This window comes from Squalius cephalus (genome assembly GCF_949319135.1).
Source record: "Squalius cephalus genome assembly, chromosome: 3".
Taxonomy (NCBI): domain Eukaryota; kingdom Metazoa; phylum Chordata; class Actinopteri; order Cypriniformes; family Leuciscidae; genus Squalius; species Squalius cephalus.
The window spans coordinates 28,098,201-28,159,148 of NC_137124.1; the positions used below are offsets into that span (position 1 = coordinate 28,098,201).

The following is a 60,948-nucleotide window of genomic DNA, read 5'->3' on the forward strand; positions in this document are numbered from 1 at the left end:
TAAAGCGTCGGTCAGAATAGCAGTCACATTCACAGTGTTGTCATGCTCTTTGATGATCTCAGCTATGACGTTACTCCCTAACAGGGGACAGTGACAAGTCTGACTGACCAGTAGGGGCACTCCAATTGTCACCGACCCATGGCGCTCACTACAAATTTGCAGGTCAACCTCTGCCCATCCATCAAGGGGAACTTGTGTACCATTTGCTGCTGATACTTCAAGAGGCTGATCGGCAAAGAGGGATTGAAGTGGTTGGATTTTGACATGGGGTGCTGCTCTGTCTATCCAGGTTTTGCTGACCATCGTCACCTGAGCCCCTGAGTCTAAAAGCATTTCAATTGGCACACCATTGATGTTGCAAGAAACGGTACAACGTTTTCCTATGAGCTGGGCGATGCGTTTTTTTGGACCTGCTTGGCATGGTATGGGTAGCGGTTTGATCTTAACAGTGGGCTGAATGCTGTTCACAGTCACTGGCTGCCCTACTCCAGCGACTTCCTCCCGTTTCCCGACGACTTCCTCTGTAAACAGCCAATAGCTCGGTGTCCTGCCTGGCCACAGACAAAACAATGGGGACAGCTCATGGTTCCGCTCACTGCGCAGTCGTGGCATCTACCCTTTTTGTCAGCTGACAGTGTGCTAGGGTGACCAGACTGTACACGTTCTGCAGACTTGTCAACAAGTGTCATGTGTCTTGTCAGTGAGGACACTTGGGCAGTCAGCTCTCTGATAGCGTCACGGTTAGCCTGTAACTCAGCGTCAACTGGACTCGGTTTGGTTGTATCAGTCTGTCCGTCATGGTCAAATCGGGCACTGCTTACAGTCACCGGTCTATACTTAGCTACAGCACCCAGGCGTTTTAACCTCCCTTCTTCCTCAGTCATGGACTTGGTCATCTGTTCTAACAGAAAGTCATCGCTAGCCTGCATGTCAGAAAGGAAAGGTTTCATGTCATGTCTAACATAAGTGTTTCTCTCATTTAGACCTTGGTAGAGTGTGTGTAGAAAAGTACCCTGTACAAGCCTTCTGTCATAACTGAACTCTACACCAGGTTGCTGTGACTCAAAAATGATTCTCTGCTTTAACCCCATAAGCCTGTAGAGAAACTGCTGTGGACTCTCTCTGTCATGTTGTCTAGCATTACTGAGCTCTTGAAAGAGCTCGGTTACACTTTTATCCCTGATGTGAGAGCGGAGAAACCTTTTTAACCCCTTCACTGTTAGATCATCATGGTTAGTGAGCATTTCCCTGAATGTACCTGGCTTAGTTATCTTAAGTACAGCTCTAATAGTTTCAGCCTCGCTAAACCCCTCTTGTAAAGCAGCATCAATCTGCTTACAAAGACCATTAAAGGATATGTCAGAACCCATGTCAGATACCTGATCACCGTGTATTTTACACTCTCTACGTGGAAGCAGAGCAGTAACATCAGACAGTCTTACTACCTGGTCTGTTACAGTTGAGGACAGGCTTGTCCTACCATGGTGGGCACCACGGGTGCCAGTGACGCTCGGCTGGGCTTGCCTCCCCGTAGTAACAGGTACATGAATGTCTCTGTCCATGAGTGACGTGTGTGTGTGCATGTCCATGGATGGTGTGTGGATATCTCTTGTGGAGGGAGGTAAGAGTTGATGTGTAGGCGTCAGTCTGCCGTCCATGTGAACAGTGGAAACACAGACCTCACCAGACCCGGAGTCTGTCGATGTCAGTTCCTGCAGCAGGTCCTGGAGGGAGAGGAGTTGAGCCATGCCTTCATCTTCCATCGCCTTCAACCTCTCACTCCTGATGTAGTCGATGATGAAGTCATAGAGCTCTGGTTCACTGAGGCCCTCAGTGCTTTCACTGCCATCTTCAATTGACCTGGCAACCAACTGCAATTGGCTTAAACTCAGCGCTGGAAGCTGTTTGATGATCTGGAAGATCAACATCCGCCGTGGGGCTACTGTAGTCATCGTGACGTCTCACCGGTGACTGTTGCTCTCTGGATGACGCTCAACCTAGCAGCCTTCCCTGAAGCTTGAACCCCTGGTCTCACCGTTGCAATGACTGCTCTCCTCGCTTTTTACTCAACGGATCCCGCGGACGAGCCCCCAATTGTTACCGGCCTCAGACCTAGGGGAATCTGGGCAGGTACAAAACCACAGGCTGGATAGCACTGTGGGTTGGAAAGAAGTGGAGATACAAAAATTATGTCTTTCTCAAGCGCTGGATGTTTATTTCTGAGCGCTTGAGCTACCGTCTCCACGGCAACCCAACTGAAACAGTGTAACGGCTTTTTTTTTTTTTTAAAGTAACAAAACAGAAGAAGGTTTTTTTCCAATTAAACTAATATATGTGGTCATTTTCTCTACCCATTACACTAACTCAACTGATTTTGTATCCTCAATATGTCCTGAGTAAGGGGAAAAAAGCCCCGAAGAATCCCATTAGGGGAAAGTTTCGAAAAAGACCCAAATATAGCCTATTCATACGCCTATTCATTCTCTTTCTCACGTGAATAGGGTAAAAATTTTAACCTTTAGATATCAACATGTAAATTACTGAGTTGATTACTTACATCAAGACAAACAAAAAATGTATTACACGTTTTTTTATATTGTTTGTTAACATGGACAAACGGTGCATTATCTAATTACATATGTGCTAATTATAAATACCACAACAGATCTAAACATTGGGTCTAGCCAGGTGAAAATGTCTTGTTGAATCTTGTTGACATATAACAGTAAAATACTTAATATTAAGGTCTGAATGGAACCCATTTAGGCTACCCATGAGCATTAATACAGAGGCAGGAAGAAGTACTTTAGAAACCAGCCTTTAGTAATTATTATTGCAGAGATGGGGTTTGGGGCTGGGTCCGTGGAACTGTTTCTGGGGATTCACTTTTTATTTTGCCTACCTTTTGTCTTCTGCATTCTCCTTACCATTGTCTCCTGTTCTTCCCTCAGACTCGTCCCCTAGAAACAGTCCCACGGACCCAGCCCCAAACCCAATCTCTGCAATAATAATAAATAAAGGCTGGTTTCTAAAGTACTTCTTCCTGCCTCTGTATTAATGCTCATGGGTAGCCTAAATGGGTTCCATTCAGACCTTAACACTAAGTATTTTACTGTTATGTGTGTCAACAAGATTCAACAAGACATTTTCTCCTGGCTAGACCCAATGTTTAGATCTGTTGTGGTATTTATGCAAATTAGCACATACGTAATTAGATTATGCACCGTTTGTCCATGTTAACAAACAATTAAAAAAAACTTGTAATAGGCTACATTTTTTTGTTTGTCTTGATGTAAGTAATCAACTCAGTAATTTTCATGGTGATATCTAAAGGTTAAAATTGTTACCCATATTCATGTGAGAAAAAGAATGAATAGGCGTATGAATAGGCTATATTTGGATCTTTTTCGGAACTTTCCCCTAGGCTAATGGGATTCTTCGGGGCTTTTTTTTTTCCTTACTCAGGACATATTGAGGATACAAAATCAGTTGAGTTTGCTTCTGTTGCAATTTGTTCACCCTTTTTTCCTAAAACGCCTGGACTAAATATGTGCAAGTGGAAGTGTTTTGTCAAACACCTTTATAATAATCGCATTAGTTGAGCTATGCGCCGCCATGTTAGTTTGTGCCACTGTTCAGAGAACCGGATCTGTTGGATTTACAACACGTGAATTCATCTACTTCTTCCATAGACATCAGTGTGTATTTTACATTTGGAAAACACTGAATAATTGTGATAATATGACAGCGCTGAGCGCGTCAGTCTCTGGCTCAGCCAACTGCAAAAGCACATTTGAATTTAGCAGTTGATCACGTGATGATGCACTGACCGTTCTACTCACAATCGAATCGTTGTAATCGTACGCTCCAGGGACCAGCCAAGACTGATCACACCGGTTTGATCGTTCGTGCGAAATTCAGTGATTCCTCTGCGTACCACTAGAGGGAGCCTGCCTACCACACTTTGAGAACCACAACAACAAATATTTACATAATCCACTCATAAAAATAAATCTAATTTTAAAACTAATATATATCTAAATGTCAAGCAGAGGACAGGGTTTAGTTATGATCCTGAGACAGAAGAATTGGAGTGGAAAGTGAAAGTGCAGCTTCCACATTCAAAGGGTGGAGCGAAGGGTGAGAAGTCATGATCTGTGACTGGCTGCGCCTATGCAATCACCAGTGTTTAATGATCTAGATTCTAGAACAAATCCAATTGAGCTAATAACCATGCAAATTAGTGACCACAAAGCATAACCCCTTCAGACACCATTTATGTTTATGGTTTTATGACTGACAAAAATAGGCACATATATGTTTTTGTTTTTTTTTCTTCAGCATTCAACCAAATGATTACATGTTAGTAGACCGGATGTGATGCATGCATTGGATTCAGATGTTGCCTTTCCCCCTCCTGCTGCCTGTGAAGGATTCTGGAATGGAGATTGATACCATGGAAATCATGTGGAAGGACTTTTTTGTTTTGTTTTCCACTCTGATAAGGATAGCTAGACCCTTAGTAAACAAAATGGATTGTAGAAGAATGTAGACAAAGAATGTGCCAAAAAGCTTGTGCTGGAATCTTCAGCTTGTTGATCCAAACTTGGCAGGGAGCACGTACGAGATGGAGAATGGCTCTTGTCTGTATCCCCTGTTAGACCCCATGTAGAGATTACACATGATTTAACTGGTTAAAGGGATAGTTAAAAAAAGTCTGTTCTGACTTTCTTTTTTCTGCAGAACAACAAAAGAAGATATTTAGGTAACAAAAGAGTTTCGGTTTCCATTGACTTCTATTTTATTTTTAGTCTATAGAATGACTAAAGAACATTCTTCAAAATGGTTCATGTTGAATAGAAGAAAGAAACAGGTTTGGGACAACATGAGGTTATAAAAGATGACAGTATTTTCTTTTGGTGTACTATCCCTTTAAGAGAGCATTATGCTGTTTCGTCAAAAGCAGTAAAAAGTCAGAAGAATGTGGAAAACTAAAACAAATTGTAAGGCTGCTCCTTTTTTCCCCTTTTGATTTGTTCTCTACTGGGAGATAACTAGGCCTCTATGTTTTATTTATTTAAAAAAAAGTTTGACTTATTAAACTGGTATGAGTAAAGTGTGTGGTGTGTTACAGACTGCAGGACAGTAAAAGCATTCATGATGGGGTTTAGTGGAACACTGAGAACTAGTGACAGTGTTATGTAAAACGTGTAAGTGTTTCTGCTGTAGAGTTTAAGCTCTATTGTAAGCGCTGTATGTCTCAGTATTGGCCAACAGAGGGTGAAAATTCCTTTCCTTTGATCAATCATTCCGTTCGCATTCAACCCCCATTACATAGTAGTGCACTATTAAACTTTACACAGTGAGATAATACCAATATGTGCCTTTTCCCAATGCCAATGATTCAATTAGACTTTTTATCTTGTAATAACAGAGGTCATCATGATTTATAAATGCTGCATGTGTCAAAACTGATACTACATAACTTATTTCTAGTTAGTTTCAAAAAACCTCCACAGGGAGGCACTCGTGGTCTTCTAATGATTATTCATCTTTATATGCGGTAGTTACTTATTTAGGATACATTAGAGCAGGGGTGGAGAACGTCGGTCCTGGAGAGCCACTGTCCTGCAGAGTTTAGTTCCAACCCTAATCAAACACACCTGAACCAGCTAATCAATGTCTTTAGGATCATTAAGGCTATAATCAGATGAGTTTTTATCAGGGTTGGAGCTAAACTCTGCAGGACAGTGGCTCTCCAGGACCGACGTTCGCCAGCCCTGCATTAGAGCAACAAAGCAATGGAAAAATCTAATATAAATAAATCAAAGTATTTGTTATTGTTATTATTAATAATGTAATATTAATAATGATGATAAGAAAAATATAGTATGGACAGAGCAGAGGGGACAAAATATTTCATGAAAAGCGATTACGAATTGACAGGCTATCATTTTGCAGTCAATTCTTTCCAATTTACTGTTGTTAGCAGTATTTTCATTTTTGAGCAAGCTGTAAAACGGAAACCACGGTAATATTTAATACATCCGGCTAGGCTATATAATTATGAATGTGTATTTACTTCAAATCTGTTCAGATTTGCGGCAAATCTTATATCTTTATAATTATTTTACACATTAAAAAACACGAGTTTTTTTACGACTTTAATCATCTTTAACACGATGGATGACAATGTACATTAGAATCTTTTCCTGGGGAAAAAAGCAACAAAAAAAAACACAAAAAAAAACCCAGACTAAACGTAAAGTTGTTTTTTTTAAACCCATTAATTGTTCTTAATGAATTCTCTGAAATTAAATCTTTAAGCTTTCACATTCTGGTGTGAAATGACTTGGCCCTAAGTGCAATAATAACATTTCTAAAAGCTGTATAAAATACCTTTGGTATATCTTAGCACGTGGGTGTGATTGATGGCCAGAGGCATTAAGTTTGCCAGCTATAATCCATTATAAGGTAATAGACCCAAATAAATCTCCACATAATTAAGGCCAATTCTTCATAGCTATAAGACAAGTTAGTTTTTTAAGACCCAATTACCCGCGTCTGAGATTGCTGCTAAAATGCTGGAAATTTGGTCAGAGAGGGAGGAGTCTAGAGACTTATTCCAGTGAGGAGGGTGAGACTGAGGCTAGGAGAATATATGGAGATGATCCAAGGTGGAATAAAAAAAAGTTCCCCCTGCTCTCCGGCCATCACTTGCTCTCATTGCAGGGCCCCATTAGATTTACGTCAAACGAACACACCCTTAATTTATGTTATACGGATAATGCATCCGTGGTCCCGACTAGCCTCCTTTCTTGTTCCATCACTGGATGTTTCTTTAATTATATGTCAAAGGCCATAAAACTCGAAATGAAATTCTACATCCCAGTTTTTCTTAAATATTATGTTTTAACAAAAGATGCTAATATCCCTGGTGCAAAAAAAAAAAAAAAAAAAAAAAAACATTTAATCATTACCACACATTCTATGATACATAGATTGAACACCTGTCTTTGTCATTCAAAAAATCATTCAGGGCACATACACTTAAATGTAGGTAAACACATCTTTACAAACAACTCTGCTTGTCCTTGCTCATCATGAACATCAAGACGAACTCTACACATCAGTGTTTGTAAACGATCAGATATTCAGCACCAGTATGCTGTCATATTACTCATTTACTTTAACAGATGTTGGGAAACAGGTTATTACTGACAAGGTGAAGAGAGAATTTAAAAGTCTTGTACAAATGCTGCGTGAACATTAAAAGATGTAGACAAATACATATTCGCATATCCATCATCAATTTTCACCAACCAACATGTCCATACAGCCATGCTGAACCCAGTAAGCAGCAGCAAAAAAGCACTCAGAGGATGCTGACAGCACATTCTTCAGTTTACCAAATTGTTCTTTGCTACAGCAGAACTTAGGCATGTCACACTTTTCCTTCATTCATCAATTTGTCTGACCTTAAAACCCCCCCAAGATCCACTAATCTAAAACTTGCATGTCCTCAAAGTTTCTGTTTTTAATTATTGCACAATATCAGCGTCACTCTTTCCATTGCTATAAAAACAAGGCCCAATATGTGGAATACATAATTACACAATCTGTTTTTTTGTAAAATGCAATAGAAACATACAGTAAACCTTGAGGCCTGAAATGCAGCTAGCCATTGTTGAAATCTAAAACAATTTTAAGCCATCATTACTACATGATTGAAACGAGATGACTCCACACCTGTGCTACTGTTCTACCACCCCTGTTAAGCTCACACATCCTGCCATGATTCTAATCTATTCAATTCTTCTGTTGGTGGCACATTAGCCAAACAATAGTATTTAGCCTGCAAAATGAATAGCTCAGAGTTTTCAGCGAAAGCTACAATATTAGCACGCCCTGTATCAAGGCATGTACATTTGTGAAGCTGAAGCAGTGTGACCTTAATCCAAGCACAACCTTTAGTATCCCTACTGTGCTGAAGAAATTTCAGGCATGCTGTTACATTGGAGAAGAGTATGTTTTAGCTTGTTCTTGAGTCAGCGAGGCTAAAGCATGCATCTTTATTGGTAGACACTCAATATGTGCTGCACTATTGTGACAAAGAGCAGTTAAAATCGTAAAATGGAATTGTCTTAAAACATCCACTTCAATGTAAGCAATGCAAAACCAAGGAAAATCTACAAGTAAATTTTGCGCTGCCATTCTATTCCCTCAGTATCTCAAACATCCCGACATTCCTGTTCAACGATAGTGCTTTTGATCAATGGACGCCTTTCCCTGATGCTGCTTTGAGATTATAAATGCATTATTTACAAGGTTACTCTTTTTGAAGTAAAAATAAAACTGAGCATATCTTTGTCCGTGCCACAACTTCAAACTGTCCTTCTGCATTTGTTTTGTTTTTTTTATGTCCCAACACCTGTAAATCACTGTACATCCACAGCAGACACACTGTCTGTTCATTCTGATCATTTAATATCTGGTTACTATGACAAAAGTCGCAGCTTCTTGTCTGCGTTTCAAGGCCATCAAGGGGTTGATGTATTCCTCAGCTGAGCTCAAAGCCAGCAGAGGATTCAATAGCATAGAGTAACTTGTTCCTCATTTGCTGAGAGTCACAAAACTCTGGTAGCTTGAGAAGGTTCATGCAAGTGCTAGCGGTAGGGAGACGATCCAGGTCAGCGCCTCCGTTATGGATGCAAAATGCTGGGTACAGCTCCTAGAGACAAAGAGAAAGCGGAAAATCTCATGAACATCTATGAAAAGCAATACTCAACAAACACTTTGAGGGGGAAAAAAGTATCTGGAAGAGACCAGACGAAAAGAGCTAAAAACATTTCGTTTTTCAGTGTAACAAAATCATATTTTAGTCAAGTTGTAGATGTGAGATTGCCTAAATAAATTTGAAGACATGAACATGTCTTTCTATCAAGTTTTGTGGGCTGCATGCAAAACAAAACATACAGAGTGACCAGTGTCATCCAACTCACAAATGACTCTTATGAGCCAGTTCTTTTTATGAATTATTCAGAAAGACATTACTGGGTTGAATCAGTCTGGCAAATCCATCACTGAATGAACTCCTTGAATCAGTCAGGGCGGTTACTGAATTAAAGGGAACATTCATCAATTTTCAACCAGCTTTGCATTGTTACAATGTCGGTAGTATAAGTGAATGAACAATCTGTGCTCTTTTTCCATTTTACCTGCACGGAGATATCCTCGTTTATTTTGTGAAAACTACAGATCGTACTTTGTCATTTTTGTATCCCGCTCAGACAGTCGGATCAAGTCCAGTGCATTATGAGTGTTGAATCTCATTTTTCTCAGTTATCTTTAGTCGTGTATCACTGATAAAAAAAAAAAAGTATATAAATAAATATTATATATATATATATATATATATAAACCCTCATCTTGCTCATCTGACTCGCTTACAGAACTGCAAGTTATCATCAGTTTCAGTGCTGATCGTTTTGAAATGAAGCAAATTTTGTATACTTAAGTTTTGCCAAAATCAGTGTAGGATTGTAAAAACAGTTTAACACTGTGTCTACACTAGGTGAGCTGTAGTCAACCACAGCTTGAGACCGTCTACGAGGAACGCGTCAAAATCAAAGTTCCAAAAGACAAACTATCCATTTTCATTAGGATTTGGAAACCAATAAGAAAATTCTTAAAGGCGGACTGAACAAGCTTTATGTGTATTATTATTATTATTTTGTTTTTATTATTTTTGTTTTACAATACTTCAATTTAAAAAGGCTGTCTGATTATACCTTATTTTAATTTCTGTTGTTGTCGCTCACTAAGATAAAAGATTGTATATGTTCACTCTTTGCTCATGTACAAAAGGTTTTTGTTTGTAGAGCATTTGAAGAAACCTTCTACAATCATTGCAATATGGGGAGGGGGGTGTTCTAATTCAAGTTCTTGCTCATTGTAGCATGTACAAGGTACTGCTTAGAAAGTATATTTAGATATCTACATGTATAGTTACTATTTTGGTATCATTGTACATGTCTGTTGTCTTTAAGAAAATGAAAATAAAGGGATAAAAAAAATAAAAAAATCAAAGTTCCAACTGTACTGTTGTCAGAAGTAGCGCAGGCACGTGGTGTTTGTCACAAATAAAACACAAGTTTATTGTCAGTATCTGGTCACACTGCGCTCCATTCAGTGTAGACTATCACTGATTATTAAAAAAAATGCTATAAAACTAAGGCAGCATCTACACAGATAAATGCAACAAACAACTGCCTAATATCACAGCAACAGCTAAACAGAGAACTTTTCAGATCTATAAAAGGTTGCTGAAAGAACAACAAGACGGGCCTACTGGAAAAATTCTCCACGTGGTTGTGAGGCTCAACCCCAAAATGAACCTGATTAAACCTGCTTTAAGGGGCCAATTTTTCTAACAATTAAGGTATTAAAGTATCGTTGCTTATCGAGAAAATGTCATGATGGGAGCCATCATTTTGAAAAAAGGGTATCCATCATGATTTTTAAATAGCTCACTGTGACAGGGCTATTTCTCCCCTAATGAATTCTGGGATGTTTAACGGCATCTAATTAAGGCTGAGCTGGCTGAAGAGCCAGACGAGGTGGGAGGCCATCTCCCCTTGATCCGTCTCTCTTCGTCTTTTTCCTCTTACTCCTCCTTTCCATCCGTTCCTCAGAGCGTCTGCACCAAAGTCAAATTCATTAAACAGCCCCACTTTAATTTTGGCAGTAGCACATATCTGTGGAATTGCTCAGAAGCCATCCCCCACCCAAATTCATTCAGGCTAAAGTAATCTGCTTGAAACTGATGACAGATATTAAAAGATGCAATAAAGTCAATGAAATGACAATTACTGTCCTTGGTTAATCTAAGGAAGGCATAAAAACACATTTAATGATTTTTCTGTTCCCCAGATACTGCTGAGTGTAATAAGCACAACTTCACACTCTGGTATACAAGAAACAGACTTAAGGTTGAATTCCTGGAGACTGAGAAAATACTAATCCTAAGAAAATAGTCAGTGGATGAAGTAGTCAGAAAATAAAATACAGAGCTTTCAAATTATTCTGTGTTTACTGTCAGATGCTATCATCCTCATTTCCTGGCCTTTGACTACACGCTAGATACAGTCAACATCAAGCAAGAGCCGTTTAAAGTTCAGCAAGGCATTTTATCAGTCAGATGGATTTCACACACCCAGTGGCACTTGGAAAAGCCTCAAATAACATTACAATGCTAGGGGTCACAACCTCTCTAGCACAAATAGAGGCCAAGATAAGGCCTATCCTGATAGCTGTTATAATGTGAAAATGATTTGTTACAATGAGCCTGTTTGCTCGTACACCCTTGTGTAAATTAATGACGAGATACTGCGACAAAACATTTTTTTCACTTCATTATTTCTCCGTTAAGGCAGCACACCTTGCAGGGAGTAGACGTCTTTGTGGTGGGGATCCTGATAACTTTATTGAATAAAAATATAGAAATTAGGACAAAATCATAAGCAGGTGTGAGTTGGCATGAACTTCATCTGAACTTCATATGTGCTAACAGAGGTACGAGTCATATCGATGCAGCTCAGACACGGGGTTGGGTTATGTCTGTACATTTCACTTTTCCAGTGAACCCACCTAAGGCCCCTTACAATCTCAGATTGATTACATTAACTCATCTTTAAAGAGTTCAGACACAACCCTAAGTTAATTAAAATCATATTTTCAGAGGGTTTAGGTCAATGTCACTGACCTTGAAGCCTAAGAGCGGAGGTCGTGAGCAGCTTGTAACAAACTTGAGAAGCTGCCGTTTCTCCTCATCACTGAAGCTCTCCACCACATCCCAGAAAATGTTGATCACTGGATGATTTGCTGAATAACCACCTGCGTAGTGCAGCAACAGTTAATAAAAACAAAATATAATGCATAATAAACAATAAATATAATGCATATATCTAAAGTCTTTCATAACTAAACCCTTCTAAATTATCAGATAATAGAGCTTTAGTGCAAAACATGGTTAAAACATTTTAAACCTTTTTTACTACATCCTGTTTAAGTAGAGGAAAAGTTGAAGCTTCCGAGTTAACACGTAAAGCTGGAATACACTACACGACTTAAAATCTGAATTTGTAGTTAATAAACTACAAATTCACACTTGACCTGTGCTTGTTTTGGCTCTCCATTACTAATAAATAATACAAGACAAAATGTAAGAGCAACATGACATCTCTGGAAGGAAAGTAAGAGAGGCTAGTAAATCAAGCTAAATCTATAGTGATAAAAAGTCTGATGGGTGTGCTTGTAGTACCTGAGTAGTTAGTAAATTTCTTCAGGTCATCCAGACAGATGGGCACGTGTGCACCAGAAATCAATACCTGAAAATATAGGTGGACTTAAGTTGTTTACATTTAATTAATGACAACAAAAAAAGAGAAGAGAAGAAAAGACAGACAGTTTTCAATATTATCTGGTGATAATATCTGTTGATCTTATTATTATTAATCCTGTCTGACACATAACTGATTGGTTTGTGTCTAGACAGATTGGTTTGTGTCTAGACACATGTGCCCTTTCCCACATTTTTAGCATGCGTGTGTGTGTGTGTGTGTGTGTGTGTGTGTGTGTGTGTGTGTGTGTGTGTGTGTGTGTGTGTGTGTGTGTGTGTGTGTGTGTGTGTGTGTGTGTGTGTGTGTGTGTGTGTGTGTGTGTGTGTGTGTGTGTGTGTGTGTGTGTGTGTGTGTGTGTGTGTGTGTGTGCGCGCGCGTGCGCATGGGTGTGTGTGTGTGTGTGCGCGTCCAGGTAAGCTGCTACCTGAATTTCCTGCTGATCAAACATTCGCAGCCACTCCAGGTTGACCACGTTAGCCAGACCCTGTCGAAAGGCCAGGCAGTGTGCTCGGATCTGTTTGTTCAGACGGTAATCGGCCACTAAATGGATGTAGGCTATCCTGTTGGCTGTGGTTACCGGGATGTCCTTTCCCCCTGGTTTGAGCTCAACCACCTGGAAAAAGAAACAAATAGATGGAAGTGTGACAGGCACTGTGTCCCTGGGTCCAGTGATGATTTAATTCCATGCTGAAAGTGAAACAGTACAGCTGCAGAGGAAAGTGTTTAAGGCAACTGAGGAACATAATGGAAATGAGTGCCCATGAACACCCTTTACCTAATGAAGGGGAAAGTAAATAAGAGTTTACTTGTACTTTGGTACCTTAGTAATAAGAAAGAATTATCAAACTATTTATTTTTCTCCATTCATGCAAAATAAAAGTTTTTTTTAATAAAAATCAGTATCAATTATCATTTGGTCCTAAACTAGCTAGTCACTACTGAATTACTATTTAGGCTAAATCTACCACTCTGTTACCCATCCTGTCTACATAACTATATATATAAACTATATATATAAACTATATATATAAACTATCTATCTATCTATCTATCTATCTATTTTGTTTTATATATATATATATATATATATATATATATATATATATATATTTTTTTTTTTTTTTTTTTTATACCATGGTCTGGGTGAATACACGATTCTGATTGGCTGCAGGGTGTCCATTAAAAAGTGATAATGTACACCTAGGTCGGTTCACGCCTCCGCGTCGTCCATTAATTTCTGTTAATGGACACCTCATTGGGCATTATCCCTTATATATATATATATATATATATATATATATATATATATATATATATATATATATATATATATATATATATATATATATATATATATATAGTTATATATATATAGTTATATAAGGATATAATTGTTTCTAATAGTTGACCTGAGTTGACAATTAATATTTTCTGAACATTCAATACCTCCTTTCATTACTACTTTTTTTTTTTTTTAAGATTTTTTATTTATTTATTTATTACTTAAACTTGAACCAAATGTGGAGAGCACACACAATTTCTCTCCATACACCACAGGTTGAGTTGGTTTCCATATGTTTGGAAGTGAGGAGTGGCACTACCAGATATCAAGCTGGATGATTAGACCTTATACTATGCTACACAGTTTTCTCCCAGTAGGTATGTTTGAGCTGGTCAACAGAGAAGTACTTTTAAAGATCTAGACAGAGACGTGCTTTATCTCCATCAGCCAAGACTAACAACAGTTAGATCAATCATTAACAATGCCAGAGAACAAGAGATGGAGAGAGGAGACACAAAAGACAAACAAAAGGGCACAAAGGGGGGGAGACGTGTTGTTCACCTGTGCTTCCCCAAGATCATTGTTGACCACAGTGAAGTTAAGGCCGAGGTCTTCCACGTCACCTTCATAGCTCTTGAGGAAAAGCAGGTTTCTGTACATCTCTGGGTCTAGAGAGGCCAGATGGTGGATGTCCACCTCTGAACTGGTGCCTAAAATCTTGGACAGGAAGAAACTGGCAAAAGGCAATTCCACTAGCATGTTTTCATACAGCGCCTGGGAGACAGAAGACAGAGAGAAATATATTTAACAATATGACCTCTAGGACTGTTAAACACTGTGTAATGTAAAGTAAGTGGCACAATTATGACAATATCTATATCCTGTGGGCTAATCTGTCCCAAATACTAATGACACTTTATACTGAAGAAGCTCAAACTTTAAAAACATCAACTGTATCCTTAACCTGTTGTTCCATTAAGAAGCACAAGGATGGTGAGTCTTAAAAGCTAAAGTACCACAACAGTCCTAAAAAGACCATATCTGAGGTCATTAAAACATACAGGCCTTGCATAAATGATTGCACTAAAATCTTTCAGCCACATAAGCTAAATGGATTATAAATTTCCCAAATCTCCATAATGCATGCATCTAAAACACACACGCAGGCTGTAAATCAGACCATTTCCTAAACACAGGTTAATCGTGCAACTTCAAACATGGGACATTTTTTATGCAAAATAATCCACTTAGCAACACTCTTCCCACGAGCCCTGTTGTGGGAACATATGTGCTGCGCCCTCCTGAAACCTATCAATAACGTTGCTCTCGAGAAGAAGCCGCAATAAGGATATGGAGGCACAACGCAGCCTATTTTTCAAACCTTCAGGTTATTTATGGGTGTTTATTGCCAGAAATTGTGCCAAAATGATTTGGGATAAAAAGGATTAATGAATGGCCAGGACTTTTAATATAAGTGAGTGCAGTGGCAACGCAATTAATGCAAATTGTGGCACCATCAGGAGAGTAAACGCCAACAACTTAGCAGCTGCCTTCTGTTTCTGCCAAATAAATTTGTAAATTTACAGCATTAAGAATCAATAAAAAATTTAACACACTTGCCATCAATCAGGAGTTCTGACCTTCTCTTTCCTCTCTGTTGCCCTTTGAAGAGGGACAGTTAAGCACTGCTTGTTGAACTGCAGAGCACGTTGCATTTGTGTGTGTGACTCAGTTCGTATTTGAGGGCATGTGTAGAGTAGAGTGTGAAAATAATTCAATTCTACACAAGGGTGGGTCTTTAATTAAATGGCTGTAGCATGCCTTGATATTTAAATAAAAAACATTTATTTTTCAAGTATCCACTACCTATATTGTGAAAACACCATTTTCTTCTACATCATGATCTATAATGCACCCAGCCCATGATGTCTTCCTGAGTAAGACATGTAATAGCAATTCTACAAATTAATATTGAAAATTTTATTTGTCACTTACACAGTCATATATAGAATACAACTTGCAGTGAAATGTAAACCTGGTCAGTGTCCAAGACTAAACCTAATAAAAACAATCATCACAAAAATCATGAAATGATGAAAGATAATAATAAAACAAAAACATTTGCCAAAAAGAATTATATGTTGAATGGATCTGGGAGTACTACACTTCTTAAATGGAAGCTGAAAGAAAAATCAAATTAATCAAAAGCTTAATCAAAACATTTAATGAATAAGTGAAGTGATGTGTCGACCATTGTAAATGACTAGGGCTCCAATTCTGTGTAAATCACCGGTTAACAGGACCACACAAAATCTGCAATGATGTCTAAACTCTCTTAATCCTGATGACACAAATATGGGCTGCAAAGCTAACAGTATAGGCCTCAACAGGATTTTATCCAGCTGGTCCAGTCAGGCAAGAAGTTTAGATTTCACATAATATATGACACCACCACCACAAAAAAAAAAAAAAAACCCTACTGTCAGGTTTGTACAAAACCTTTTACCAAAGGCAAAGCCAATTAGATAAATTTACCATGGTGACACATCGTCAGAATAAAAAATACAAAATTTGCAATGTATCACAAAAAGTAAAATTGACAGGTCTCTTCATTGGACCCTGCCACAGTTACAGTGACGCAATTGTAATCTATACAGATTGTCTTTATAACAGCACTAAACAAATATCAATATCCCACTCAGTCTGCCACTCCTTCACATATTTATGGAGAGAGAAGGAGGGTTAATTGAAAGTCAAATTGAAATTAATCTCGTCACCTTAATTGCTTCGCCCATTACTAAGGAGTGGGGGCAATTGAATGGAATAAGATCAAGAAAGTAGCAGGGAGGGGGCCAGCCATTCCTCAGGGTAGGAGCTCAGTTATGTCCCTTCCATCATACAAGGTGTGTGTGTATGTGTGTGTGTTCATTATAGCTCTCTAATAAGTGGCCTGAATTGCCTCTTCACAAGTGGTGTTGATGCCCGTGACTGTAAAACAGATCAAAACTCTATTACCAGCGGCACGGCTCCAGTTATTTATGGTGCTAGCTGATTTAGCGTCCATGGCCAAATGCGATGGCTACACAAACAGAGACGGGAAATCATGGGCTAATGGAGTAGCCTAATTGAGCAGCGAGCTTCTTGGCATGAGGTAATTCATCTACCCTTCCCCCAGTCAATGTGCTTTGTGATAAACAATCCTGGGCATACGCATTAATGAAACTTTAAAAACATTAGCGGCTAATAAATACCAGCTAGCGGCCATACAAAAGAGATGGCCAAAACAATAGCGTCAATAAATTGTGGCTCAAGGTGGAGCCATTATAGGAAAACACTAGGCAAAATTAGGATAATCAAAGAGTTATCAAGATGGTTTTATTGTAAAACATTTTCCACTTATTGTGAACCATTCTAACCATTAAGAAATTAGCATGCACTTATATCAAATTATTTCCATTCTCCAACAAAAACGATGTACTGCTACTGTATATACAGATTCCTGCAATGCCTGGAAACAGTTAACTGTAATTTCTGTCGCTAAATTAAAGCTCCTAAACTACTTTGAGGCCTCATACAATTAGACAAAGTAATGTGATTGTGAGCAAATTATTTAATTTACATTCAACCATAAATTTCTAGTATTTTGATGGAGGTTTATTAAAGGTAATTTACTAAATGATCTATCAAAAGGCCACAAATAAACTTGACTTTAAACTTCAGTGACCTCGTAAAGATAATGCATATGATCTATAATGTTAACTAAGCTACTCAGCCTGAGACCACTGATTGAACCTGACCTTTGACCTTCAGCATTGATCCAAATGACCCCATTTGACCCCAAAGACAAATGAGACACCTTGAAAAAAATGAAAAGACAAGCCACTGCAAGTGTTATTAAATTATTAACTTGCAGTGAAATGTGTTAACTAAATCGTGAACAGGTGTACCAGGTGATCAAACTGATTTCGTAATGCTCTTTGGTCTCTGCACCACTGAAGAGATAGAGAATGTTATAGTGTAATGCAATACATCACATGATCCCTGTGAAATCGGTCTTACCTTTCCCAGTATCCTGCCAAGAAAGTAGTAATGGCGGGTGAAGGATTCTCCCACAAGCATCTCTGCAGTGGGGCTCGGATAGAGAAGCCCTTCATTAGTTGTCTTGAAGAAGCCTTGGTTAGGATTAAAGCCTGACTTCAACAGTTCATTCAAGAACTCTCGAAATATTCCCCCTCCATCAATGCCAGCTTCATCTAGCCCATGAGCATTGAGCAGATGAACTCTGATCCTCTTCTTGAGATCAGGTTCTGAAATGGAGATAAACAAATGTATTTAGAATGCTCCACATGCACCGTAAGAAAAAATAAATGTAGAAAAACGTATTAGGTACTGATAAATCACTGCCAGGACATTATCCGTTAAAGGGATAGTTCACCCAAAAATTTAAATTCCGTCATTACATACTCACCCTCAGGTTGTTCCAAGCCAATTAGACTTTAGTTCATCTTCAGAACACAAATCAAGATCTTTTTGATCAAATCTGAGAGCTTTCTGTCCACAACTGACACTTTGATGCTTCAAAAAGTTCAGAAAGAGATCGTAAAACAAATCCATGTGAATTGAGCAGTTTAGTCTAATTTTTCGGAAGAGACTTGCTTTATATAATGAACAGATTTAATTGAGGCTTTTATTCACATATAAACATTGATCAGTGAACATAAACAGAAGCTCAACTGAACCTGCTTGATGCGTGAGAACAAACCTCATTGGTTCTTGCTGAAACTCAAACGAGCTGTGTAACACGAGAATGAACCTCATTGGTTCTCGCATGTCAAGCGAACATGCTTAAGCTTATGTTTACCACAACTGATGTGTGAGTAGATGAATGTTTATATGTGAATAAAAGCATAAATTCAAAATCTGTTGTTCATATAAAGCGATCGAGTCTCTTCAGAAAATTAAACAGCTCAATTCATATGGAATATGAACTTTTTGAAGCACCAAAGTGTCAGTTGCGTAGCTGTCTGTGGAGGGACAGAAAGCTCTCAGATCTTCATTTGTGTTCAGAAGATGTCTTACAGGTTTGGAACAACATGAGAGTGAGTAATTAATGACAGAATTGTCATTTCTGGGTGAACTAACCCTTTAAGTTGACATTTCCTTTAACCCTAAAACAAAACACAATGCAATGAATATTAACAATACATTGTGCCCTATTTTACAGACTTTTAGTAATTACATCTGTATGGGGTAAATTACCTCAGAAGTACAGGGAATAATAATTTATGTTCTTATGTGACAAAATTAGACAATCAAGTCCTCATTCAGATCAGCCATGAATCAACAAGCAATGAATAAAACATCAAATCCCTGCACTACATTCCTTCTTTTTCGATAATCTTTTTCACTTGGATGTACATCACAGTACAGAAGAAAAGATCTGTTGCTACTTCCGTTACATAAAAACTTCAAAGGCTTAACAACACCAGTCTTTGCTATAGTCAGAAAAACATTTACCAAAAAAAAGCAAACACTAAAATTTGACAAAATCTTCTGTCATCTATAAATGTCTGGTGCTACACAACTAAAAAGGTAAGTTCTTACACTCAAGAGGCCTTGCCCTAAATCATCAAAACAGCTTCTATAAATTATTGTATCTTATTCCTTTAATGTCTCATCCCAGTGTTTATGAACATCACATTCTGTGTGCTAATCGCTTTTTATTAAAAGAGCTTTCAGCATATTTGAAGGGGTAGGTTTGCCTTGTTTACCATTCTCGGGGGATAATTTGTCATATGCATCTTCATAGATGTAGTTCCGCCGAATAGTGACGTTAACGCCATCCAAAAAAGGGCCCTCTCCTTGCACCTCCCGCTTATCAGCATAGATCAACTTCTGGAAAATCTGAAAAACAGAATGAAAGAAGTTTAGCTGATTAAAATCAGTTAACGGATCCGAATTTGAGCATGTGTTAATTTAGATTCTCACTTTCTCAGTTTCTTATCTAAAGCACAAAAACACATGAAAGAGTTTGTAAAACCCAATGCTATCAACTAATTACAACTTTCAACCTTCTCTTTAATTCACAGATCATTGAATTTTTAGACCAGTGCTGAGCATGAAATGGAATCCATATCATATCAGTAATGGCTCTTACCTTCACTCGCTCCTCAAAGGGCACAACAAACGGTAGTTCAGTCAGGATAGCCAAATGTCTCTCCTCCGATACTGACAATGGTGGAGGCTCCAGTCCAACTGTGCGGGGGACAAAAATCTTTTATTAAACTTTTATTCTTCAAGTCATCTCTGAATATCTCCTTATTTTCCAATCCTGTTTCCCCTTGTATCCTTGTCACTGCTTGTCTTCTTTAAATATTATATATATATATATATATGCATTTATAATGAAATTATGAAACACCCAATGTGTATTTCGCCTTTAGGAATCATTCCCAATATTTTATTAATCTGATGTTCAATTTACAAGGACAACAAAAGATATAAAACTCTCCAATAGCAAGCAATTTACTCAACAAGCACAGAATTCATCCTCCATCTTCATCTATCCTGTTGATCGCTAATGCTTCTCTATTCACCATCCAAACACATATACTACTACCAGCCAATCAAAAATTCTTCCTCACCTTCTGCACCAAAGCAGCATTTAAGAAATACAATAAAATAGAAAAGTTGTTTTAAATTAGGGCTGCCTGATTATGGCAAAAATCATAATCACGATTATTTAACAAGATTATTGGTGGGTGATTTAATCAAAGTCTTATTTCAGATATCAGATATATACAAAGTTCGGTCATGAAACTCTAGATGACGTAGGCTGCTAGGTCCTTAACTCAATTTGTTAGCGATCACATCATTATCTATATAGCGCAGCTGATTGGTTGCTGTGGCATCAGAAGCCAATGAGCTTGCTGCTCAACATTCAAATACTTGGCATTGTTTGCTGTTAGCATTTAGAAAATACAGAAAATAGATATCAGTGAAATTATATACTTCAGCATAAACTAATACAAGGTTAACTAATGTAAAGGTCCTCAAAACAATTATAGAAAACAAGTAAACAACAGTCAGCAATATAATAAAAACAAAAAATAATTCTTATAAACAAAACTGACAAATAAACTCAACAGAACAATACAAATTAAATAAACAGTGCGTTAAGTTTTTCAGGAAGATGTACTAAATTGTATTCAGATAATAGCTAAAATTAATGGAATATAATCAAATGTAAAATAACACCGCATAATCTTCACTGTTTACATTAAATACAGATTAATACTTAATAGGGCTGTGACGAGACACTTATCTCACAAGACGAGATGAGGCACGAGATTGGGTTCATGAGAAGGAGACGAGATGCAATTTTTGCACAATTTTTCAGAAATCCTCAATGACAAAATTTGTGACAGGAAAAATATTCTGTAGGTGCATTTTTAACTAATAATATTCTAATGCATGTCTTTTCAGGTCTACTTTATGAGTATGAATGATCAAATGCATTGAAAGAAAACAGTTTTTACTGACTGGCTTTTCTCCTGTATGATTTCACATAAGTCTCTTCAGACCTTACTGTACATGCATTATGAGTTTCCAGAACTTCTGATTGAAGCTGTGTGTGACCTCCTAACTGAACTAACTAGAAATAAAAACAACATAAATAACAAAAATAAATAACAGTTTTCTCTTAGTCTTATTAAGTGCAAACAATAAGTGCACATGCAACCATAATCAAAGTACTGTAGCGCACAGACTCCAATTGTTGTGAAATTGCTGGGGTTTTTTCACCGGCAGTTATAGGGTTAATGCGGCGAGTTCGGAAAGGCCAGATAGAGAGAAACAAGGATGGTGCGTTTGTCTCTACAGTTGTTCTTGCGTTCCGATTATAAGTTCAGAAACGGAGGCTCCCTTGTCTGTTGTCCTTAAGACGTTATAGTACTCTCTCAATATTCTAAGTGAAAACAGAGACCATATTGTATGTATGCAGCCTAATTTGCACACATCAGGGAGCTTGTGTTTTACTTTCAGTTTCAAATTTGTGATCGCACACATACTCTGTGTATAGAGGAGCGGCGGTGCTGAGCGCAGATTAAGATAGGACATTTATCATACGTCTAGGCTCTGTTGCGTAACGAATCCTCCGCCATCATCACGCGATCAGTGAACTGCGATTCCTGCTGCACTGTGTGTGACGGCAACTCGTGCTGGATGAGCAGAGCAGACTTTTACATTAGCTTATAATGGTTTTTATTTTTTTATAAAAACAGCAAAACGACAGTTGAGGCGAATGTGAGTGTAGCGGTGGAATATTCTATGCTTATTTCATCCATCCTGGCGATATCGCAAGACACGTGGCACGAGATCTCGTCACACCCCTAATACTTAAAGCTGCAGTCTGTAGTTTTTCCTCTTTGTCGCCATCTCTGTTCAAAATCTGCAATTGCAGTTATTCGTGGAGTTATCAACTTTACATTTATCCTTGTTTTCGCATGGGTCCGGTTGCAGTCTCTTTTTGTATGTAGCCACTCCGAAGTCTTTTGCATTTTACAACGGGTGAATCTCCAGTTGTCACTGGTGATTGTCGTTTGAACCTTTCTGGATCCGTCATCAAATTGATAAGTTTAATTATATCAAGTGCTGTGAGAAAAGGCTATAAATCTCCACCTCCAACATCCTCGCATGCAATATAGCCTACTAGCCGAGACATCTTCTTTATGTGTACAGATGTGACGTAATGACGCAAAGACATGCTCGAATTTCCCATGGAAATCCACCAGTACCACTGGAATTAAAAACATTATTACAAGCTTACCGTTTTGAATCGAGCTAAGGCAAGCAGATAGTTTTGAACACTGGCTGGTTATGTGCTTGCTCAATTTATTTGGGATAATTTTTAACCCAAAAATGTTACAGACTGCAGCTTTAATAAAGCTACTTAAGTTACTCAGTCAAGAGCAGTGAGTGATTTTCTCTTAACGAGACAAAAGGCAGCAGGTTTATTAGGCTGCTGTCACTTTAAAAGCTACACAGATCCAATATATTGACACACCTCCTATTTACTCCCAACTGTCCCAACGACTGGTTACATGAATACTCGCTAAGACGCCATATTTGTGTGTATTTGACCATTTGGGCCCACACCTGAAGCTCAAAGTATACTTTGCTTACCCACGTTTGGCTACATCTCGCAGCGCTAACACAGAAAGCCGCCTGGGGAACAGTGTCTCTTTCGTGGCTTAATGCACTTTTAATAACACTGTTTAATATCAAGCACGTCCCGCAGTATAACAACAGTAGAATGCATTTTACAACACTCGCTTTGGCTAATTTTGAATGTTAAGTTGGGCTTTTAGGGAGGAACAAATGGGCACCGCTGTGAAGGAAAGGAAGGTGCGCTGGACAAAGTGCAGCAGCGGCACAATAATTGTTTTACCTCGATTATCTTTTTTCATAATCGTTGGAAGCAAAAATCGAAAATCAATAATTAATCACACAGCGCTATTTTAAATAGTAATAATATTCAATATTTATTTATTTTTTACTTTATTTATTTTATTAAATTGGTGGGACCTTAGGCTTCATTCAAGAACATAAAAAATATTATTGACCTCAAACTTTTAAACGGTAGTGTATATCCACATATTTTTCCCTTTCACAACAAGGCCAAACGATGTGGCAGTAAATTGTTAGAGATAATTAACCTGCACAAGACAATGATGTCTGTTGCAAAATACCTACTTCATTTACATCTGTACACTTGCACAACCTTGAGTGAGGTCTCCTTCCAGCCTTGCTGAATGCGATATTTACAGAGCATCCCATTAAAGATCACTCAATCCCCCTCTGTCTTTCCTGCCACACACTTTTAATTAACTCAGCAGCGATTTGCCCATCCACCTGTCCTCTCCCTCCATTACAGGGACGTTTGTTTTGTATTATACAAACGTTTCGACCACGGGAAAAAAACTGCCATAGCAGCAGATGAGAAGTGTCTTTCATCTAATACGTTGCTTGCATGGTGGAACGATTCTACTCAATTAGTCAGTCCTTTCTCTCCCTCTCTCCACAAACCAGCCATCAAGGGGCCATCTTGGTGGAGAAATATGGCGCAGCATGGTCAATACAGGAGCCATTCGTCACTACCTCGCAAGTCCATTTAGGGAAATGAAAAAGGTCCGGACAAACAGGCAGCCAGATGTGTCCAGCCTTAGGCTGATTGAATTTTTAAGCACATATGCTCCAGGGTGGCATGGGAAATATCAGACACACCGGTACTAGTTAGCATTAAGACCCTCTTGAGTGTTCTTGCTTTGGAATGAAATTGCTTGACAGAAGCCATGTTAATATTACAACATGTTTTTGTTTGTGTTCCACAACACTTCAGTTTAGATGTGGTTGTTCTCCATATGTATAAGTCTTACCATCTAACGTGGACTGAAGCGGTCCGATACGTCCCATTCTCCTGGTTCTCCACACATGTCTTGCAGAGGGAACATAGAGCTGAGTCACCTACACACAAACAATAATATACAAAGCAAGTCAGTTCACTACAAGCTATTAGTGAGTTCATGCATTTTCAAACTTATTTATTTCGAAACATGTATTTTTTTTTATATATTAGGGATGTGCCCGAAGCCATATGCTTTATTCAGAAAGGCATGAAAAATAACTTCAAAAGGAATTATACATAATAATAGAAAAAAACTCCTTGTGCTTGCTAGATAGAGAGAGGTGATAGCCTTATTTAATAGAAAAATATAAAAATTACAATGCAATATTGAGCGTGTAAAGTTAATGAGTGTAAACTCTATGAGCGCAGCGCCATCAGTCGTGTTGCAGTTTCTGTATATTGTGTCTCTCAGAAATTAGAGCTTGTTAAGAGATACATCAACTAAGATACAGCAGTATACACATTTTGTACTATTTCATATCTATTTAAACATAATACATTACAAAAGAGAAACATAATATTATGTTTTTCTGTCTTGCTGGAGGCGGCAAGCAGACGTGTGACAACTGGCGTGCGCAACAGCATGTGGCTTTCTGCCCTGTACGCATCAAAGAAATAGAACGTTTGCGTCTATGACTCGTCGTGCTGCACCGCATGCAGTGTAGACAGACAGTATAACTAATTATAATGGGTTCTGTTGGTTTTTGTAGTTTCTGACCAATAGGAGTGATTTCTTATTAAATCAATATGATTGATGATGGAGAGCAATCCACAGTTCCTCTGGTAAACAGACAAACAAACTGTCCTAAAGAACTTATTCCTTTTATTTAACATTTAGTACTATTGTTTTAATTAAAGGATATTTGAATTATTGTTGTATTAAATTATTAAAAGATTAAAACATTTTGTAAAAAATAAAAATAAATAAATAAATACATTAAATAATAAAAAACAAGAAAAAAAATATTTTATGAATTATACAAGGCATACTTGCTATATGCAAATGATGAAGGAAACAAAGTTATATTTAAAACAGGCTTTTCGTATAGTTTAGACAAACCCCCGGTTTATGTCCTACCCACATTTGGCTTTATCTAAATACAAATATTTTTGCCATTGCCACAGAAACAAATATTGGCTTTCCTGTACACCCCTAGATTAAATAATAAAACCATTACACTTTCATAATAAATTGTATTTATTCTTTAAAATGCAAATGCTTGCCATTCATTAGCAAAAAATCTAACTAGTCCAGCTTTCATTGGATCTTTAATGTTTATAAATCAAATACATTGCAGTCAATTAATCAGACAGCAAAACTAGTAATTCTGTTAATTAGGCTTTAATCATATGATTAAATTTCTTTAATTATTTTTACCTTGTCTGCCCTGATGTTGACCTCATCAGACAGCCAATGACCCGATGGACAGAATGGTCTTCGAATATCTCGGGCTTTGAGCATTTTCACAAGGTTGGTAATCACCTAACATATTTAGAAGAAGAAAAAAATGTTTAGCACAATGTGCATTCACAATCAGGAATAAAAAAATATTTTAAAAAATGGCTAATATATGAAAAACATGCATATTTTAAGCTTCTAAAAATATTATTAAAAACATTACGATTTAGTCATTAACAGTTCAGCAACCAGAAAAAAACTATCTGCCCCATGTGTTTGTCCTATTTCTTTAATAAGTATAAATAGTTTATGTTGACATAGCTTCTGTAACAGTGCAACCAAAAGTGGAGCAGCCAGCACAACTAACAAAGCATGTATTTTGTTGACATCAGGACACAAATATACACACACTCACTTGTGCAGGGAAAAGCAAAACAATAACAAAAAACACACACACTACTATTTAACAAATATGTCTTTTCTAAGTCTTCATTCTTTTTGAACACTGGGTAAGTCACATCTAAAGTCAATTGACTTCATCTGAATTCACTTATCTACACTTCTGTTTAATACTCATTTTCTCCGATTACAGTGTCAAACAAATGTCTGGAAGGCCTTTTCTAGAGAACGCCTATCAATCTCTGACCAAGGAATGTTAACGTCACTGTAATAACGGCAAGTGCAAAACTCTGTTGCTGGTGGGCTTGAGGGGCAGGGGGTCCGAAGGCTCTTCCTGTCTAAGTGGAATGAATAAGCATTGGTTAATTAGCCCATCGGGTTAAGTGCAGGCCTTAATGGGTCTCTCCAAAACTCCTGTGGTGACATCTCTCTCCAAACAGGGCCAAGAAGAAAGTTCCATTAGCAATATTAATACAAGCTTAGTTGATCATTTTCATTCAATTAACTTCTTTCAATTAAATAGATAGCTCGACAATAGGAGTGATAAAACATCCGGAGGGACGGCCCATGGCTGGAGGCAAACATTAGTGTGTGAGGGGTCAACTGCGTTAGAGCTGACTGTAAATTGCACATTCAATTTGGGAAATGCGTTTCTCCTGCTTGTACTTCTTTAATGGGTCGTTTTAGCTGACAGGAGGCGTTTTCCGCCATCTTTTGTGGAAATCTTTCAGAGCCTTTTGTGTGCTGTACTGACTCAACCAGTGGAACCCAAGCAATAAGATGTCTTTTAAAGTGCTTTTCTCAGAACAAGAGTCTTGCTGGAACAGTACAGAATAGTACAGTGTGTTTGAGTAGGGTTGGAGCTAAACTCTGCAGGACAGTTGCACTCAAGGACTGATGTTGCCTATTCCTGACTTAGGATCTGTTTCTATCAGTTTTAATGACAAAATAAAGGCATACAACCAGCTTATTTGTATTGCACTGACAACATAGTTTTATATAATTAGTTTAATAATAAGGTTAATTAAGGTTAATAAAAACTATAAAAAGAAACCTTAAGATAAATACTTATGAATGTACAAAATGTTTAACTGCAAATGATAACTTCACACTTATTTGAAAGTGACCTATAACATCTTAAGACATGATATTCATCTAAATTTAAAAGATCTCATGGATGTGGCTGTTGTGGTTCTTGGTCATAATGGCACCAGCTGCTGCAGTAAATGAGGCATATTTAAACGACTTTGACACAGTTTTTTTTACATTTATCTGCTTTAAATGCACATTGCCCACCGTGCACAGCTGTCCTAAAGGTGGCAAAGACGCTGGAGCTTGGGCCCATCATCACTGCAAGCAGCTATATTATTTACAATGTTGTTTTTTCCTTGGTTAGGTTCACTTTCACAAGGCAACATTTTTCATTTCAGTGCACCTGTTTGTGTTCTGGGATTCTGCTCATAGTGGTCATCCATCAAGATGGATTGACAATTTAGTTCCACAAACTAGCTGTTGTGGTTACACACGTGCATAAATGTATATTAGTCTGGATTAGCACTCTGAATGATAAATGACATTTAATTTAATTAAGTGACTACAGTGGCTAAACCTTAAGTTTATCAAGTGACGAGAATACTTTTTGTGTGCAAAAAACAACAAAAATAAAGACTTTATTCAACTATTCATTTTCTTCTGTGGGCCTCTGAGTGAGTTCACGTAGTGTAACAAGCGCAGTGCTTCTGGGTTGTACGTCAGAACGTAGGCTCACTTTGTCCAATAGGTCAGATTGCTTTCTCACCATACGCAAACTGCTCCAGAGTTTGTTTTCAATTAGGCCAAAACCCCCTCGTTCAGGCGTTCTCAGACTGATTATTTTACTCCGGATCTGAACGTGATTACTCTGTTCATTTATGTCTAAGCAGATCGAAATGAGGGAGAAAATACACCAAGTTCCGAAACAAATGCTCCAAATGAGGAAGGTGAGAAAATGCCTAAAAAAAACCTGAAAACTGAATTTCGCAAATAACAATGTGTTTTTTACTTCTTTTTTTTTAATCCAAGTTTATTTTAAACTTTATCCAAATTAATATTAATGATCTCCACAATTATCTGTTAACTGAATCTGAGCAAATTTTTGGAAACGTATTGTGTAATCTGTATACTTGTGAGAGTACATAAAGCTTAATATATGATATAATCAATAGTGGACAAATCTATTGTTCTTGATGTTGTTTTAAACTGATTTGCTAAATGAAGAGTCTATACTAACAGTTGTGTGAACTGGATTAGATAGCAGTAATCATAGTTTGGAGAAATGTGTAATATCAGTACAAGAAAAAGATTGATGTCATTCATTCAAGGGGAACATCTTTTTTAAATGTAGATGTTACCAACATGTTCCTGGAGACACACATGTACTGAGATTTACTGTATAATCATATAAATTCACATTATTTTATAATAAGAACAACACTAAGTAAGTTTAACTGTCAGTGTTGAAAAACTCTACAAATATATTGAAAATAAGTTTAGTTAAATGAAAAGAAAAGAAGGTAAATGAGCTGTCAAAAGCAAGCAAGAGATCTGGTTAAACCACAAACAAATAATGAGGAAAAAGCTGAAACTTGACATGGGGATGGAAGTAAGAACATGATGGAGAAAGACGAGGAAGAGGATGGAGATGGATGGAGTGAAGACAGCTGACTAATATCCTAATGCCGTTATTCAGCTCACTTAGTCTTGGCAAACAACCTATTAATTTCCCGAGTGAGTGGTCTTCCTGCCTGGCTGATCAGCACTGATGGCCATAACAGATGCTAAGACTATTCGCCTCATTAATTGTAAACCCATCTAATTAGGTCATCAAAGACGTTGTTAGGACTGCTAATACAGCGCCCGGTTAAAAGTAACGCACATCATCCACTGGAGGTATTATCACCGCTAATGAATGTAGAATAAGTGCTAGTGAGAATCTTCTCAGTACTGGTTAAGTTTAATTCCTTTCAACTACAACACCTAATGAAAGTGAATTCTGCATTAACTAGGTAATACGAGAGTGTGAGAAATAGAGGAAATCACCTTAAAGAGCTGGACCCATCGTTTCTGTTGAGCTTGGATGCGCTGCTGTACTTGGCTGTTGGTTTTCACCCCGACACTACGGAACGCAGCTACATACTCCTCTTTGTGCTCTGTCTTAGTCTCAGGATAGGCCAACTTAATGATTCCCAGACACGCGTCCCGCAAACACCGAGATAATGTCACCAACTCTGACAGAGAGAAGGGCATCATCGACGACTGGCTCTGACCTGCCCGAGCAATGAAAAAACATTTAGGAGTGTAACAGTATTAACAAGACCACAATAAAAGAAGGCAAAAAAGAACAAAATTACCTTATCTGTTAAATACTTCAATATATTTCAATACAGTTATTAGTACATTTCAGCAGAAATAGGTATTATTACCATCTGCTGAGTTGCCAAAAAACTCGCTGTCATGCACAGAGATGAGTGAATGACTGAAGAGTGAACTGAAGAGATAGAAGAGAGGTATGATCCTGTTGGAGTCCTCCGGAGACATTGGAGAACCTCGGGACATCACCTGCAGCAAGGGAACCATAGAGCTACACAAAAGAGACAGAGAATAAAGAGAAAAGAAAAATGGATTTGTTAATATTATGTTCAAGAAATATGCATTAGAAAAGAACAATGTGGAAAACTCACCCTGTGATCATTTTAGTCTTCATAGATGTGATTAAAAACCAGAGGTGTCTAAGAAAGCGAGCATTGAAGGCTAAACTGTACAAAAGCCTAAAAAAAAGGACAAAAACACAGAATAAAGATTTTTAGACAAAGTACACCAGCTAAGAAGCTACCACTAAACATTATGTAGTCAAGGCTATATACACACACACAATACCATTACTAAACAATTCACCAACACTTTAAGTCAAAGGTGCTACAGGAACTATGCTCATCTCTAAATGTTCAAATAACCACATCTCCTGCCCATAAAACCTGAACTTCTCAAATTTCCAGCAGGACTCATAAAGTAGAAAAAAATATAAACAACCCAGTGAGCTGGAATTTCTAGTCTTTGTATGTGACCACAGGAAAGATTAAATGAGCCATTAAGCTTTATTTAGGTGAGGCACCTTCCATTAGTAAACTAGCAGTCTGCTTCAGGGTCGTAAACACACCAGTGGTTCCTGTGGGGGCTCCATTTAAGTTAATGACGGCCAGAGAGACAATGTAGCACGGCTACAATTGCCTGACCGTAGAAACAGTGCTGCCATCACAAATTAGATACTGTGCTTAGGCCACCCAAATCATTAAACCTAACAGGCGTCACACCGGGGTGTGAGAAATCGCTCTGGTGGTTACTGCATGCTTGTTTTGTGTCAAGGGGTAAAAGAATAAATAAAGCATAATTGCAAGTAATTAAGGGAGAAAATAAGATTAAAGTTGGGGTAAGGTTGGGAAAGAATGTGTACGTGCACCTTACACACACACACACAGCACTAGTCTCCAATATGGTATATGTAATGGCACTTCTACAATAAAATATCAAAACAACTACAGAACTCTCACTGAGAAATGGATGTAACTCTAGGACAAGCTGGCAGCCCTAGAGTAACTGGTCCAAAAATGTAAATAAAATCCATCAATACTGGGAAATAAATAGACCAAATGTTAAAAAAGTGAAAATGACACACAAAGCAAAATGCCATCCAGTATTTTCTAAATAAAATAAATAAATATATCAGTTTATGATCAATTCAATCAAGGACCAAATATAGTTAAGTGAGTTTACAAATTAAGCAGTTATCTCAGCATCACAGGTTCAAGGGAAATTAGGCGAGAACAATAAATTAAACATTTTATTATTATTTATTGCTTACATGCTTCACAGGGCATGCACTGTAATTGACTGTAAAAAATGACTGTAATTTTAACAGTTAAAGACTGAAAAACCCTGTTAATACGTTAACAGCAAGTTCCCTTACTAAATGGAAGTAAAAATAACAAATTTATCTTATAATTTACAGTGAAAACAACTGTAAACTGACATTCCTAGAATTCTGTGTGTGACACTTCACATTTGATGGTTTTTTAAATGTAATAATTATGTTTCTTCTTAGTTTTTCTCTCATCAGTTACATTAGGGTTTTATGTTACATCTTATGTTGTTTAAAGAGTGTTTATTGCATTATTTTAGTGTTGTGTGTTACCATGATGGTGTTTTGTGTTTGTGTTCATGACACTGTATGCAGCTTCTATATATTAGTATTTAGCTCAGCTTGTGGAAAAGCCACTTGCAATGAACAATGATTCATCATGTGGTTTTCTCTTTACCACCAGTGTTATTATGGTGGATGTCAGTAAATGTAAAAAGTACAAGACAGATAGCATCGCATGACTGTTGGCTTTACCGGTTCATTTTATTTTGATTTTTTTTTCTAAATTACAGGTTTAAATTGTAAAATTTACTGGTTGTTCTGTAAATATGTTTGAAGTTTACTGTATGTTTACAGAATTATTCTGGAAAAACAGATTTGTAAAAACAGATTTTTGTATTTTTTTTTTTCAGTGTGTGTTTGCCTGAAAAGTGAACAAAGCTATATGGCCTTACTGGACATCACACAAAAACCCAATTTCACTGACTTCAGGGGGTTTAAAAAACAAACAAAAAATAGGTCTGCCAACTACATATTTAAGTAAGATATGCAAGGATAATGAAGTTGCACTTGGAAATCTTGTATCTATTATTAACACGAATAATGAGACTTTTTTTATTGATTTCATCTTTCTGTTCTTTGCATCTAATCATTATTTAAAAACGCTATGAAGATGATTTTAAATTGTCAAAACAAATACAGCAGGCTTAACATTAATGAGACCTTTCCATGAACAGGAACCAAGCACTCTATTTACATGAACAGGTTGTAAATCAGGGACAGCTGTTATACCTCTTGTAAAACTATCCCATCCACTCCTGCAAGAATTAATCTTCCTAGGCCAGCTAATTATTTTGTACAGATATCCGATAATGATAAAGTAGTGAAGGCAGGATTTATGATAAAAGCCTTCTCTTCTCGACAGAGCTGTAAAATATAAAAATACCACCAAAAAAATATTCAGGGAAAAAAGGATGAGTAAAGAATATGGAAGAAACCAATGGAAATAAGCGGCTTATGCCATGTATGAAAGTAATTGTAACAGGCAAAACATGTTAAAGACGTAGAGCAAGATTAAGAAGGAAGTCTAAAGGGTCATCCAGAAACTTGAGTGTTGAGTCAAATGAGGATGCATGTGAGATTTTTTTTCATATATTTTTGAGTACTCTATATTTCCATAGAGCAATTAATAATATTAAATAGTATTTAAAAGATAATTTTACTTTGTTTAAAATCCCATATGCAGTAATTTTAGCATATGAAAGCATCATTTTAATTAAACAATAATGTGCAAAATGATTAAATGTGTGTTAAACAGCCTAAACATGAAATCTATTTATCCAGAAGTTAAAGTCCCACTGTAGTCAGTAATTTTGTACCTTAAAACTCATCTTTGATCACCAAAATGTCGTATTTAAATGTTTTTTTCCTGTACATTTTTTTTATTCATGCCTTAAAATAGCTTGAATGTAACTCTACAACCTTGCTTTATTTAGTTTACACGGAACCATAAATATGCAAATGAGCCCCGCCTCCACTGGCTCATACAGGCTCGTCTACAAGACGATATGTCAGAATGGTAATGCGTTTTATGGATCGCTCTCTACAACATCGGACTCATAACTGTAATTAATATGATTAGCCTTTTGCTTGACTACGTTATCAAACAGCTAATAATGTGTTGCTAATGTTACACAAACCATGTTCCCTTTCTAAAAATCAGCATCCTTAGAAACACTTTGAACAACTTAGAACATCAGTGGAGAAAGCCGTATAGTTCATCATAACATCGTAATATACATCACATACATAATTCACCCGCTATACTGATAAATCCACCAGATTTTTCATATCAACAGAAAAATATACCGGGATAACCTGGCTTCTCTTGAGACTCCCCTGCTTCAGAGCATAGTTAATGATATGCTAAAGCCTGCCCACACATTGACGTGATTGGTTACAACAAGGTAGTTTGTGACATAAGAAACTGTCTTTTTTTCACTACAGTTTTAAGGAGAAAATACTCAGCAATGGTGTTAACTTATGAATTTGCACATGGTTTGTCTTAAAGCATATTAAAAAACAGCACATAGAAATATAAACAACATAAAAAAATATATTTTCACCACAGAGGGTCTTTAAACAATGTTAATTTAAACATTGCAAATATTAACAAAAGAAAATGTGAAAATGTAAAAATAAAAATAGAAAAAAAGAAGTGACTTTTACAGCATATGCAAGACGGATCATTAACATTTTTTCTAAGATATGAAAGGCTTGTGAATGCTGCCTCCTTAAAGGAGTAGTTCACTTTAAAATGAAAATTACCTCATGATTTACTCACCCTCAAGCCACCCTAGGTGTATATGACTTTCTTCTTTCAGACGAATACAATCGGAGTTGTATTAATAAACACCCTGACGCTTCCAAGCTTGATAATGGCAGTGGATTGCAACCATCAGTTTGAAGCTCGAAAAAGTGAATCCATCCAAGCAAAGCGATGAATTTGTGTATGAAAAATATTCATATTTAAAACTTTATAAAGTCAAATAAATAGCTTCCGGCCAAACGAACATACGGATTCCACTTAAGTGTAAAGCACAACTTATGCGAGTACTGCGACGTACTGCTGATATTTACACTACTTCTGACGTTGTGCTTTAGGCGCAAGTAGACTGCGAATGGCCGTTTGGCCGGAAGCTATTTATTTTACTTTATAAAGTTTTAAATATGAATATTTCTCAGACACAAACTCATCGCTTTGCTTCAGAAGACCTTTATTAACCCCCCGGAGCCATGTGGAGTTCTTTTATGATGGATGGATTCACTTTTTCGGGCTTCAAACCGATGATTGCAATCCACTGCAGGGTGTCAGGGTGTTTATTAATATAACTCCGATTATATTCGTCTGAAAGAAAAAAAGTCACATTATACACCTAGGATGGCTTGAGGGTGAGTAAATCATGGTGCAATTTTCATTTTCAGTGAACTACTCCTTTAATTGTGAAGATTTTAATACCAATACTTCTTATAGCTTAATACACTACGAGAAATGATTTAGCGAGATTAAACACATGGCATGTGTTGAGGTTCTGATTAGCTGATTGACACTGGCTTTACCAATCAAATATGTCCCTCTCCCTCATTAAACTAGACGTTCTTCTCTTCCCTGTCTTTCATACCACCTCTCTCCATCACTTTCTTTCTTTCTCAAGTTCTTTATGCTGAAATCCTGTTCTCATTTTGTCAATATAGCAGAACCAGAAGTAGAAAAAAGCAAAGGTAATTGAGAGGAGAGCTCATTAAACTAATTGATGAGTGACAGCAACTAAAACTGCCCTGGTAATAAAAAAAAACACAGCAAGATGAGACTTAACCGTCTGACTGCTTCATTAGAGATTTTACTGTTTTCTGTTTTTAAAAACCAGCAGAAAAACAGAGGCAAAGATTAAAAAAAAAGAAAAACAACACTCACAGACTTGAGGACAGTTTGATGTTTGGGAATCTTTTATATACTACTATAAAAGTGCATCCCAATCCAATCCGACTCCGATCTATAGCACTTTCTTGACTGCATCTCTTTTTATCAATTAGATAGGTACAGCATGATTAACTTATCTTGCAATGAGAGTGTGATAGAGCACAAGTGTGCACTGTGCAGTACATCGAGTTCTATTGGTTATCCTTAATGTTGTGTTGCACAATGTGCTAGGTGATTCATTTTGTTTGCATGCGTGTATGTGATCTGACCTGACTCTGGGCACCATCATACGGTGCTGCACCATCAACGTGTGACAGATGGAAGCCATCATGGTGAAGATGTCTTCACTTGCAGAGTCTCTCCACACTAATGTTAGCAGAGCATTAGTCTGCTGCTTGGTGTCCAACTTCTGTACACATTCCTCTGTTATGTAATACACAGAAATCCAACTCCCATCCTTTTGAAAAAGAAACAGGATTATATCCACCCGTTGTATGCTACTCTCTGAATATTTTCTTCTGTGCAAAGATTTGGATAAGAGATAATGTGTGTACCTGCGCAGCAAGAGGCTGTACAGTCATTTCTTCCTCATCTTCTGAATCACTGTTGATGTCAGCTCTCCTGTTGCACTCCGTCACTGGCAACAATGGCAACAGAGTCTGTAGAGCGTTTAAGTACAACAGCAACCCTTCCTCTGAGAGTGAACCTATACAAATAAAACAGACAGAATACTCAAACCTGATTCCCTAAATATACTCTCAAAAATATCTAAAAAAGAATTGCAAATGGATTTCTAGAGGAGTCACCTTTTAAGCACACGTTATACTAGTCATACAGTGCAGTTTTATCTTTCTTGCACACTCCACTTACCCAGTCCTGATTCTCCAACTGACAGCACAAAGTAAAAGAGCCAAGGAGCCTGAGCTCTGGCCTGGGCAGAGGAGGCTATGGTGGCCTGGAGTGACCAAAGGAAGTTCTGAAATGGGAAAGCTAGTTTTGGGTCTGCCAAAGCTGGCACGAAGAAATGATAGATTTGTTCAGTGAAAGGCGCAGAGATGAACTCCTCAGTGAAGGCTGTAAAAACAAACTGCCTGTGAATGAGAAGAGAGAAATATTGTGAATTTAATACTCTATTGACTCAAATGTACTGTAACTGTAGCTAATGTTTTAGCCTGCAGTAAGTACTTCAACTTTCATATTTTCTAAATAATCACAATATAGATCCACTTCAATACTAACATACATTTACACACACACTTTTGGCCATTTGTGTATCTATGAGACAAAAAACCCTCAATCTCCTGTCATGAGAACTTATATTAGCAGGACTTTGTTAGTTACCATATTTAGGGTGTACTCACACTAGGCAAAGTTGCCTTGTAAAGTGCCCTGGCGCGATTGTCAAACCAGGCCCGTTAGAAACCTAAATATACTCAATTTAATTACATTAATTGAAAAGTGTACTGTCCAAGTAACAATAGAAGATGTTTGCTGTCTGTAATGATGTAATGATGACAGTAGCGCACACAAAAGTAGAAGCTGTTCCGTGCTCCGACACGGTTAGCAATCACACTGCATGCGTACCGCACCCGAGGCCGACTGAACCGTGCTCTGGCCCACCTCTTCCAAGCGGGCCATAGATGGTTAAGCAAACAGTGCCTGGGCACGGTACGAAGCGATCACACTAGTCAAACGAACCAGACTTTGGGAGTCAAACATGCTCAGGTACAGTTCAAATCGCCTAGTGTGACTACACCCTTACATATACAGTACCAGTCAAAAGTTTGGAAACATTACTATTTCTAATCTTTTTGAAAGAAGTCTCTTATGCTCATCAAGTCTGCATTTATTTGATCAAAAATACAGCAAAAACAACTTAAAATAATGGTTTTCTATTTTAATATACTTTAAAATATAATTTATTTCTGTGATGGAAAAGCTGAATTTTTGGCATCATTATTCCAATCTTCAGTGTCACATGATCCTTCAGAAATCATTCTGCTGATTATTATCAATGCTGGAAAAGGTTGTGCTGCTTAATATATATTTTTTAACTTGTGATACTTTTTTCAGGATTCTTTGATGAATAAAAAGTTAAAGAACAGCAATTATTTAAAATAGAAATATGTTTGTTATATCTGTTAAAATAGAAATTATTTGATCAAATAAATGCAGGCTTGGTGAACATAAGAGACTTCTTTCAAAAACATAAAAAAATAGTCATTTCCAAACTTTTGACCGGTACTGCACAGAACACATATTTTTCCAAAGTAACAGTACAGTAATTAAGCAATTCTAAAGAATGTATTTTGCATTTGCTCTACAGTCAAAGTTGTTCAAATAGAAGTGGCACCTCCACAATTAGTCTACCCAGACTGAAATTAAATAAAAGGTGACAATGTACACTATTGTTAAGAGGTTTGTGGTCAGTAAGATTTTTTATGTTTTTGAAAGATGTCTCTTATGCTAACCAAGGCTGCATTTGTGTGATCAAAAATACAGTAAAAATAGTAATTATAACATTGTTATAACCCTTTTATATTTTCATTCATTTTAAAATGTAATTTATTCATGTGATGGAAAAGCTGAATTTTCAGCATCATTACTCCAGTCTTCAGTGACACATGATCCTTCAGAAATCATTCTAATATGCTGATTTGCTGCTCAAGAAACATCTTATTATTGTCCATGTTTTTAAGTATTCTTTGATAAACAGAAAGTTCAAAAGAACAGCATTTGAAATCCACTGTAAAATTATAAATGTCTTTGCTGTCACTTGATCAATTTAATGCATCCTTGCTATTAATTTCTTCTTTTTTAATCTTACGGACCCTAAACTTTTGAAAGGTAGTGTACATTATTAACCCTAAAAACGTAAAAGGAAAGAACAGATAAAAAAAGTGTCAATGTTAATTTCAATCAAAAGGTGATAACTCGAAACAACATCTGGCTGGTTTGTCTAGATACGTGCCTCTGTGTATGAGTATGTGTGTGTGTGTGTGTGTGTGTGTGTGTGAGAGAAAGAGAAAGAGAGAGGACAAACACAGGACTGTATGCACAAGCTTATACTCTCGCGCTCTCGTCGTTCTTCAGAGAGAAAAGAAAAGAAAACAGCACTGTTCGTCTCTCAGAGTGTTAGAATGGAGGGTAAATGTTGTGTAAACATTACATGTTGAGTGAATGAGTCTGTCTGGATTTTACTACTCTCTGTAAACAAAGCAGTGAGGGAATTACTGTCCATTGGTCCTCTGGAAGGATGAAGCTAACGGTCTGCAATAAGGCCAACCTTTTACTGGGAGGGACCCGTGCACCACACATACACCAAAACAAAGACATTACTCGAACAGCTTAAATCAAATGCTCTCCAAAGCATATATAGTGTAAAAGGCTGTGAATAATTTAAAATAGTCAGATTTCTTTACAGTATGAAGGCATGTAAGTGTGTACCTGGTATCTGGGGGGCAGGAACTGTATGTAAAGTGCAGAGGCTTGAGTGTGTGTTCCAGTAGCGTTTGTGCCAGCGGAATGGAAGGGGAATCACTATATTCTAGACTCGATGGCAACTTGTGATTCACTAAAACATACAGAGATCTGTAGTATCCTAAAAGACAGAAAGACATTGAAAATAATATGATTAAAGCAGATGCAAACTTTTGCTAAATTAAAAAGAGAATTCTGTGTACAGTCTCTAACTAAATATATTCATCTATTGCCTCAAAGTATGATTAAGACAAATCAAACATAGGGCAAAACTATGTACCTTTCTGTACCATATAGCGCAAAATTTGCTCAATAAGTGCAGTGACATAGTTTTCATCCTGTAAAAAGGGCAGGTAGGTTCTCTCAGATGAAAACACCTCCAGCATCCGCATCGGGACTGTCACATTCAGACTGTTATCTTCACGTGCTTGCAATAACCTTAGAGAGACAGAGAAAATGCTTAGCGACCAACCAAAAAGCAGATCTAAAGATTTTTACTATGCCAGAATTTTTTATTTTAGGGATGCTCCAACAGAAAACAGTATCTGGGGAACATCTTATTGTGTACCTGCAACAGTGTCCCAGCATCCTCTTGATCTGAAACAGGCAGCTCTGTCTTTCTGGCCCTGTCAGCAGCTTGACGAACTGAGCATGATGCTTTACCAAACTCTGACACATCCAGATCTACAACAGTTAAGACATTAACATCCTTAAATGCACATAAACCCAATGAAGGTTCTTGGATTCATTAAAGACAATGACACCATAGAACAAAGCTGTCCAACTTCTTTTTATTTTTCATCAATTCACATTAAAAAGGCAATTAACAAAAACAAAACGTCATTGGCCCTCATATGATAACAAATATGCAGATCATATTTTTGGTTCTTACCATTCGGTTTCTGTCTTCACTTTGTCTGTAAAAAAAGAGAAGCTGGCGAACAAGTTGGCTGAGTATGGCACTGTCTGTAAGTTGAGGGCCAGAGCCTGACTGGCACTGACACACACAGTGGTCAAAGCAGCCCCTTTGAATGGCATACTATATGAAACAGAGAGAAAATTCAGGAATTTAACAATCTGTCTATCAACTACAAGAACGGGTTCAAAGAAACCCATCCACACTTGTAGAGTTTAAAGTGATTCCACATACTTGCTGTTTTCGGTCTTGGTATCCCCTTATGTATGACTGAATGATGATTGAATTTTTTAGTCTTTTCCTCTCATCCTGTGCAAAATACAAAGATATGTAAATCATCTTCTATTTGTTCATAACTGCAAGATTCACATTCTTATATCTGGCTCTAATCTAAAAAATAGATACACATCATGGGAATTTTGTGATACACCAAAAAGTATTTGGACACTCAAGACACACTTAAAAATGTATGAATGTCATTTCATTAGATAACAAAAGTCAAACCAAGCTTTTCTCAGAACTAGCATAACGTTTTTGGTCCTATTTTCACAATAAAATGCTTTAAACATCTGTAAAATACCCTAATGGTGGATACTCACCTCTCGTTTCCTTCTTTCTTCCTGTGTTCGATGAAGAAGAGATGCTTTTTCCTCCTGAACAAAAAAAATGCGTTAGACATATCAAAATAGATCCAATATCAATATGGAACAACACTTACCAGATTTGTGTTGTCCATATGTGGAAATTATTTACACTAGTTTAGAATTAGCAAACAAATATTCACAAATATACAAAATGGTCAGTTTCAAAGTAATAATCATTGTAGACAAAGGTCAAATGTTGTGATGTCTATCACATGGAAAACTTACTTTTCTGCTAGCACCCCCAAGGGACACCTTGGGTGTTCTCCTGAAATCTCCCTCAAAACTGAACATGGTTACACTTTTCCCATTGAGCAGCAATCAATACAAGTATCCTGTGTGCAGTGCAACAAAGTGCAGTCTGAGCCGGCAAGACAGAGAAAACAAAAAATGATGAGATTGGAGTCTAGTCAACGAACTAATCATAACGGAAACATGATCTCATAACAGAATTTATGTTTGCTTGTAACAATAAGCACCGATAAAGATGCTGCTTAAACATATACCACTGTGAAATAAAGCAGGCTGTTGATGATGAAGATATTTAAAGCAACTTTATCCTTGTGATAGATAACTGAGGAGGTGTGAATGGAAATTGTCACCCCGCTTTCAGCAGGTGTGGTGATCAACACTAAATAGAGCTGTATAACACCAGCGTATCTCCAATCAGAAATGTCACAACATGACCGCTGAAATATTATTTCAAATTTATGTGCACATTATTGTACATGCGTACAAATATCTGTGTGTTCAACAATTGCCCTGACATGCACCCTCATTTGAGCGGAACATGTTCAAGAAAAGGGTTGTTTCATAAGGAGACAAACACATTTGTTATGACTCAAGCCAGGCTAACGTTAGTTGGCTTGCTAACATAAAGAACCAGTAAAGAATCACTATACCAGACGTTCATCATAATTTACGACCGTGTTCTTTTAAGGTTTAAATATAAATGAGCATTCGCGCTGTGAAAGACACAGAGTTCTGGTATTTTCTTCAGTCGGATCCAGTGAACTTCTCTGTTAGCCTCTTGGCTAAAGGTTCTTTGACTAGCTAGCTAATGACTCAGCAGCAGGTCAATTGTCTTTCACCTCGACAATTCCCAATTTCCCAGAAATGTACACGTATAACTGTATGTTACTTGGGGTCTGTCACCACTTAACGAGAATTAAGACAGTATTTTGGAAACATAAATGCTCTGCTCTGCTCTGATATGTTAGTTCAGCTTGACAGAAACTTCAGTCATATGTCGCTCTGATCGCTTCTAAAGTCACCTAGTGATTTCAGTGAGGTTTTACAGCTTTTTCTACTGATGAGTCGAGTTAGTAAATGAAATGTGAATTGTTTACCTGGTTTTATTGAATGATCAGCAGAACCATACAGTTCAGCTACTGGAAATCAAAGAAAACAAAACCGAAATCGTTGCTCCTGCTCTACTAAACAAACACAACACAGAGAAACGCCCGCCCACTCAATAGCAGGGTGGAATGTGATTGGACAACACAACACTGGCTACCAAACGATTGGTTAAAAACGAGGTCAATCACGTGAAAAATGTCACAATTACTTCCTGGATGAATCCCAGCAATAAAAGGAAACCAGTTGCGGTCGGTGAAAGGGATCTAATCTCCGATACGTTGAACTGGATCATGTTTATATTAGATATTCTTAAAAAAGTATTATAAAAAATTCCTTTCTTTATTGGTTTCTTTAAGTGATGTAAATAATTAATTGGCAAACACATAGCAAAACAAAAAGCAACAATTTACATAAAGTTTTGAAACATTAAAATGCATAGTAGGCTACTTACACCCAAAATGTCAAACTCTTTTTATTATTTACTTACTTACTTACTTACTTCTGTGGAACAGAGAAGATGTTTTGTTGTTGTTGTTGTTGTTGTTGTCCCTCTCCATAGAATGGAAGTCAACATTCTTTAAAATATATTTTATGTTCCACAGAAAAAAAGAAAGTCATGTATATTTGGAATGTGTGAGTAAATGATGACAGAATTCCAGTTTTATGGAGAAGAACTAACTTTGAAGCCAACTAACTTACTTTACTTACAAATACTCATTGGCACTTCACACACATCCCCCTAAATATTGCAGAATAGGTCTCACACACTCATTGCTTGGCATCTGATTCTTGTTGGACAGCAGTAGCAAGACAGGAAACCACTCAGTTTCTCATATATGTTATAGAGGGATTTATGAGTTATTGATTGATCATATCCTGCCTTTTAGACCTGAAAAGGGTATAACGAGCCACTACAGCAAGTCTTCTGGAGCTGCTTCAGAATACAGAATGGGGGTCTCATCATCTCAAAAGGTCTCTAATTTTGAAAGATGTCAAAAAAGGGTCACACATTTACGTCAACTCCCTGAGTTATATGTCTCCATAACTCTTTGTTGAGTCTGGTTAATTGCTAAATTGTTCAAGAGTCCTTTCAGGACTTGTATTCTTAAGTAAAAAGTGTTTTAAGCTATTCCCTGCATATATATATATATATATATATATATATATATATATATATATATATATATATATATATATATATATATATAATGAACACCGAATCACTTACATTTGTCCTAAATATATACAGCATATGCTTATGCTTACATAGTTCAAGTATACAATATTCTTTTAAACCCAGAATAGGCACTACAAATATTCAAAACAAATGTGGGTTATAAATAATTAATTTATACAAACATTCACAGAGCAAATTTTATATCTGGCTCCAAAGTACACTTGTCAATTTTTTTTATAAAACAATTGACTGTTCATCATTAAATCTGTTTATTAGGTCCTGATATGTGCTTTGTACTTTGCAGTCATTGTTTAAATGATAAAATTCCCAACAAAAACAAGACTGATCATTCATCCGTCAGTGAGACAAATGTAAAAGCTGAGCTTGAGAAACATTCATAAGAAAACAGGCAACTGTTTTCATTGACTAAAAGCTGTTTAACTCTTATGATGTTGGTTGATAATTGAAACATGCTAAGGCCAAATGCACCTCACTCCCCCCTTTTTTGAAAAAGTAATGAAAAAGAGAGAAGGAAAAAAATACACCCTCCAATTAATTTGTGGTGGCCAAATGTGCTTTTCTGAAACACAATACAGCCATCACTGTGTCACATTTGCCCTACATTTAAAGAAATGTGGATATGTTTTGGGGAGGTCAGGTTTAGAAGACTTACAATAAGTAGGCTAATTATATCTAAGGCAACATTGTAGCTTTTATTATTAGGCCTATTGTTTTTAAATCATGTAAGCCCAAATGTGCAGATTCAAATCATTACAGTTTTACTTTTCTTTCTTTTTTTCCTGTTTTTTCTTTGTTGTTTTTTTTTTTACAAAACTGTTATCTCACCTGTCTACCTTATAGCCGAATATTAAATCATAAGGGTTGTTGTTGATTTAATAAATAGCCTTTTAAAATATTTCCTCGGTTCTCAGCTTGTTTTGTGGGGCACTCGTTTTAATAAACAGCGAGATCTTTGACTCTTTGCTGTGCTTATGGCAGGTATGAAATGCATTCATTTGAATTAGCCTGACATCTGGTGACATCGTCAATCACGGGCTCGTGTCACGGAGAGAGGGGACTCGTGGGTCATCTCGTTTAAAGCACATTTTAAATTACACCACTGACTGAATTGTGTGTGTTCATCACATTAGTGTAGTCTACCAGTATGCTCGGTTGAGTGACACCTGGCTTTCGGGCTTGTTCACAGTTTGGTCCAGTGAATCAAGATAGCCTATAGGCTAATCAGGGTTATCAAAGAAAACTGATAAAAACGCTCATTTCGATATAGCCAGAGCCAAGAAGGACATGTTTAAAATGAATTCAAGTTCCATGTTCAGAATCATAAATCTATAAGCGCTGAAATCGGATTTCCTTTAATGATTTTTGATACTGGTAGGGCCATTCGTTGTAAGTAACCGTTCCCTACTAATTAAATTGTTAAAAAGATTATGGGCCCGAAATGTGTTTAAAAGCAGTGCTATATACATTTCATCACACTGCCCATTTGTGCCATTATGATCGAAAATATTTAGGCTATTGCAATAAAAGAGACAGTGGAGGTCCCGATAAATTGGCTTTTCATAATGAACACATTTACCATGGATAGGGCTAATTAATATATAAACTATTTCGATTTGTCATTGTGATATGTGTTCCACTTAATTGTGAAAGTAATTACCGAGCGAATGAGCAGCTTTGAGGAGAGTCCCTGGTTTCAGGCCCTTCTAACTGAGGGTGCAATAATAATAATTTTACTCTCCCCTGATGTGATGAAAAAGAGCCATAAATCTCTCTGATCGCTGCAGGTCCATGGCTTCATATTTCACTGCTGCTTTAATAGAAATATTCATGCGATCCCTTAATGAAATTACAACTGATGGGAAGCAGACAAAGCGGCAAGACACAAGAACGTTTAACCGCGTTTAAAGACACAAGCACATTTGATTGGGAAGAATGTTGAAGACCTCAAATAGGAGGATTCCAGAAAAACTCAAATCAAAATAAATAGGGTTATTGTTGCGTTTTAAATCACGAAAAAAACATTTCTTTTTCCCAGTCCATGATCGTCTAAATAGGTATACAGGCCATGCATTTTGGTAAAGTTGTAGCAATTACACCTGAGGCTATATATGAGTCCTATTATTTCAGAAATGGTGGGTAACTTCATCATTGGGACACCCTGTTATTTTTCTCCTTTTGGTTCGTGACTTGTTGATTTCCCCTGAGCAAATAAACGCATGCGAGCAGTCTCGAGAGAGAGTGGTTAGCTGATGAATTGAGGAAAACTAATCCGCTTTATTGGTAGACAGGTTAAGGGCAACAGAGTGTCAATAATTCTCTCTCTGGCCTCTTTCTCCATTAGCTTAAAGAGGCTTATAAGAGGAACAGACCCCACAACAGGACACAGATCTTCCACACCCCATCCCACTATGTGCCCAGCTTAAAGAAATATATAGATTAGATTTTAAGAGCGAGATTTGCAGTAGACATAACTTTTAAGAAAGCCATAGGTCCCATTTTTTTCTTTTCTTCATTTTTTCCTTTAAATTTTATCAAACTAACAAAGGTCTGATTTGCAAATGTTTATGCAGAATAAATAACCTACAAAATATATACCAACATGTTACAATATTATCAGAAGTTTAGCTGTCATGATAAATGTGACAGTTTGGATAGTGTGGCACCTTTATATTCGGCTATTTATTAAATATAATCTAACATTGAAATAAGCTACACATTATCTTGTTGTTATGGATGCAAAGTTGCTAAAATATGTAAAAATCCAGAATAGGCTACAACAGAATAATGTAACTGTTAATCACGTAGGCTAATTAAGATTATTTTTTTAGAGCATGTCATGCGGAAAAGTTGTCAAGGTTTTGAGTCAAAAGTCAAAATGTGTTTTCGCAGTGGTTATAGTTTATAAAATTATCTTAAATTAAAATAATTTTGTGAATTTTAACCTCCAGAGTAAACATCTAATACATTTATATTTCTGTAGCTGTTTAGTAAACAAATAATCACAATAATGTCAAACCGAAACTGGCATATTTTTAGGCAGGGGTCAAATAAAATCAAGGTCGATTTCAAATGAAAGTTTGACCTGTGTTCTCAGGTCAAAGATATTTTATATGAGTTGTCACACGTGCTTTAAATATCGTAAAATAACTGTATAGGCTACATTTAATAATTTATTAGGCCTATTATTAAATTTATAATTTACTAAATATTTATTGCTCAAAACACTTCTCCGATAGTTACATTTTACATTTTTCCCTAGGCAAATTGTTTTACTGCTTCAATCTTTGCAGAAAGAATTATCATTGGCTGTTCAAACATTTTCACTGGAGTAGGCTACAAAAAAGTGTGACACGGCTTGCCCTATGTTGGTATGAGGAAAGACTTTCCACAAATTTGTCCTCTTATGATTCAGAATTAAAACTATATTTAATATAAAATGCGTAGATTATATCCCACATTGTTATTAATTCATAGGCCTAGCCTAATCATCGAATTAAAAAACAAAAACAACAAAAAACGCCCATAGTTTTTGCATGCCCTTAGCTCTTGGTTGGTATTTGTCATTCTCTTTTTCAAACACATATATAGTCCTTATCTTTATAAGGATATAAACTATATTTGACTAAATTATCCGCGTATTAACAGGATCATACTACTACCAGTTTTAGCCATTTATTTAGACATCTTCGTTTATACTTAAGCTTTCTGCATCGAAAAAAATCAGGCTATATCGTGATAATAAGCTACACTGTATTAAACTCTTTTTAAAGGATACAAAGAAAATGTTTCTGTTCTGTATCTGTAATTTGATAGCATGTAAAATAATTGCGTTTTAATGCTTTCTTAAAACAATTAGCCTACAATTATGGATATAAAATGTAGGCTATAAAGTATGTAAGTGTTGTGTGTCAACACAGGTTGTTTTTTTTTCCACACACCCTTAACTTCCACGACGATACGAGAAAATTCTTATCTTTTGAGGATTATTGAATTTCTACTAAGCGCACCGTGAACAAGGTGAAATCATTGTCCAATCGGAAATCCACAGGGATGACGTGAATGACCAATCCACACCCTTTCGGGCAGCAGTTGACAAGTGCACTCCTGGCTTGCACACCTTGGCCAAGATCATAACTTCAAGGAGAGGAACGGTGACACTTGTGACAGCCTTGTAAAGTTGCGAACGACGCGTGAATCTGTTTGTGAGGTGGGCCAGATGGAGAAATCTAAAAACTTTCGAATCGACGCGCTTCTAGCTGTCGATCCACCAAAAGTGCAGACCTCGCCGCTGGCGCTGGTCACCTCCCTGCCCACATCTTCCATATCATCCTCCTCCGAAAGTGTCCAGGCGTCAGATTTGAACGCGAACTCCGAAGCACTTCGGAACGAGACTCCTTCGCCCCCCAGGATATCATCTTGCGGCTTGATTCCTAAGCCGGGTTTCTTAAACTCTCCACATTCGGGCATGGTCGGACTACACCCTCAGAGCAGCGCCGGGATTCCTCCTCAAGCTCTCTACGGTCATCCAATGTACACTTATTCAGCAGCAGCGCTCGGTCAGCACCCGGCGCTGTCGTACTCTTATCCGCATGGGTCGCACCATCATCATCATCCCAATGACCCCCTCAAACTCACAGCCAGCTCCTTTCAGCTCGATCACTGGCTGAGGGTCTCAACTGCGGGAATGATGCTGCCCAAAATGGCAGATTTCAGTGGTGAGTTCAAATTGAAATGCATGTGGATAAATATATAGCCTTATAGGTAGGTTATAGGCTTTAGTTATTATTAGCCCATTATTATTATTATTATTATTTTCAAATTGTATTTTATCATATTCAAAATAGTTTGAATGTTGTGCTTTATATAGGCCTATGTTTTTTTCCCCCTGTAATTCCTTAATTAGCCTCACGTGGTAGCCTATTTTGAGTTTACAGAATAGCCTAGTTTATTTTCATATGTAGGCTAATAAATAAAAATAGGCTTATCATTTAAGATTGCACAGAGCAACGGATAACAGTAGCCTGGTCTAACAAGCGCGTTCAGGGTCAGTAAAGCTGTTCTTTGACAGAGAATGAACGAGCACTCTCTTTCAAAGAGGGGCTAAAATGGACAGATAATGGACAGAGGGAAAGTGGAGGACGAGTGTGAAAACCACAGCCTGCCAACTGTGTACACTGCAGACACTGTCTCTCTGTTCCGCTGCTCGTCTGCAGATTTTCTCAAACCTCTCCCAAACAAATCAGACAGGGTGGAAATGTTACCAGATGTACTGACAATGCCGTGGCACATAGAGGCTATGTGTGATTGGGAATTGCTCTGGGGGCTTTTAAGAATGAGAGCTTTTAACATTTCTTGCCGTACCATTGTATAAATTACACTGTGTGTTAAAAATCCGTTTTGAGTGCTCTAATGCAGTAATGTATATATATATATATATATATATATATATATATATATATATATATATATATATATATATATATATATATATGAAAAGCAGTCCTGCCCGTAGGCTACCACTCTCAAAAAGAAATTATTTAACGGTTCAGTGCAGTATAGCATTTTCATCAAATAGCCTAACACTCAAAGTTTTTTTCTGGTTTTCTTTGGAGATTACGAAAATTGATGTTGATGTCTTGGTATTGCATTATAGTTTTGTAGACCAGTGTATGGGTTCTTTACAGCATCAGTTTGTAGGTGGTTTTCTTAATAAAATAAAATAAAATAAAAAAAAACCTAGAGCAGGCTACAAAAAATATTTGCAGAACTTTATTTTATTTATTTGCAGAATATTATTATGTTGTATAAACATGTAGCCTAGCTAAATCTGTGTTGGTTCTAAGTGGAATAGTTCTGTTTTTTAAAAACAATATTTGCAACATATAAACTTTCAAATTAATTTATTTATGCTGTTTTACGAAACATATGATGAAATATAGGCTAAATATGATGAATTATAAATTTTGTCATTCTAGGCCAGGCGCAGTCAAACTTACTCGGGAAGTGCAGAAGACCAAGAACCGCGTTCACAAGCCAGCAGCTCCTTGAACTTGAGCATCAGTTTAAGCTCAATAAATATCTATCGAGACCAAAACGCTTTGAAGTGGCTACATCTTTAATGCTAACAGAGACGCAGGTAAATCTTCCGATTTTTTTTTACGCTTCCCCTGGAAAAACACTTCTGTAATGAAAAAAAAAAAAAAGTCTTGTGATAAATAATATTCAATGTTTTTAATAAATAATAATATAAATCTGTTTAATTTAAATATGGCTGATTAACACCAATAGCGTAGAAAAATGCCAAATTCGATTAGCTACTGAAGTGTTTACGAATGAGAAATGTCATGTTTTTATTTCCAGGTGAAAATCTGGTTTCAGAACAGGCGTATGAAATGGAAGCGCAGTAAAAAGGCTAAAGAACAGGCCGCTCAGGAGGCCGAGAAGCAGAAAGGCAAAGGAAACCAGGACAAAATGGACGGATTAGAGAAGGACTTCCAGAAGGTAGATTCAGTGAAAAGTAACAGAATACGGGACTTTAGAGACAGTGACGACGACGAAGGAGAAAATTACATGCTAAATTCATCTGATTGTTCCTCCGAGGATGAACGAACCAATGCCAGTGATATAAGTCCACAACCATGAGACTTCTTTTGCAAAAAAACACCCATAAAAGCTAAGTATGTGAAGTGCATGTTATCATCTTGCAGTCATTATGGAAATGCTGAGGTGGACATGAGCTGTTTGCATAGGCATCCCATTTACAAACATTGACTGGATACTTTCCTGAAGGTAGGCTATAGCCTGATGTATGGTTGCAGAGCATGTGGTAAAATCGCATCTCATCAAGCATAATAGTGAGTAGGCCTATCACTATCGGTAATAATTAGCATCATTAAAATAAGATGATCCTATTCGATAACCACTTATTATTATTTTCTGAACTCGAGTGGGATAAAAATAATAATCTACAGCCAGAACCATATGTGATGTTTATTTTTATACAATGTATTTATAACGAAATTGCTTTTAAAATGCATGTTATTGTTTAGGCTTATCAGTTACACTTTGTGAATAAAATGATTTTTTGTTTTGTAATTTTGGGAGGCCTTTTTATTTGTAACAATGTTGAACTCTATATTCCATTACAAGCGTGAAGGAAAACCCTCCTCAACAAGGCTGGAAGTGAAGCGGTCTCTGTCTCTTGTCAGTGGCATGGTCGGGTCATGGGAATCGCTGTTTATAGAGCTCTCATATCCGTGCAAATGTGCGAGTAAGCATACTCGAATATGGCCAAACATTTCTCACCACTGCAGCAATGGCCACCCAATAATGAACCTTTGAGACAAAGCCCATCCATCATCAGAGCACATCACAGGGACTATTCTAGGTGTCTTTTATATTTATGTTAGACTTTAAGTGAAGTGAAATTAGACTGACCTTTCCGCTGATTTTAGACACTTCATGTTATATCTATCCGGAAGTCTGTTTCTGTCATGTTCACAGAGTAATGTTCAAAATTAGCTTATAGTAGCTATTAGCTAAAGACAGAGCGATAGTACTTAGGAAGGATATGAAATGAAAATGATAAAGAAAGAGAGTATGCTGGATTACTCTACAGCACGACTATTTTAATGGTCTTTTCGGCAATCTAATTGAGGTCTATTTCGCATAAGTGCATTCCCTCCTTTATTAATAACGACATGCTTTATTGGGTAATAAACCCAGAGATCCATCTGGTCTTTGCCAAGGAGCTTCTTCGAATCAATTAGAGGACATTTAAATATAATCACTATCCACTCCTATCAGTCCAGGGCCACGAGAACTATACTCGGACACTGAATGTGATCTGAAATGCTTCTTGTTTTCATTTACTAAGCCACTTTCAGACACCTTCTCAGTGGAATAATATGCAGTGTATTCTGGTGAATCAATTCTCTGAGACAGACTCCCCTTTCATTACTCAAAAACAGCATTTACCTGCCCTGTGATGTGACTGCAATGCATAGCAGGAACTAAAATCTGGCTAATCTATTAAACTTGGCATTATCCTTGGGTCCTAAAAGGCTTGTAGGGTAGTCAAGCAAGAGGCAACATTTTAAAACAGAAACAGGAAATTCAGTGGGGTGATGTAACTAAAGAATGTTGAAATGTGGTTCAGTTTAATGCAAATATAAAACATTATGATACATACATAAATGTATAATGTTATCCAAATATACTCTAATGGGAAACAATTAGCAATGATTTATACAGAATTAATTTGGCCCTGAACAGGTAGCAGTCAATTTGAAACATTAGTTACTGATTTAACTAACGCCTAATTTACCCTACTTGTACGTTTACCCAGCTGCATAAGTACAAAGAACTCAGAACCTTATCAGTGCCACTATCACCCTCTAACCATTGGGAAAGAAAACCACAAGTGAGCAGGGTGGGACACATAGGCCTACATGAAGGACTGGATGAGACAGTTAAAGGTGAGACAAAACATGTAGGTAAATACATTACTAAGCATGAGTGCATAATAAACAACATAATATAAATTGTTAAAATTATGCGCTATGTAATTTGTCAGTAGGAGCCAGTGCACATGGTTTTATTTAACACTCGGCTCAGGCCTATGCACATGTATGAATCTCCCATGGTCCTTTGCACAGGAACATGTAACATCCTCACCAACAGTATTCTAACTGTGCTGTTATCAGTTCAACGGCAACTTTGCTTCCTATTACCAGTTCAAACTAAGGTCAGTATCAACCTTCCTATGGTCTCACACAGACAGACAATAGCACACACTATTTACAGTCACCTGTGTGTGTCTTAGTGGGCTGGACCCACATTATACGCTTCTCCTCACATATGGTGACAATGTTGTCTTTGTCAAAGGGTGGGAAAGCAGGCCGTCTGTAGGTAACCCTCCCGTTTCCAGCTCTAAAACTGCGAGAGAAAAAACAGCCAGACTGATGTGTCATCATTACAGGTTCTAACGTGATAGTCTGTTTGATCTCACACCGGGGTATGTGATAAGGTTTAATTAATCAAATATAATTGAACACTTAGCTCTTTTGTTGTAGAGCTGCAAGGGTGATGTTTCCTCTCCCTGACCCCAGATGATGATTGCTCATCCTCTGATCACTCCATGCTGTGGATTGATGTCAGTAATGCCAATGTTGCTAATGAATTAACCATGGGCATCAAATCTAACGGTAACCCTCTGCTATGTAATGCTAGTTGGTCATGTCCAGAGCACTGCTGCATGTGCAGTTGTTCCAAACAACTGCAATGAATCCATATTTCAAATTAGGCAAACAATGCATGTTTGTGCTCTTTTCTAAATTAAGTTAATACAGTTTTGTTTTCATGGGATAAGCTATTCAACTCAAGAGTCACAGGCTGAATTTGTTAACACAACAGTTATTGTACATTGAATGTTTTTGCACATTAAAGGAATAAAAAGTTATGCTTGAGACAGACTCTGGCATAAAAAAAATTAAAAAAAAAAAATTAAACAGGCCATTGTGATTTAACACACTCAAATATCTGTTCCAAACTTGGTATTTTTTACATGTACATTTTCTACTCTTATAGTTTTCAAATAAAAGATCACTTTTCCCTTTCAATTAAATAAACATTACAGAAATACTGACTTAAAAGAAATGTAATAAAACCAAACATAATTATGCATCACACAAATGTTAAACATGAGATCTGTTCTGGTCAATGTGCAGTCATGCATGAAATACTTCTTTTTTTTTTTTTTTTTTAAACTAGTGATAACATCTTCCATCAGAATAGAAAAGCTGGCCATTGAGGGTTTCTTATATGTAACTTTTTTAAAACAACAAAAAATTCATATTTATATATTTTACTTTTTATTTTTTCTACAGAATGCCATTAATAGAAAATGCAATGCATGTCAGTGATCTGCATGTGTCTTAAAGTCTGCATTCAGGTTTGCATATTGAAATTGTCACTTTTTTAAGTCTGATGCATTATGCACACATCTGTGTGCTCTATAGCTTGATTTGGGCGTCTCGGGCCTCCATAGCTTTGGTGGCGACCTCGGCTCTGTCCATGAGTGCCTTGGCTTGCTCAGATGATTCTTGTGTCTGAATGGTCCGGAGCAGAAAGTGACTGATGAAAAGCTTCAAGCCTTCCCGAAGCATTCCTAGCTCGGGAATTCCAGAAATCCTGGGACACAATGGTAGACAGATATTGACACACCAGGCCACACACAAGCCATTTTATATGAACTCAGGCTGTTCTGCACATCTGGTCTTTTTACTCATTTTACTGAAATTAAAAAGTGTTTAAAAACTTGCACTCACAAATAAATGCCATTATGAACAATGCCTCTGAAACAAGACTAATGTATAATTAGCGATGTCACACTTTTGCCTTTGATTACAAAATATAGATTTATGCCTTTAAAAAAATTAGAAGCTTGCAAACCATTGAACATTATGAACATTTATCTACATTACTAATATTAATATTTTGTAGACAAATAACACTCACCTGCCAAATATATTGACAAGATCTTCTGGCTCAGTTTCTTTGAGGAGTTTCAAGAGAATCTGCTTCAGGAATTTGACTTTGGGCTTATCTAGCTCCCCAAACTCAATAGCCTTATTAAAACACAAAAGACCATCAGAAAATGAAGCCATCCTTTAACTAATATGTAAGAGGAACTTTAACTTGACCAAATATTACCTTGAGAATAGAAAGAGAGAGACTCCTCCTGTGTAAAAGATGAGTGACCATCTGGACAAGGTTACTGAAAGACCTACTGGAAAGGTTTGCCAGTTCTTTGAACTTATCCCACAGACTAAACTGAAAGGTCATCTAGAGAACAGAAGAAAAGCACAGAGGGTTTACATTTACAAAATGGATGTTATGGTTAATTGTAGTTGATCTATAGTAAACAGCTACAAGCTACTAGGCATTACATGCAGCAGAAATGGGTGTAAACAGACTGACTCATATTATCAATACAGATTTGTATATTAAAAACTTAAAGCTGATCTTATATCATATTGCACATGATAAGAGTAATATTCATTTATAATATCAATATCAATCTTAGCTAACACCTAGTGAAAAAAGCACACTCCTAACAGACTGAGATATACTGTAAGAATCACTGCAGCTCCACTCTACCTTGAACCGACGGTCATGCAAGCAAAGTTTCTCTGCCAGAACCGCATAGAATTTATTGAACATTTTCTCCTGCAAGCAGCAGTCCATAAGAACATGAACAATTTCCCGCTCTTGCTGGTTTTTCAATCCTAACCTGAGACAGAAAATAATCCACTGTATGAATTGGGTAATTTATGGTTTATGAAAAATATTACAAATATAATACATCATGTTTGAAATACACAAGAAGAAAACAGGCGGGTCTCTTAGCAAGTAATTTAAAGAAAGATCTGTGTGATAACATTAACTAAAATGTTAAAGTGTGTGGCATCATCACACACCAAGGATATCATTTCAGAAGATCTAACATTCTTCTTGTTCTCTTTTTAACCTAACATAAAATAAACGTTATCTTGCTAATAAAGCAGATCTGTTAATCTGTAAATACACTTTTCAAATCATTTTATACAATTATTTTACATAAGTAGGTCTGCAACTAAATAAAAAGTGCATTATTATAGATTCTGGCATTACATGACACTGTGATCAAAACAACACTTAAATGTGTCAACATGGCCTATGTCACTGAAAATCTGTGGAGAAACAGAAACTATGCAGACAAACCTTAAAAGTTTCTCAAAGGCATCCAAATAGTCTTCACTGGACATAAGCACACAGAAAATGTTCCTCCTGATGTCAGTGTTCATTCTTTGTTTGTGTGCAAGCTCCAAAATCTTTGTGCTGTACTGCAAATTCATAAATAAATTCATGAATAATCCATTTCAGATGACAATTTGACTCTCACAAAGCCAATTTATACACAAAAGTGACAGATTCTATAAACAGAAATAACTAAGACTTTTTTGTTTTTTACAATAAGGTTTTATCTGTTGACATAACTTAACTACATGCATTAACATGAACTAAGAATAAACAATACGTCTACAGAATTTATTATTCTTTGTTCATGTTAATCTCAACATTTACTACAACGTATTAAAAAAAAGTTGTATCTGTTAACATTAGTTATGCACTCAGAACCAACATTTTTTTAAACAACTTTAACAAATGTTTTAAAAATGTATTGCTCATTGTTAGTTTTTGTTAGTTAATGCATTACTAATGTTAACAAATGACACTTTATTGTAAAGTGTTACTCTACATACCCTATTTCTAAATAAGCAAAAAAAGAAGAAGAAAAAAAACTTACTTGTTCCCCTTTGGTGGATGTGGTGGTTGTCTTGTTCTCATGGTCATCAATCATGGGTGCTCCACTCCAGGAAGATCCCACAATCCACCAGCGACCAACGCGTTCAGCTTCCAGAAGATTGTCTAGTGAGACTCTCAACTTCATATCACTGCCACTGCTGTGAATCTATTAAGAGGGTTGTGTTAGTGCATGACTAACTGGCAACAATTCAACATTTCTCTGAAAATGGTGACCACACCAAAGTATGGAGTTAGTCTGACCCCTAGTGGCCACAGCGAGAAGTTAATTTGGTACCAATAACACCAAACATTTATTTTACTATTAAGGCTCCAATGAATTTAGGGCTGATAATAATGTGAACTAGTTATTCGCTCTAAGCACTTTTGCATCGCAAGTCCATGTTATAAATCTACCAATGTAAGTAACATCAGACATTTTCTCACCAAAGTCCTCTGCAGTTTCCTTAATTTCTCCAGAGGTTCAGGGTCATAACCCGGAATCTTCCTCATGTCATTGTTCTTCAGTGCCAGCATAGTCTCCAACATAAACCGAATCTGACAAGCAAACCAACATAACAAACGTCTGTTTGTAGAACTTGAGACTGACTATAGAACAATTGTCTTCATTTGTAAGTTGCTTTGGATAAAAGAGTTTAATGATTAAATGTAAATATAATAATTTCTAAGCACCAGAAGACAGCTTCTTCACAGGACGAATGAGTCTTACCCAGTGGTGTAGTCTAGTTTTTTGTAGTGAGTATACTGTAATATACTATAATATATTAATAGTTTTAATAAACTATTATTATTATTATTATTATTATTAGGACTACTTGAAGTATACTCTACTGTGCAATAGTAATAGGCTATATATTCTGTTATAATTTTTTCAAGTTATACCGAACTTTTATTTTTACAGGTTGTCATAAAGACATTACAGTTTCTGTGTGTATATGAAACGAATGAATGACGATAGTTTTATCAAATGAAATGGTGAAATTCGCATGAAGTGACTCTCATAGCAGCTCTGCGATGAAAGTGCACGTGTATCCATACATCATGTCTCAATGCTGAAAACACCACGAGCGTGAGTCACGCGTGCTTCAGTGTGTGTGTGTGTGTGTGATATTCATATACACTAGTCCATATCGAGATTTGATTCATTGTACAGCCCTACTTTTGATTTATTCATTAAAAAATAGCCAAATTCCGTGAAGTTCTGCTTAGCAAGCTCCATTTGTGACTGGATTCCGCGATTCGGGTGAATTTATGAATGAAAGTGTGAAAGTTCTGACACAAAACGAAGTTGTTACGTATCCTCACGCTTTTTTAAGTGGGTATACGGAAATCCTTGGCCTTTTCTAGTGGGTATACGGCGTATACCTGCGTATCACGTAGACTACACCACTGGTCTTACCCTTGTTTGGTCCTGAAAACGCTCTCCTTCAGCGTTGGCTTTCCGCTGAGCCTCAGCGATCAGCTCCTTAAGAGCTAGCGGATCATCCTTTCTCAGAGCAAACCCAACGTTCTTCAGCAGCAGCAGAACTAGTTCAATATCCTTTGAGCTGAAACGTGTCACCAGCTTCTTCAGAATGTCAAACACTAGGAGAGCATGAACCACATGGAAGTTGTATATGTGGGCAATTATGGACAACAAGTTGTCACATTCTTTGTCTGTAGCATCGAGCTGACTGTAAGTTTTATCAAACTGACGGACTACAGTCTCCAGAAAATGAGCTCCAACCTCAAAGAAAACAAGAGAGAAAGTGAGAAATTAGCAGGTGTCAAGCAAATCTACAAACTATGACAGAAATTCAGAGTATCCCACTGAAAACAGCAGCCACTTAGTGTTTATAGGAATCAGGAGGCCCCATAAAAAAAACCCAACATTCAACATTATTACTACACCTGCACGAATTACACGCTTGAAAAAAGGGGGTTTTCGTGCTTGGAGAGAGAGGCAGAAAAAAAGGGCTACAAATTAACAGGGCGCATAACTGGTGTGTTAGCTCGCCATATATGGAATTGCTTAGGGCCCCCAAATCACTAAGTTTGCTCCTGGCAGCAAGTGTGGACTATATTGCCATGATGACAAGGGTATGAATCTGTGAGATAGTAGTAAAGTAAATATTAGATACCTCCAGGCCAACACTATGGTGGAGGATGCTGACAAGTAGGATGTGCTCCATTAAAAGCCTGGAAGAGAGAGTGTTGGTGTTAATGATAATCATTTACAGGTATTTATTAGTGTGTTTGTAGCAGAGCCGCTGATACGTTTTAAGGTCATATTTAAGGGGTTAGTTCACCCAAAAATGAAAATTCCGTCATTAAAGGGATAGTTCACCCAAAAATGAAAATTAGCCCATGATTTCCTCACCCTCAAGCTAGTTATTTTAGTTGGCAAAGTTTTAAATATGGATATTTTTCTTACACGAATTCATCATTTCACTTCAGAAGGCCTTTATTAACCCCCCAGAGCCACGTGTAGTACTTTTATCATGGATGGATGCACTTTGATGGACTTCAAAACAGAAACGGCCATTCACTGCCATTATAAAGCTTGGAAGAGTCAGGACATTTTTTTTATATAACTCCAATTGTATTAGTCTGAAAGAAGAATGTCATTTACACCTAGGATGGCTTGAGGCTGAGTAAATCATGGGGTAATTTTAATTTTTGGGTGAACTATCCCTTTAATTACTCACCCTCATGTTGTTCCAAAGTTTTGTTCGTCTTCTGAACACAAGTGAAGATCTTTTTGATTAAATATGAGAGAAATATCTGTCCCTCCATTGACAGCTACGAAACTACCACTTTTGACCCTTCAAAAAGTTCATAAAGAGATCGTAAAACTACTCCACATTAATTGAGCTGTTAAGTCAAATTCTTCTGAAGAGACTCGATCACTTTATATGGTTAACATATTGAATTTAGGCTTTTATTCACATATAAACATTGATCAGCGAACATAAACAGAAGCTCAACCGAACCTGCGCGAGAACAAACCTCATTGGTTCTTGTGGATGCTCAAACATGCTGCAAAACACAAGAATGAACCTCACTGTTTTTTGCACGTCAAGCGAACATGCTTATGTTTACCACAACTGATGTGAGAGTAGATGAATGTTTATATGTGAATAAAAACCTAAATTCAATCTGTTCATCATATAAAGAGATCCGAGTCTGTTCAGAAAATTTGGACTTAACAGCTCGATTCATACAGATTAGTTTTACAATCTCTTAATTAACTTTTTGAAGCATTAAAGTATCATGATCTGAAGATCTTGCATGCATGGAACAACAAGAGGGTGAGTAATTAAAGGGATACTTCACCAATTAGCATTAAGCTTTGTATCAGTAGAAACCCGGTAGTATTTTCGAATGACCGTGCTTCCCTCCCTCATTTTTTCATTTTTGAGTCAACTAGTAGCCTAGTTGTATAATTTCTTACGATACTGCCCTCTATAACCGGTAGGCGTGGCTTGGGAGTGGCCTTGTAGGGCAGCGAAGCAAGTGCATTCTGGGTGTTGTTGTCTTTCATCCACATGAGCCAAAAATACATTTTCTGGCTTTTCTCAGTCTAGAAGGCACTAACTTCTAAAATAATTTCTTATTTCTACTACATAAATGACCCAATTTAAATACACAATCTTTCCAGCGGTGAAATATCCCTTTAATGACACAATTTTCCTTTTTGGGTGAACTTTAAGTTGAGTGTTTAAGTTGAGAGTTTTTTAAGGCGGTTGCTAGGGAGATGCTAGTGTGTTCTGGGTGCTCACAGGGTGTTCTGAGTGGTTGATAGGACATAGATTCTTTTAATCAGTTAGAAAAGATATAGCACAGTAAATGCAGGAATACACTACACAACTTTTAAAATCATACAGGCATCATACACTTGCCGACTTTGTAAATGGTTATAGAGAAAAACAAGACAACATACATTAAACGACTGAGGATCACATACTAACAGACTTTCAAGTTGTTCAGAACACAACAAACTCTAGGAGACGCATGACCAATGAAAACAATGTGTTCTAAAATAGGCTCAAAATATCAAACATGTCTGGTATCCTCCAACTGGATGGAATCACAGTATGAAGCTAAAAAAATCTGAGTCTGTGCACATCATATACACTACGCATCTGTCTGCAAAATCTGTCAACTTGGACTGTTTAAAATCTGCAGATTGGCTCTGACTTTTAGCAACTGGCATTGATGTGTTTAGACCGCAAATTGGGCCAAAACATCAGGGAGAAAGTCATGTAGCAGATTCCAGCTTTAAATCAGAACAGAATGAAGATCCGACCCCTGACCCTGGTGGATATAGCTTGAAAGCACTAGGGTTTTTAGTCTCAGAAGAAGAACATCAGTACGTGGGCTTTCTCAAGTCAACATAATTAAATTAAACGCTACACAAATGATCAAAGACTGGGTTATAAAATGAAGTATAATAAGGTAACCTTTCAGGCATGAGAGCAGGTGTGACGCAGGCAGCCAGCAGAATGTCCGTGAGTGTATCGTTCATGTCCTTCCTGCTGGTGCTCATGTACAGCTCTTCCAACTGACTGCTGATAGATGCCATGTTGGGCTGACTTAATCTGCCAAGCAAAAGGCGGATTATCAAACTGATCAACAAAAATGAAGCTTTTATGTAGTCATAGTAGTACCTTCCACGGCACCTTACCTGTTAATCAGACCTTTTACACGGCGCTTCAGTTTCTCCAGCTCGGCTTTGCGTTTGCTGTCCATGGCTTCTCGTAGGTGAGGTGGAACATATTTGCCCACAGTGGCAGAATTCTATAACAAGAAGAAACCACAAATATCAGCTTCAAAACATACTTTTGATGAGTGGAGAGTAATGGCCAGACAGTACACTAGAGCCACTATAGCTGAATTGAGTTTTATAATTCATGAATTTTTCAACATTAACACTGTTGATGTTCTGTTTATAACCGAGAAGCTGCTTTAAAACAATCTGAATTTTCTCTAGAAATAAACGTGACTTGACTAATAGAGAACAAGACTGAATTTAGACCTAAACAATAATAATGAAAGATTTACAACGACATACTAGTTCCTGGCTTTCAGGTGTACATTGTTCAGATTCAACTTCCTCCCCATGATCATTTTCCTCTGATGCATCTGCGTGATCTTCCTCTTCTTCATGTGTGTCTTCTTCTTCTACATCCTCCTCTTCTTCCATAATTGTGTCATCCTCTCCATCTCCTACCTCTTCATCCTCATCATCTGTCATTTGCCTGTCGCTGTCCTCTTCTAACTCATCAAAGTTATCCTTCGCTTTGTCAACGTCCATTTCTTCATCACTCTCATACAGTCCTGTCGCAGATGCTCCAGGCTCAAGAATTCCTAAAATATAATCGAGTCCATCGTTGGCGAATGACTGAGGCAGGCTCTTTTTGTTCTTTCTTTTATTCAGTCCAAGGCGTTTTTCTAATTTCTTTATTTCCTTGTCCTCTTCGATATTTGCCTCTAACAGAGCCCGCTTTCTGCTCTCGTGCAGACTAGATTTCGTTCTCTGCTTTGGCAGATGCTCGGAGAAGTGGACTTTCCTTTTAGTCGTCTCTTCTACACCATCTTTCATATTAATATTGTCTTTATTTGTCTCCTGCTGTCTCTGAGCGGCATTTTTAAGATTTCCAATCGGCTTCGCAGCTGGTTTCTGTGCATTTTCTTCATTTTGCGCAGGTTCCTCCTCGCTGGGCTTCAGGAGGGATTGACCCATGTAGTGACTTTTCATCTTAGATTTCTTTAACTTACGTTTCTCTTTGCGCAGCTCTTTTCTACTTTTCCTCTTTACGAAGGTTGCTCTTTGGTTGTTTTCATTTTCATCGAAGCCGCCTTTGCTCTTCACAAAGTTATTAACTGAATCCATGAATTTCTGAAGTTTCTCCTTGTGCATTTGCCTTCCACCTTTCCCTTTACTCTTGCGCTGCGCCTTTCCCTTCATTTTCAAAGCGACCTATATCTGACGGTGCATAAACTCTTTATTTATTGTCGATAGTTACGTGTTTACAGAAGGAAATTCGCTAAATATCGCATAAAATAGGTTTTGGAAAAATAACACATGCAGAAGCTGGAGGCAGCCATTGATGTTGACTCGTCGTTAGATGATCAGGATATTACAGCAGAGAAAACACATTTGAGTGGCTTTATCGCCACCTACTGAGTTGGAGCGTACTTGTTGAGAACCAAATAATTTAGTGTGTGTGTGTGTGTGTGTGTGTGTGTGTGTGTCATGGTGTGTGTGTGTGAGAGAGAGCCTGATAAAAATGGAATATATAGCCATCTACTGGTTACACAACAGTATTACAGATAATAAATGGTGCATTAGGTATTTGTATTTACTACTGTAAAATCCCTTAAAAAATATTTGTTTGAAATCAAT

At 37.1% G+C, this 60,948-nt stretch overlaps 3 protein-coding genes across 3 annotated transcripts; 1 reads left to right on the forward strand and 2 right to left on the reverse strand.

Moving 5' to 3' along the window:
* Window positions 1–7,620: 7,620 nt before the first annotated feature.
* On the reverse strand, window positions 7,621–41,110 carry ube3c (ubiquitin protein ligase E3C). The gene is made up of 24 exons (XM_079865629.1): window positions 40,987–41,110; window positions 39,866–39,998; window positions 39,596–39,649; window positions 39,231–39,305; window positions 38,973–39,119; window positions 38,649–38,764; window positions 38,361–38,518; window positions 38,048–38,201; window positions 35,471–35,691; window positions 35,155–35,306; window positions 34,870–35,057; window positions 29,666–29,752; window positions 29,408–29,565; window positions 29,025–29,251; window positions 25,527–25,631; window positions 24,120–24,207; window positions 19,841–19,938; window positions 19,455–19,587; window positions 17,743–17,990; window positions 14,245–14,457; window positions 12,826–13,014; window positions 12,323–12,389; window positions 11,765–11,895; window positions 7,621–8,731 (listed from the first exon to the last, which is right to left on the reverse strand). Exons 2-24 carry the CDS (start codon window positions 39,929–39,931, stop codon window positions 8,561–8,563), a joined length of 3,246 nt encoding a protein of 1,081 aa, XP_079721755.1. The 5' UTR covers window positions 39,932–39,998; window positions 40,987–41,110; the 3' UTR covers window positions 7,621–8,560.
* A 5,213-nt stretch (window positions 41,111–46,323) lies between these two features.
* Window positions 46,324–48,893, forward strand: mnx1 (motor neuron and pancreas homeobox 1). The gene is made up of 3 exons (XM_079867359.1): window positions 46,324–46,909; window positions 48,170–48,330; window positions 48,555–48,893. Exons 1-3 carry the CDS (start codon window positions 46,411–46,413, stop codon window positions 48,834–48,836), a joined length of 942 nt encoding a protein of 313 aa, XP_079723485.1. The 5' UTR covers window positions 46,324–46,410; the 3' UTR covers window positions 48,837–48,893.
* A 2,696-nt stretch (window positions 48,894–51,589) lies between these two features.
* On the reverse strand, window positions 51,590–60,689 carry nom1 (nucleolar protein with MIF4G domain 1). The gene is made up of 12 exons (XM_079868014.1): window positions 59,614–60,689; window positions 59,227–59,339; window positions 59,003–59,140; window positions 56,681–56,738; window positions 55,960–56,286; window positions 54,987–55,097; window positions 54,544–54,708; window positions 53,958–54,079; window positions 53,355–53,487; window positions 52,908–53,039; window positions 52,713–52,822; window positions 51,590–52,385 (listed from the first exon to the last, which is right to left on the reverse strand). The coding sequence occupies exons 1-12, from the start codon at window positions 60,508–60,510 to the stop codon at window positions 52,208–52,210; spliced, it is 2,484 nt and encodes an 827-aa protein (XP_079724140.1). The 5' UTR covers window positions 60,511–60,689; the 3' UTR covers window positions 51,590–52,207.
* Between the last annotated feature and the right edge of the window lie 259 nt (window positions 60,690–60,948).

What these genes read in the sequence shown, in the direction of transcription:
- ube3c (XM_079865629.1), bottom strand. Translation starts at nt 39,931, where the DNA reads ATGTTCAGTTTTGAGGGAGATTTCAGGAGAACACCCAAGGTGTCCCTT. An exon ending in GCGCTATATGGTACAGAAAG is followed by an intron (nt 38,202 to 38,360) that starts GTACATAGTTTT and finishes TCTGTCTTTTAG; the next exon opens with GATACTACAGATCTCTGTAT. An exon ending in GATGGGTCCAGCTCTTTAAG is followed by an intron (nt 25,632 to 29,024) that starts GTGATTTCCTCT and finishes TAAATATGTTAG; the next exon opens with GTGATTACCAACCTTGTGAA.
- mnx1 (XM_079867359.1), top strand. Translation starts at nt 46,411, where the DNA reads ATGGAGAAATCTAAAAACTTTCGAATCGACGCGCTTCTAGCTGTCGAT. An exon ending in CAAAATGGCAGATTTCAGTG is followed by an intron (nt 46,910 to 48,169) that starts GTGAGTTCAAAT and finishes TTGTCATTCTAG; the next exon opens with GCCAGGCGCAGTCAAACTTA. An exon ending in TAATGCTAACAGAGACGCAG is followed by an intron (nt 48,331 to 48,554) that starts GTAAATCTTCCG and finishes TTTTATTTCCAG; the next exon opens with GTGAAAATCTGGTTTCAGAA.
- nom1 (XM_079868014.1), bottom strand. Translation starts at nt 60,510, where the DNA reads ATGAAGGGAAAGGCGCAGCGCAAGAGTAAAGGGAAAGGTGGAAGGCAA. An exon ending in GTAAAAGGTCTGATTAACAG is followed by an intron (nt 59,141 to 59,226) that starts GTAAGGTGCCGT and finishes TTTGCTTGGCAG; the next exon opens with ATTAAGTCAGCCCAACATGG. An exon ending in GCCTTTGAGAAACTTTTAAG is followed by an intron (nt 53,488 to 53,957) that starts GTTTGTCTGCAT and finishes TTTCTGTCTCAG; the next exon opens with GTTAGGATTGAAAAACCAGC.